Source organism: Gymnoscopelus microlampas (genome assembly GCF_963454915.1).
Source record: "Gymnoscopelus microlampas genome assembly, chromosome: 5".
Taxonomy (NCBI): domain Eukaryota; kingdom Metazoa; phylum Chordata; class Actinopteri; order Myctophiformes; family Myctophidae; genus Gymnoscopelus; species Gymnoscopelus microlampas.
The window spans coordinates 45,170,467-45,242,555 of record NC_139942.1 but is presented as its reverse complement, the minus strand read 5'-3'; the positions used below and the strand labels follow the sequence as shown (position 1 = coordinate 45,242,555).

Below are 72,089 nucleotides of genomic sequence, written 5' to 3'. Positions count from 1 at the left end.
GAAAACCACTGAATTTAATCGTGTTTATTAATTCTGAATTGATTTCCCCCTCCAGTGAAGGTGGACGAGCTTCAGACCATCAAAAGGGAGCTGACCCAGATCAAGAGCAAGGTGGACTACCTGCTGGAGAGTCTGGAGCGCATGGAGAAGGACCACAGCAAGAAGCCAGGTAAACTGACGGAGATGGCAAATACAGTTTTTGCACTCTCAGTTGAGCTACATTTTACCCTAATAGTATTCTTGTAAGGCAGCCATCATGTTGCAGACTACGTATGTGTTCGCTATGTGATGGGGAAATGCAGAAACTTGCAGAGGAACATGTCAACATGGTTTAGAATGGTTTAGAATCTAGCACCCTCTGCTGGTCACATTAAATCCCCACCCTGACAGACAGTATACTTTAGCAGGACTATCAGCATAATGGCAGTAACCGCAGATCTACAAAAAATCGTTTCAAATCCACCCGTTCACCGCCATTGACGGAGATCTCCATCATTTTAAAATGACGGAGATACCGTCATGGCTCACACAGAACCAGGAGATAACGCGATCCAAAGATTTACTGCTCCATTCACTTCCTGGTTAAAGTATTTGGGAAATATTCTGTATCTCGGCCCCTGTATTTTACTATGTATTTTTGGCAAAACATGCTATTATCAACACTATAACAAGCGAACAAGAGGTCGCAATGACTTTTTTTTCTCTTCTTCACGGAAGCACAGTGAAACCACCCTCCCATGATTAGCATCCATCAGGGGATCAATCATGCTGGAGATAAATATTCTTGGTGGTTCTTGAAAGATTAGTCGGAATGCTTGAGAATGCTGGCAGAAGCCTGTTTTATGTGTTAACACCCAGACACTCGGGGGTTCCCTGAGACATTCTTAGACTTGTATTCAAAGCCGTGTTTGTGAGCCTCTCGCTTCATCCCGTTCCCACAGAGTCCAAGAGTTCGAAGGCCGAGCCAGGGGAAGTGACATCACCCCATCATTCCAGCAGCAAGAAGGACGAGGGCATCAAGAGGGAGCGGGAGAACCAGGAGATGAACGACTCAGAGGAGGAGGAAGAAGATGAGGCAGACCTGCTGGAGGAAGAGGAGGAGGTGAGATAGAAAAGAGGGCTATAAGAGGGAGATGACAAGCTGGTTGATTGGCCAAAAATATGTTTGACAACAATTTGCCAACAACTAAAAGGATCGATTGCACTTTTTCGTTATTGATAAATATAATTCTGAGTAGCTTTAAAAGTCTTAAATCTGACTTGCCCAAACCTGCAGAGACCCTGTTCAAGGTTCTACCAAAGATCGACCACTTTTAACCCATTTAGACCTGATACCGATTCTAAAAACGCCTTCTAAATCCTGACCTAAGTTTTCTGAAAAACGTCAAATATTCATTCAAAAATTACAACAAATGTATGTTGCAATATACTGTACATAGGGTACAAGGCGTACCTGAAAGGCCCATTGTAACATATTTTAGAAAGATTTTGGCGATTTTATGACATGCCCAAAATAGGTATGCCGGGTTGACAGTGGTTAAACTGGCAAAATAATGTTAATGTGTATGTTTTTCTCATCATTCTGTTTGGGCCCCCCTGGCAGTGCCCCCTGGAGGCCACAGCCCTGACTTTGAGAACTGACAGATCATTGACATTTCACCGTTTGCCTCTTGATTACGTTTGTATAAATCCCATAACTATGAACCTTTTTCTTTCTATCGCCAACCCCTGCAGGTGAAGAGTCAAGACAGAGAGGAGGAGGAGGAGGAAGAGGAGGAGGAAGGCGAGCACGTGGAGAGAGACGAGGATGCCGACAGTCTCAACGGAGAAGAAGACTCCTAGACGCACAGCAGCACCACCACCACTCACCACCACGACTGACGTACACACATCCACAGCTTCCACAGTGATCATGGACTCTTGTTTTAATGCCTACATCGCCATTGCGGATTTAGGGAAGAAAAACACATACACTCAAGCATGGTGAATCTCCACACTAATGATGTTCCATTGTTCCACAAGCCTCGTTTGATTTCACCTTTTTGTTTTGTCTTCCGTTTTGTTTTTACAGTCGTCCGCTATTACTGTACCGGAGATTAGTTTGTATGTTTTGAAGAAATAATCTGTGCTGTTATTCATTGTGTGTCCAGCGGGGGGCGACAGGAACATATGGACAATTGTTCTGTTAGAAACCACAGCTTGAAGAAGAAATACGATCACGGTAGTTCAACTACAAGTACCGATGACGTTAAAGAGTTAAATGTGTCTGTTGTTTTGTTGGTTTCTTTTGTCCGTTAAAAGGATTCATTTGTTCTGTATTATCATGTCACTGTTTTTTATACTATTCAGTCTCAGTTGAACTGTAATGAGATATTGCAATAAAATATTAAAACGGGACACGTATTTCTTGTTTTCTTGTTTACTGAAGTGAGCTTGTCATTTGTTGAGTGAAGATACTAGTCTGATCAGTAATAATCAATCTGGTGTTCTTTTTATGAGTACTTCCTGTTTTGTTTTGTGTTCCTGATAAAGGGTTCTGAGGAAAGGAGTTGAAATTAATAACAAGCCTGGGAAACATACAGAGCTCAACTGGCAGCATCTGACATGTAAACTGATAACATTCGATTCAACTAAAGCATATTTATAATTGCACTTGGATTAATTTGCCTCAATCATGTACATTTGGCATATATTTTTATATTCCATGGGTCCTTATGGATTTGTAAATGGACATTTTACAATGTAAAGACGTGGACATCTTGTTTGAAATAATAAGGCATATGTGGTTAAGAATTATGCTCTTTGATTGTATAAAATCACTCACGGATGCAGCAAAAACATGTCCTCAAGTATTCTAGTGTTGGCAATGATATTGACACCTTGATCATTTTATTGTCATTCAGGTTGGTTGATAAAATATATATATATTTTTAGATAAAGGTAGGTATATTGGATAAAAAGATGAATTCGTTTTAAAACATTGGTCTTGAGTCGAGAACAAAATGAGCTCCATATAGATACAAAAACTGTTATTCGTCATTAATTGCTTTAATGATCTTGTATATTGGGGTTGACATTCAAATTCATCTGTGACCTTCTGTAGCCTAATCATTGAGATTTTTACATAATGGTTTCAAAATAATTTGCATACATCCTGGGCTAGTTCACATTGTTTACATACCGAGTGAAGGCAATATAGGCATAGTTAGGCATCCTTAACCTTATCTCTTATATAGCATATACTAATAATGCATTATAATGGCTCGGATCATAGATATATGGGTCGAAAGACGAGACGTGCAAATTTGTTGTCCGGCCATAAAAAATAATTAGTAAAAAGATTTTCAGATTTGTCACATGGGACAAACCTCTTAAGTACACCCATCAGATTCTATCTTGAGTAGGCCTACTATTTGACTCTGTTGTTCTTTCAACATCTTTGACAGGGTTAGGGGTGATTTTCACAGTGCCCATCATTTCAAGATAGTATCACAAAAGAATATCTGCCTAATTTATATTCATTATCATATATTACATTGTGCTACATCCCTATGATGTCCAATGATCTCCTTTAGGTCCTCAGCACAACTGGCCATATCAGGGTACATAGCAGGAACAGCGCAGCTGATGGGAACACAGAATGACATTTGTTACAGTTATATTCATCATTAACTCCATTTGTAATGCACTTTTGAAAACTACATACAAAGCCCTGCACACAGAACAAAAGATACAGCAAATAACCCCATCTTAAATACAAAATATGTCTATCTATTATACTCAAACTGAATGAGATCATTTTTATTCTATCCAAATTGCCATTATTTCTTGGACCTGCAGTCACGAAGTGTGCATACCAAAACCTGAGTCCTGATCATATAGACTGTAAAAAAAGAATGGACAAAGTGACGCCATTGGTTTCTACACACCGGTTTTGAAACCGCCATCTTTCTATATCCGGTCCAAAATGCTACCGGAAACGACTGCTATTGGCTGCAACCGCAGTGAATGCGGGTGACGGGTCTTCACCCGGTAGAACTAGTAGAAACCCTAGAAACATACCCTACTTTATCATTAATTTAAAAATGAATGGGACCATAATTTACTAAACCCATATCATGATGATTGAAAAAAGACTTTAAACTAGAGATTGAAAACATAAAGTGTTTATGAAAAGCTTAGTGCAAAGTTTGCCCAAAACCTCATTGCGACCGGTAGAAGCTGAAATAGCAACATCTGCTGGGCCATTAATAGAAACAGCAGGCTGAAAGAGAACCTGGAAGTGAGCTTCAATTCCAGCAGAAATTCCTTCTCGCCTGGTCCTGATCAAAGCCAGACCCTGCATGCTTAGGCTGTCCACTGTTGGGCAGTTGCAGGCCACCAATAGCCAATCCACAAACACACAACGCATTGCATTGCGACGCATTGTGAGTCTGTAGTTCGGCTATGTTTGGCACACGCCTCTGTTGTGCAACTAAGTACAATCAGGCTTAAGCCACTCTAGATAAGCTTTACTAATTGGACTTCCAATTTCCCATGGACCTGTGAATCACCACTGGCCCTTGCAGTTGCAGTATTAGCCTACCTGGTGCTGGTGCAGAAGCACTGCCACACACACTGCATGCTTTTGTCTTTTCCGAAACCCTGGCACCGGGCACTATCACAGTAGGTATGCCTGTAAAAGTCAGGAATAAAAAAAGTACTTGAGTAAAAGTACAAAAGTATTGGTATCAAAATGTGGATAATGTAGGTTTTGTAATAATAATCTTGCACAAATTAACTAGTAACTAAAGTTTTCAAATAATTGTAGTGGAGTAAAAGTATAATATTTGCCTCTGAGATGTAGTGGAGTAGAAGTAAAAGTACTGACAATTGGAAATACTCCAGTAAAGTAAAAATACCTCAAAATTGTACTTAAGTACAGTACTTGAGTAAATGTGCTTAGTTACTTTAAACCAATGAGTACGGTAATATTAAGAAATCAATTCACTTTGACAGTTTGACATGGATACAGTTTGAACTGTGTGTGCATGCATGCTTTCTTTTGTGCATTTGTGCTACTTCTGTAGGCTACTTAATATTAGAACTGAGTAGTAGTGTATTGTGTCTTTGGGATTGAAGTGAGTGTATGTGTGTGTGTGTGTGTGTGTGTGTGTGTGTGTGTGTGTGTGTGTGTGTGTGTGTGTGTGTGTGTGTGTGCGTTTGTGCGTGCATACGTGTGTGCACATATTCACAAGCATCTAGATTAAATCAGCATGTGTGTTGTGCATAAGTGTGACTTGTGCGTAAGTGCTTGCTTATCTTACTGTCATTGGTTGTCCCGTTCCCCAGGTTTTTTACCTGTACACACACACACACACACACACACACACACACACACACACACACACACACACACACACACACACACACACACACACACACAGCAAAATTAAATTAACTCTAAAATAAATTGACACCACAGGATGGTTAAAATGTCTGTGTCTTACTGTGTAGCATCTATAACACTGGGCACATTTCAGCACCCACTGAGCAATGTTGTCTTTGGTTTTTAGTGTTGAGGTATAGGTTGTCAGTTTGAATGGATGCATTCAAATACCTGTGTGTTGTTGGCAAACGAGAGATCTGTTCCATGTATGCCTGGTGCCAGGCAGACGAGCACCAGTGCAACCAACAACATCAGTTCTCTGGCCATTCTTAAGCAGAAGAGGGTTAACAATAAAAAGTTAAAAGCACACTATATCAAAATAAGCAAGCCAAATATAAAGATCAGAAATATGTGAAATGACACTACATGAAACAATAAACAATATTAACCTACAATTAAATCCAAACAAAGTTAGAAACAAGGGCCTGTACTAGAGCTTCTTAGTGGCTATAAGGTACACATATTGGTCAAATGTACATTATTTTTTCCCTTTATTTTTAAAAGTGTACCATAGTATAAAAAAGTGGCTTGAATACATTTTATTTTAATACTATTATTTACAAACATGGAAGATTGTGATCTTAATCTTATGGTTCCACATTATCATTTACACTTGATAATGATGATGATTATTATTATGATTATTATTATTGCACCCAAGACCAACTAACTAACTTAATTGCATGCACTGTTGAGTAAACACATCAGGTTTCTGTAAAGTAATTTGTCAACATGTTACACATGCCTTAGTTCCACTTACCTGTGTGTTAAGATCAGTGATCTATCCTGGTGAATTGTCCTTGGTTCCTCTCAGCCTGCTTACCTGCGTTTAATTAATGTAGATCTGTTAAACTAGATCTTTTATATGGCTGATGTTTAAGGTGCTGAAGTGGGTGGAGCTACTGGATAGCTAGCCTGGCATTGCCAGAACTTGAGAGTGATCCTGCACATGATCAGTCTGGCCATGCCAGGCTGATAGCATCATTCTGACCTGGGGCCATGCAGGTGTGTGCTTGATTGAGTGATTTAGAGTCTATAGTGTCACCTATAAAATTTGAACTTGCTTTGACATTCCCATGAGGAAGTTTTCTGCATTATTGTGGGCTCGCTTAACCTTAAAAAGGCTGAGCTATCTTATGACTTCCATTGTTGAGTAGCATGATGAGGATGTTGGATATAGACAGAAAATGCAATTCTGTAATTAAGTATTTTGGTATGAAAATATGCATTTTAGATATAACCAATAGTGGATCCATAGCTCCATGTCTGGCATTTGTTACAAACTTAACTGAGTTGTGATGATTTTAATAGTGGAGAGACCGCCATGGTCTGGTGTTATAAGCTTAGACTTTACTAGGACCAGTTACAAATTGCAGACAGGTGCTCTTTTATAAGGTTCTTTATAAGGTGCTCTTTTATTTGAAGGAGGGTAAGGAGTCACAATTGTGTATGTCTGTTGGTAGGGCATTCTATATTTTGGTGGCATAGAAGTAGAACGAATTTAAACCCATGTTTGTGCTGAATCTGGGTTGAACAAGATCAGTGGAGCTCCCTCTGTGTGTGTATTTTATGTTATTGAAGTAGTTTGACAGGTGTTTCAATGTAATTGAAACGAGGGTTAAGATTATTTCAGAGAAGTATGAAGGCCTATTTAACAGTACTTTATTTAATAATAATAATAATACTATTAATATATATTATATATTTATATATAAAAATAGAATATATAGAATATAAAATAGAAGCTATATACTCTTCTATATACTCTAAAACTGCAATGAGAAAGGGAGTACTACAGGATATAGGCCGTAGCCAAAATGAAGGGAGGGGAACTACAGTCACACACACACACACACACACACACACACACACACACACACACACACACACACACACACACACACACACACACACACACACACACACACACACCGTAAGAGGAAAAGGTTAAAAGATCATTAGGCAGATTTCATTTTTTTAATATCGATTTTTATTTACGCGAGAACAATGGCTTCCATTATAGCATGCTAACTTTCCAGGAATCTAAAGCCTCTGGACAGTCCACAGCCGTCCTGTGAGACACAGACCAAGTAGACAAAAATGGTACCATATTATAATGAACATGAGTGAGGACTAATTATATGAAGATATGTTGAATATGGGTGAAGTCGTCCTTTAAGGCACACAATAAATTAAACAAGTAAAATCATGCAAAAAAAAGCCACCTGACCCTCCATCGTCCAGAAGGCCACGTGCTCCACCAATCCTGTAGCATTCGGGAAACACAGAAGAAAGGATATATTCACAGTATTAGGGCATACAATTGTACAATACGATGAGTTTATATACTTCTTGGGGGACATACAATCATTTTTTACAAAGAATGGATAATACGTGAGAATAAGTTACACTAAACAACAATGGCCATAAAATAGTAAAGTTGAACAAAAACAATGAAATAACTGAAATAACACTTTCAACAAAACCCAATAAAACCAGTGGCAGTCAGTGTCTCTGTCTGATTATTGAACAGTTTAACAATAAACATATGGAAGGCTCAACACAGGGAAGCAGCAGTCTATGGAGCTGGGCCAGGGCATTGCACAGAGCAGACACACCCTGGCTGCCACACCAGGGACCAAAAAGGGAAAAAACCCATACTAAGTGTGGCTTTTATAGTGTGGAACACTTCCTTACTGGCAACATATGTGTGTATTATGTGACTGGAGAGTTTCACAATCTTTCAACTATTCAATGAACTTAATTTGTTATTTTGACATTACTGAACGCAATGTACTTTTAAAAAAAAAAGTATTTTAGATAAATGGATTGTGGCAGTTCACCATACATACAGTGACATTAATGTTCAAGATCATTTTATTGTTGCATAATAAATCAGGTTATGCCCGCAGTGAGATCAAATGATACCGTGAAACAACCACTGTGGGTATCAACACAACACATCCATGACGCAAGAGCAGCTCATGACCATACTCAATGAACTCAATGAACTCAATGAATACTCAACCAGGAGAGGACTATTGGTGACTTTGGCAAATGGCGATGCTGATCAGCAACCACAAAATGCTATCAGTGATGGTTATCCCCTGTAAACTAAGAAGGTAACTCTCATGAATGGAATGGCAGTGGTACAGGGAGTTGGAAAGCCATCATGGATCATGTGCACAGTAGGCTGTCCACTTCACAGCCACACTGGACAGCAAGTCCAAAGAGTGTAGGGAGATCCATGCCGTGTATGATCACTACAATCTCCCATCTTTACTGAAGGAGGACACACGGAAGAGATTCCATCTTACTGAAGGAGGACACACGGAAGAGATTCCATCTTACTGAAGGAGGACACACGGAAGAGATTCCATCTTTACTGAAGGAGGACACACGGAAGAGATTCCATCTTTACTGAAGGAGGCCACACGGATGCGATTCCAGGGTGGCAAGCCTCCAACTACTTATCATGTGGAAGACAACATACGATTGGGGAAAGTTTCAGCAAAACAGTTCCTGTCAAACAGCATCTCAGGGCGGATACTTAACGACAAGGTCACTGTGCCGGTAGCTCGCACTAAGAGGCTGGATAATCCTGATCTGCACAGCCTGGATGCTGGAGGGGCAACACATCTCTGGATTGAGTTCACTGTGTGTTTGACTTTGGTGTTTAGTAGTGTTTATTTATACTTGGTCATCATTTCTTGTTTTCAAACATGTTATGTGCACTATGCAGTTTATTGCTATTATAATAGCAGAAGATCGGCAGACGCAAGATGGCACCCTGTACAAGTGGTTTGACTATGTCCACAAAGTCTCATCCATCATCCTTGCCCGCCATCTGTGTGAATGTATCATCCCGTATCATGCGGGTATAGGGTGAGGCACATGGCCCTGCTGTTGTGTAGCGTCAGTAACAAGGAACGGCTGCAAAAACTGCAAAATCTGACTAATCTGGCACAGAATGTAGATGCAGAGATTGTCTACTCTGTTGGCTCTGACTGCACTCCGACTTGTCGACCCTGCAACCAATGCAGAATTACAGCTTTGACCAGGCTGAGGGAGACACCATCCTCTTTTCTTTTTACACAACTCGGCACTAGTCAGGCTATACAGTGGCCCTGTTGTCACTGATACAGCTGATACCTATGTCATCTCACAGCAGCTGTCATCTCACAGCAGCTACCTGGTATGCTATATATGAAAAGAAAGAAGGAGACAGTCCTCTGCCGTGGCTTGGTGACTGAGGAGATGGCAGAGTGTATTGTGCAGCTACACTGTACACTGGCAACTTTCGCCGTGTGGAGATAGCCTTGACCTTAAGGAGGAGGTGACAGATGAGCTCTTCGCATTCACACTCTAAGTGTTCTATGGTGACAAGAACAGCACCATGGCTGAAGCCTGAAGAACGAAAATGAAGAAGAAATCATTCACCCGTCTCCCTCCAGATGCAGATAGCCTATACGCCAACACTGCCTCCGTGCCAACTACTTGGCTTATCTAGTGCATCACCCTTCCCTGGAGCACCACACCTCGCCACATGGCTGGGAGTTGGTGAGTGGTCACTGTCACCCTGTTATCACGACTGATATGACGTGTTTTAAGTGGTACACTTAAAGTACAGCAGTAACAAGGTAAAATGGGTTCATATATGACTCCAAAAACAAATTGCCATTACTATGTTTTGGTATGTACATATCCTACTATAATTCTAGTAACCTCTGTCCGTCCATCTGTAGTGGTGAGTGAGTGAGTGAGTGAGTAGGTGAAGCTACCCGGTTCTCCTCAGTGGCTGGAGCAATTGCTCTGATTTTGCACACAGCCATTGACCATTACCATCTGAACGCAACTGTGAAGCCCGTTTTTCAATTTCATCAAATCTCAGCTTCTTATTAGCGTTTATGTGTCAAACAATGTCGCCATGGTTACGGGGCTGCCCAGCTGCCAGATCACGTGCGCATATCCCCCCACGGATGCGCTGCGCCGACCGGGTATGGTCTAGTATTAGTAATTATAATAATTATATTAATAGTTTACCATTGTTATTCCCTCTCATTACATATTATAATAATAGCAAACCCCCACCAAATTGTAACATCTTGCCTTCCTGATCAAACGTTACGTTCTCGCTCTACTGGATGGGGGCCATCATGGATTTCTGGGTCAAAACGATATCAAAACATCAAATTGTCAGAAGTGAAGTGTCTTCATACATGATTCTAGGTTGTTTGGTTCAAAAGTTACATTTTCACAATGGCGGTAGTGAATATTTTGGATTTAGCCCTGTAAAAAATAGATAAATGTAGATGTGTGTCAGAGTGCAGGAATGTCAAAGCATTTGTTGTGTTGTATCAATACAGTGGTTGTGACAGTGGTTGTTTGATCTGTCTCTGTGGGCATAACATGGTTCGTTATGCAACAATAAAATGATCTTGAACATTAATGCATTCTAATGCAAACCATAATATCAGTACTTTCATGTAACTACAGTAAGTGTACTAGTGCTGTAGGAGCCATGAATTGGTTTATTGTTATTATGATTGTTTGGTTATTGGTATTTATATATATTTGGTCAATGCCCTGTCACTGGTGTGTGTGAGTGAATGATTGAGTGACGGGCATAGGGGAGGATACCTGGTTACCTCAAAAGCACCACCTGACTACCTGCTGAGTGACAGACAGAGAGAGAGAGAGGGGGTGTTTGGGAGCCTACTTTTTGTTGACCGCTTTATACTTTGTTTTGCTTTATTATTTTGATTACTGTGATCGCCTTGTTATGAGTTTAAGCACCTTTATTTACGTTCCTTTTTGTTGCTTTAATAAACCCCTTAAAACGCATCGTTTGGATCCAGTGAATCTCCTTTTCTTTTGTTTGTAGCGCGTCACACAATGGCCCATCTCATCGCCTCTCGCGACTCATTTTAGTTTAGTTTCTTGCAGTCGCAAACATTGTCAACAAAAAACGGTAATGTTGATAGCATCAAACAGCAGAAGACGCACAGGATCAAGATCGGATCAAATGAATTAAAGACGGTCGGAGACACGCACGGAGCGGAGGACAACAAACATTTTGAGAGTCACGGTCAAAGTCAACCTCAACGTCAGGTACGATTGCGGGCTGTATAACAAAGGAAGGAATGCAGTTTGCATATTCTTTAGTCCATTGGGGACGATGGAATGCCTGATCACAGGTTGAGTTGACAAAGCTAACTGAATGATAATAAGGAGCCTGCGTGCTGCGCTGTGAATAAAGGAATCTCCGCTGGCCCTTTAAATTCCGCTGCTCCGTCTATTTAAAATCCTGTTGCGCTGCTGATGTATGAATTGAATACATACCGTAAATGTTTTCTGGATAAGTTTCCTTTCAATCTGTGGAATGTGGATGTGTTAAATGGCACAATTAATTGAGAAGGAAAATTAAAAGGAAAAATGAGTGATTTCAATGCTGAGGAGGTTACTAGTTCTCAATCTGAAATGGAACGTGGGAAAAGAGAAATCACGCTCACGGCAAAGGCCGCGCTGAATAAAATTGAAAAGCTTGAACGGGAACGTTCAGTGTCTGTCAATAAAATGAAAGCACTCATACCGCAAATAAAGTCTTTCATGGAAAAAAGGGGAAATGTTTTGCGAGTGGAATCTCTACTGGTGACTTTGAATGAGCATAATGCAAATGCCATAATGTCTCACAATGGGTTATTGTCTATATTACCCGAAGAGGAAAAGGAAAGACAAAACGAATGGTTTTCCAGCATTTCAAAATACAGCAATTTATTTAAAGGTGAAGTGGAAAAATGGTTGACTGAATCAAAGGAAATAGGACATGTGTCTGACAGTGGTGCACAAACTCAATTTGTTCCTGTTGAAATTAGTTCACAGTTGGAAGTTGAAAATGTTGTACTGAATGAACAGGTGGTCACTACCACTGCAGTGGATAAACCTGACTCAATAATGCAAGTTGAATCAATAACCATGACACATGACCTTCAAGATGATGTACATCCAAATGACAGTGTGTCAAATGTGGGAAGGAATTCCAGGACGCAAAATTCTGATACAGGAAGGAAATCAACTGCTTCTAAAATGTCCTCTGCATGTCTGAAGGCCCAAGCTGGCTTGGCAGCACTACAGGTCAAACAAAATCTATTAAAGGACAAACATGCACTTGAAGCTGAGGAGGAAAAGCTGCGCAAAAGAAAGGAGCAACTGAAATTGGATGAGGACATTGCAGTACAAATGGCAAAATTAAATGTGTTAAAATCTCAAAGTGTCATAAGTGGGAGATCCTCTAAAACAAAACATGCAGATGGAATGAATTCTTATGTGGAAAAAATGCAAGGAAAAGCACAAACCCTCAGTGCTAATGCCAATCCATTTACACCAAGAATGTCACAAAATCACGTGGACACAGGAACAAAGCCTAAGGACAAAAATACCTCTCAGTTCATTCATTCATTTCATTCACAATCACAGCCTCTGTCAGTTATGCACTCTGGACCTAAGCCACGCCCACTTCAAAGTAATCATGATAATACACCGATGCAATATGTCTCAACTGTAACTAATCATGGAAATGCAAATGTTGATTCTGGAAATGAAAATGCAAATGGTCAAAATGACATGCTTGGTATTATGAGGAAACAAAATGAAATAACCACACTGTTAATACAGCAGCAATGCCTCTCATCTTTGCCAAAGAGAGAGGTACCAATCTATGATGGGGATCCATTAAAATATCATGCTTTTATGAGGGCTTTTGAGAATGGAGTGGAAAATAATACTCAAAATTACAGTGACCGTCTATATTACCTGGAGCAGCAGACCAAGGGTCTCCCCAGGGAACTTGTTAGGAGCTGCCAGCACCTGGACCCTGCAAGAGGGTATGCTAAAGCTAAAGCTCTATTGAGAGAGGAGTTCGGAAACGAGCAGAAAATAGCATCTGCATACATGGACAAGGCTCTTTCATGGCAACCCATTAAAACTGAAGATGTGAAAGCTCTTCAAGAGTACAGCCTTTTTCTTAAAGGCTGCTGTAACGCCATGGAAGAGGTGCAATATTTACATGAGCTGGACATGCCTGCGAATATGCTGACCATTATTAGGAAGTTGCCATACAAATACAGAGACAAGTGGAGAAATATAGCCTGTGAACTACAGGAAAGGCACAGACGAAGAGCTACATTCATGGACATCACTGATTTCATTGGGAAACAAGTGAAAATCTTAACTGACCCAGTATTTGGAAACATACAGGATGTTCCATCACTAACCACAACTAAAGGTGTGAGCAAGTACACTCCACAACCTTGTTCCGGAATGAAAGGAACTAGCTACGCCACTACTGTGACCCCTGTAAAACCTATGACTCAGATTGGAGTGGAAGAGAAGGAACATGTTGAAGGAACAATGGAAACATGTCTTTACTGTGGAGAAGGACACATGTTGGATATGTGCCCCCAACTGGGGAAAAGACCTCATAAAGAGAAGATAGGCTTCTTGAGAGAGAACCGTGTCTGTTTTGGCTGTTTGTGTATTGGACACATAAGCAAAGTTTGCAGAAAACGGATTACCTGTGAAAAATGTGGTCTCAAACATCCAACTGTACTTCACATCACTTCAAAAGAATGGGACAAAGAGTCTGACCAAGCTGAGAGGAAGTCAGGGATATCAGTGGATGGCACAGTAGTATCGAGTGGCCTTACTGGGGCTGGTGACAATAACTGTAAACTGCCTATTGTTCCAGTACAGGTTAAGTCCAATAAGGGGAGCAAGATTGTTACCACCTATGCTTTCTTGGACCCAGGAAGCTCTGCAGTATTCTGTACTGAAGCTCTAATGCACAAATTGGATCTTACAGGGAGGAAGGCACATATTCTCTTGAGGACAATGGGCCAAGAGAAAGTCGTTTCTAGTCACATTGTACCAGGACTGGAAGTCGCTGGCTTGAATGAGAAGCGTTTCTGTAAACTGCCCAAGGCTTACACACAGGTGTGCATGCCTGTCCATAAAGGGAACATTCCCAGACAGAAGGATCTTCAGAGATGGCCTAATTTCACTCATATGCATCTGCCTGAGATTGATGCGGACATCGAGCTATTGATAGGGACAAATGTTCCTGAGGCTTTAGAACCATTGCAGGTCATTCGCAGTGTAAATAATGGTCCTTATGCCATCAGGACAATGCTGGGCTGGACTGTGAACGGACCGCTAAATGGAGGCAGCGATGATGCAATAGAATGTCAGCAGCCAGAGTTATTAGTAAATAGGGTGTCTGTTGTGAACTTGGATGAACAGCAGTTTAAGACAGATTTCCCCGAATGCAGTGCTGATGAACAAACTGGCATGTCAAGAGAAGACATGGAACTGGTCATAAAATCACCTGAGAGTGAGTGGCCTGTCAATTCTGATGTTGCTCATCAACTACCATCAAATGACCCGGAGGTCAAGAAATCTGTTGCAGTCAATGCTGTACAGGCCGGAGAGGAGGTTGCTGCAGTGATTCACATGATCCATTACTTGGACTCTTGGACCCGTCTGATAAAGTCTGTATCTTGGATCTTGAGATTTAAGACCTGGCTCTTGTGTCTTTGTGAGAGGAGGAGGCAAGTGAAAATCGACCTCGAACAGTCTGACTTGGATGTGGACAAAAAGAGCTGTTCAATGGAAAAGGACATGGAAACCTTGAAGAGGAAAACCGTTTCAAGTTGCCTGTCAGTGGAGGAGCTTGAGAAGGCAGAACTGGAAATCAGGAAGTTCAGACAATGTCATGACCTGTTGGATTCGGGTTGAAGATGGATTACAATTATTCCTTGGATTACAATTATTGCTTTGATTTTGACCTTTTGACAATTTTGACTTTTTTGACCCCTTTGACTTTGCGACGAGAATGTTTACTCTGAAAATGACTATTTGCGCGGGAGCATCTGGCCTTACGAACAATGACTCTTTTCGCGATCTGCTGAAGAAAGAGAAGATTTTGTCTTATGTGAAAAAGAAAAGTTTGGGACTCTGATTACTGTTATTTATTTCATGTTCTCCTATTATGCATTTTGATATAATTATTATGTTATAACCTAATAATTAGGGGCTGGCGTGTAGGAGCCATGAATTGGTTTATTGTTATTATGATTGTTTGGTTATTGGTATTTATATATATTTGGTCAATGCCCTGTCACTGGTGTGTGTGAGTGAATGATTGAGTGACGGGCATAGGGGAGGATACCTGGTTACCTCAAAAGCACCACCTGACTACCTGCTGAGTGACAGACAGAGAGAGAGAGAGGGGGTGTTTGGGAGCCTACTTTTTGTTGACCGCTTTATACTTTGTTTTGCTTTATTATTTTGATTACTGTGATCGCCTTGTTATGAGTTTAAGCACCTTTATTTACGTTCCTTTTTGTTGCTTTAATAAACCCCTTAAAACGCATCGTTTGGATCCAGTGAATCTCCTTTTCTTTTGTTTGTAGCGCGTCACACAATGGCCCATCTCATCGCCTCTCGCGACTCATTTTAGTTTAGTTTCTTGCAGTCGCAAACAAGTGCTATTCTTTGTTGTCTTCAGTGGGCATAGGATGTGTATTGATTGATTAAGGCAGTGGTTCTCAAAGTTAGGTCCTGGAGGGGGTTCCAGGGGTGTGTCCCCAGGAAAATGTGTTAATATAGTATCAAAATCAGTTTAACCATTTTAACCCTATACAATACAACATGAAGATGTATTAAACATTTTAACAGCTCTTGTATGGGGGTCCACGGCCAAATGCAGATTAATTTGGGGGTCCTTGACATGACAAAATAGTTTGAGAACCACTTTATTAAAGAGTGGTTATTCATTCTGAATGGCCTCCCCCCTTCCCTCCTCCAGTGAATGTGGCTGCTGTTGATAGAGAGGAAAAAAAACACTATCTAGCACCCTCTGCTGGTCACATTAAGCCCTCACCCTGTTGGCATCCTTTAATGACTTGAACCCATATTCCATATGGGTTCCATATTCTGGGGGAGCATTAGCCAAAAATGACAGCTCTACAAACTCACAATGCTTGAGCTTGTATATATCTTTTTTGGCAAAGAGTTGTATGGAAAAAAGCAGTTAAAGTACAGAGCAAGCTCTATACATAAGATTGCGTAGCACAGCAGAGCAGGTGGGTACCCCAACATTAACAAACATCTGGCTTGCACTGGAGCTTCTTGGAGCTCTCAGCAGCAGCCTCACACAGTCATTATAAGCCACTGAGAGTCGTCTGATGCTGCCTCGTTTGTAGCGACACCCCAAGTGGGCATTGTGCAGACTAGAGGTGTACAGAAAGATCTAAAGATCTTCACAGGTACTGAGCACAGGCTAAATTTGTGACACATGTTCCCTTGAGCATACTCAGACACTGTCTATATCCTTGTCATCAGAAAGGTCATTTGAGATTATATGGCCCGGGTTGAAAGTGGTTAAACTGGCAAAAATAATGCCAGTTTAACCACTAGATTCTCATCTTTCCTTTGCCTCTGTCAGGATCTGCATTTCTGTGTCTTGTTTTTTAAGTGTTTCTGGTTCTTATTTTGTAGTATCGTTCCCATTGTTTCCTGTCCACCCCTGTAGTTCTGTACCTGCCTTGCCTAACCAGTCTTGTGATTTGTCTGTGTTTCCACCTGTGTCCTCTTAGTCCCCCAGCCTATCCCAGTGTTGATTGTCAGTTGAGTTCACCTGTGTCCTGTTATCCCTGTGTCTATTTAAACCCTGTGTTTGAATATGTTCTTTGCATGTCACTCATGTGTGTTCAGTGTCGTCTGCCGGCCTCATTGATGAGTTTGAGAATAAACTGCTGGATTTGACCTGCCTGCCTTCAGTGTCTGCATTTGGGTCCTCGTTCAACACTTAACCCTGACAGACTCCCCTTGCAGCGCCCCCTGGAGGCCACAGACCTGACTTTGAGAACTGTGTGATGGATCACTGAGAAATGTGGCATATCTTTGTAAATTCCATAGGTCTTTCTGGATCTAAGAATTATGCTCTTTGATTGTATAAAATCACTCACGGATGCAGCTAAATCATGTCCTCAAGTATTGTAGCAATGGTATTGACACCCTTTTATTGTCATTTCAGTTGAAAAAAACACATTTCAAAAACTAATCCTGAGATACAGGTATATTAGATATGAATTAGTGGGATTAGTTTTCAACATTGATCATATGTCAAGAACAAAATGAGCTCTATACAGACAACAAAAAAGTTAAACTCTTATTCATCATTAATTGCTTTAATGATCCCATAAATTGTGATTGACATTCAAAATTTATCTGTGATCTTCTGTATCATTGTAATTTTTACATAATGGTTTCATAATGGTCTTCATAATCGTTTAGGCAAGCTGCGCCAGAACACTGTCATAGATTGTAATAATATTGCATGTCTATTGAAGCAGGTCAGAATCACATAGTATTGTCAGAAGGTCAGATGGTATTGTCACATGGGACAAAGTACACCCATCAGATTCTTCAATACTATTCTTCATTCAACATCTTTGTCAGGGTTAGAGGTGATTTTCACAGTGCCCATCATTTAAAGATAGTATCACAAAAGAATATCTGCCTAATTCATATTCATAATCATATATTCAAATACTTTATATCCATAGATTGTAAACACTATCAGTTTCTCCGCAGAAGTTCTTCCCTTGTTGTCGTACTGTACTTCATTATGCTACATCCCTATGGTGTCCAATGATCTCCTTTAGTTACTCAGCACAACTGGCCATATCAGGGTACACAGCAGGAACAGCGCAGCTGATGGGAACACAGAACGACATTGAATGATGAATTACAGCCTCTTTTTTTGTTGCTTTGTTACACTTATATAATCATTAACTCCATTTATAAAGCACTTCTCAAGCTAAATTGTGATGTCCTGACCTGCACACAGAACAAATAAAATGGAGCAAATAACACCAAATAATCCTGTCTCTCCACTTCCATATGCTTTCTTATACTATTATATATATATTATACTCAAACTGAATAAGATAATTTTCATTCTATTGGAACTGTCTTTACTTCTTGAACCTATACAGTCACTCAGGAAGTGTTTATCCCAAACTCTGTGTCCTATCCAAGCCAGACACCAAGTCCTGCATGCTTAGGCAAGCTACTCTTGTTGTACTTTGTAAAATAAAGTAATAGCTCATAGAGCTTGTAGATCGGCTATTTAAAAATGCCCATGGGCCTGTGAACCACCACTGCTCCTGCGGCTGCAGTGTTAGCCTACCTGGTGCTTTTGCCGAAGCAGCTGCCGTGGTTGGTGCTGCCGTGGTTGTTGCTGCAACGACATTGAATGATGATTCTGAATAACTAACTCTTGTTTTTCTTTGTCGCACTTATATAATCATTAACTCCATTTGTAAAGCACTTTTGAAAACTACATACAAAGCCCTGCACACAAAACAAAAGACACAGCAAATAACCCCATCTCTCCACTTTAATGCGCTTTCTTAAATACCATATATGTCTAACTGTTACTCAAACTGAATGAGATCATTTGAATTCTATTCAAACTGCCATTACTTCTATTGGAACTGTAGTCACTAAGTGTGTATAGCAAAACCCTGCATGCTTAGGCTGTTAACAGTTTTGAATGCCAGTGTTGCAGGCCAAAAATAGCTGATCTACAAGCACACAATGCATCGTATTGCGATGTTGTGAGCTTGTAGATCGGCTATTTTAGGCACCCGCCACTGTTGTGCAACTAAGTACCATCAGGCTTAAGCCACTCTGGGATCATAGCTTTAATAATTGTAATTCCAAATTCCCATGGACCTCACCACTGACCCTTGCAGCTGCAGTATTAGCCTACCTGCATCGCTGTTATCACCACCGCCTACATCTGGAGTGGTAATATTTATTGGGTTTCGCACGACTACATTGAAGGCACCAAGGTTTGCTGAAGATAGAACAAAACAATAGTAATATTATATTAGACATCAATTCACTTGACAGTTTGACATGGATAAAGGTTAATCTGTGTGTGCAGCATGCATGATTTATTTTGTGCATCTGTGCTACTACTTAATACTAGAACTGAGTAGAAGTGTGTGTGTGTGTGTGTGTGTGTGTGTGTGTGTGTGTGTGTGTGTGTGTGTGTGTGTGTGTGTGTGTGTGTGTGTGTGTGTGTGTGTGTGTGTGTGTGTGTGTGTGTGTGTGTGTGTGTGTGTGTGTGTGTGTGTGTGTGTGTGTGCGTGTGTGCGTGTATGTGTGTGTGCACATGTTCACTAGCATCTATATCAGCATGTGTGTGTTTGTGCGTAAGTGCTTATCTTACTGCCATTGGTTGTCCCGTTCCCCAGGTCGTGAAATCCCCCTGCTGTGACTGTTGCGTTATTGGGCGAAGGGACATTGAACTCACATTGAATCATGCTCCCATTCACAGAGCCACGAATGTCCGTCACCCTCTACGATAAAGATGGATGGTCAGCTGTTATCAATATTAATGTTACGATTAGATAGAGTATTACCAGTGTCACAGTTCTTAACCAGGACCTCACCAATTCTACCGGAGTGAGTGTTGTACCGTCATTGTCTAGTCTCATTGTACGGAAGAAGAAAGTGCCATTGTTCTCATTGTTCTGAGCACATACAAAAATAGCCTAGAGAGAGAGACAGACAGACAGACAGAGAAGAAAGTAATGAACAACTGGAAATTCTGGCATCACAGAATGTCTGTGTGAAAATATTTCCACTCTACTCGTTCTAGTTGGATTTAAGCAGTGGTGGAAAGTAACTATTTGAACTATTTGAAAACTTTCGTTACTAATTATATATACATTTTGGACGTTTGAAAATAGCCGATCTACCAGCTCACAATGCGATGCATTGTGAGCTTGTAGATCTGCTATTTTCAAAACATTTTTATACATTTGAAAACTTGTGAAATGGGACATTCTGCATAATGAGTACTTTCTACTTTTGGTACTTTAAGTACATTTTGATACCATTACTTTTGTAAGTCAATGTTGTATTCTTTTTTATTTGTAAGATTGTATTTCTACATTGCAGTGTTGATACTTTTACTTAAGTAAAAAAAAAAGAGTACTTGGTTATCTGTAATACAACAGATGCTGGTGGCTATGTATCCAGCGGACATTCCACTGAGCTGGACAGCAAGGCTTCTGATGTTTGGAAAGGAGGCGCCATCAGCTATGGAGTCAAACAGACAGTCACTGGTTCCCATTGGATCACAGTTAGCTGGTGACTCAAGACACTGTTTAGTCTCCCCACAGCCTATACGACTGATGTTTACCTGGTGTATACACACACACACACACACACACACACACACACACACACACACACACACACACACACACACACACACACACACACACACACACACACACACACACACACGCGCACACACGCAAACATACACACATACAAAATCCTTTATCATTGCATTTACATTTCTGTTATTTACCATTAAGGCAAAAACAATCGCGTACGGTCTTTTTCATTCAAGATGACATTAACTCAAATAAATTGTCATACAGGACGGTTAAAATGCCTGTGTCTCAGAGGCACAGCTATGGAACAGTGGATAGCTCAAGAATATACCTGCCAATGGCATCATTGGCAGGTATTTCAAACTAGATTTTACGTCTTTGTTTTTCTTTGTTTCTTTTTTTCTTTTTCTTTTGCTAATCGTGGATATTATTCTAGTATGCTAATGTTCAAGGAAAAGAAGGAATAATTCCCTGCTGATGTCAGGTTGCCAGCCTCTGAGACAGAAACGGTACTGTCCTATAGGGAGCATTAGTCAAGACTGTGATATGGCGATATGGTTGAAAACCCCTTACATTTTAATATACAAATGTACCTTTAACTCAGTTAACCACTTGAACCCCTGGGGGTTAACATTGGCCTTACGACATGTTTTGAGCTTGTAGATCGGCTATTTTTGGCGAAGAGATTTGGACTAGACGGAAAGAAACGGTCAGAGTACAGCTGTAACTCAGGTCTGTTTCACTAAGACTAGAGGGTTTAAGTGGTTAAATGAATACTTTAGTTTTTAGTGTGTTCCTTCAACACCCAGGATTTTGCTGTGTAACATCTATATCACTGGGCATATCTCAGCACTGAGCAATGTTGTCTTTGGTCTTTAGTGTTGCGGTATAGGTTGTCAGTTATGAATGAATTCCAATACCGGTGAGTCGGCGGCAAACGACAGATGAGCTGTTCCATGTATGCCTTGAGCCAGGCAGACGATCACCGTAGCAACCAACAACATCGGTTCTCTGGCCATTCTTAAGCAGAAGAGGCTTAACAATAAAAAACGTTTAAAAAGTTAAAATCACACTATATCAAACTAAGCAAAACAAGCCAAATATAAAGATCAGAAAATATGTGAAATGACTCTTCATATGAGACAATAAACAATAGTAACCTATAATGAAATCAAAAACAAATTAAGAAACAAGGGCCTGTACTAGAACCTCCTTAGTGGCTCTAAGGTACAAATTATGGTATTTCCTTTTATTTATAAAAGCGTACCATAAATAGCATAAAAAGTGACGTGAATACATGGTTAATGATACTATTGTTTACAAACATGGAAGATTGTGATCGTATGGTCCCACATTATCATTTACGCTTATGATGATGATAATGATGACGATGATGTTTATTATTATTATCATTGCACCCAGCCAAGACAGAACTAACTGACTAATGTTAGAATTATCAATGTTGGGTAAACAAACCCATTAGGTTTCTGTAAAGTAATTTGTCAACATATTACACACATCTTTGCTCCACTTACCCGTGTGTAAAGATCAGTGATCTATCCTGGTGAATTGTTCTTGGTTGTTCCTCTCAGCCTGCCTACCTGTGTTTAATTAATGTAGATCTGTTAAACTAGATATTTTATATGTCTGGTGTTTAAGGTACCCAAGTGGGCGGAGCTACTGGATAGCATCATTCTGAACTGGGGCCAGGTGGGAATTTTATCAGGTGATTTATAGTCTTTAGTGGCATCTGATCAAAGCCAATGTGGAAAACCAGATCTGCTAAAAAAAGAAAAAACTTTTTTAAAATCTGCCATGTCATTCTTAAGAGGATGTTTTCTGCATTATTGGATCTTACAACAGCACAAACCATTCAAACTAATGGAGTTGAAATGAGGGTCAAGGAGAAGAATAAACGCAGTATAAACACCTATTTCACAGTCCTAAACATGAACAGGTAATCAGCCCTGGGAAGATTACTTCCTCCTAGGCTACAGTTTCTGCTTTGATAATGTTGCAAGGTTGAAAGATGTTAATACGATGTGTGTATAATGTGACTAGATTTTCACAGCCGTTAAGATATGGCAACTATTTGATCAACTTAATTAGTTTTTTGGACATTACAGAACACAATGTTTTATTTTAACGTATTTTAGATAAAATAATCGATTGTTGCAAGTGTAGCTAATAAATATGAGGCACTTTAAATGGAAGTGGCAAAGTTCACCATACAGTGTGACATTAAAGGTATGGGTAAGTGATACATTTTGGTTAAAACAAAACGTTTTTCGTTAAAAGGTTAAAGCTCTGTATTTTGATAGTAATAATTGCTATAGAATGTTAACAGGAGTCTCCCTGTCTCTTCAGTAAACAGAAAATACATTTTCAGCTGGGTTGCAAAATTTCAGCCAATCGGGAGAGAATACCCACTGATCAGCTTCATTGTCTCCGCCAGGCCGAAGGCATGGCGAGAGAGTATGTTTTACCCTCCGTCCGTCCGTGTGTATGTCCGTGTCGTGTGTGTGTGTCCGTGTGTGTGTCCTGTCTGTGTGTTAGCAGCTAATCTCTGGCACCGTTGGCCCGGTCGCTGCGAAACTGGGCACACACACTCCCTGGATGCCAATTCAGAACCTCTGCCTCAAATTTTTCACATGGGCCTGTTATAGAGACCTGGAGGCCGATTTGTGCGAAACCCATTTTTTTTTACATTACTCCTACAGATTTTATCCAAACGTCACGCAAATCGGTACACAGTATCTATACAGTCATGTGATCAACACGGATCTGTCCTCATTGGCTACGGTTCGCTTCCAAAATTTGCAGGATTGGTCCGTTTTGAACAAAATGCCTCAAATCATGAACGCAATAAATGGCACCCTTTTCACATTGGCCTATTATAGCGCCACCAGGAGGCCACAATAACGTACCTGACCTGGTGGAGACCTGTGCTCCGAGGAGCACTTTCTCTAGTTTTATAGTGTTTCAGTTCCAATTGTGTGTGCTCATTTCTTTTCTTTTTTTTTGTCATCACTTCCAATTCCACTTGTTACATCTGTATCCTGTCTGAGATTGTATCCAGATTGGATAAAATTGGTATCCCGACCTGAAAATGCATTTTCTGTTTAATAAAGAGCTGTAGAGACATGGAGACTCTTGTTACTGAAGAAACACTCTATACCAGTGCTCATCAACATGTCCGTACACGGACAAACGTGTCCGTGGCAAGACATGTCCGTGGCATTTTTTTTGTAGAATCAAGCCTATATTTTCTTCATTATAACGTAAAAACATATTAAAAATGTAGGACATACTCATTTGCCTTGCTCTAAATAAATTCATACATTTTTTTCGCTTGATACGGAGTGCCTTGTAATTCTTTTCTTTGCAAGTCTGCATTTCACACCTTTTTTAGCAAGCAGTACTTCTTTGGAAATCCTCTTTTGTTTATTTAAAAAATGTGTTTGAATAACTTAAGTGACTCGTAAAGTAACATGCTCATTAATATGTTTGAGATTTATAGTATTGCACATGGTACCAGTATCAGGTGAAGACAACAAGACAGCTAGAAGAAATGATTGCTGATAGCTGCCTCAATCTGCGAAAATAGCTAAATGAGCAAATCCTTTGTTGGAGAAACACCTTTTTTTTAAGACAACAGATTCGTGGAGTGTATGTGGTATGGTCAGACAATGAAATAATTAGAGTCAACGACATTAGAGGGACCACAGTGAAAAAATGGTGGAGGAAAAGAGCAAAAACAGAAGGCAGGTCATTTGTTCAGAAGGAGCTTTGCCACCAGGGCAAAGGAGGGCAGAACTGGACAAATAAAGCTGGCTATCGTTAGTTGAGAGACAGTGTTTCAAAGTGTCCAATGACAATAACAACTATAATAACACTCCACAATCCTAATCCATGGTAACCCTCCATCCACAGCCTAGGACCTCCTCCAACCGAAAGGTTAGCTCATTACTGATCAAAGTTAGGTGCCTTCGCATTAAACTATTGTGACACTGCATGCCTGGCATGCCCTTCATTAATCACTCATGTACAAATCTTTTTTGTCTCAAGTTTCCTCGTTCCAGTGTTCCATTGGCATTTCATCCTTGACGTTTCCGTGAGAAGCATTTCACATGTAATTATTCCGTCTAATAAATCAAATCAAATAAAGTGTAGCTTGTAGTGTGTGTCTTTTTTCCACATTTGCATGTCTTGGACTTTCTCACCAACAGAGAATACCTGATCACCTTAACTGATTCACTGCCGGGGTAAATAAATAATTCAGCCCCTGCCAGCGATTTTTAGTTTTTCTTTCAAGTAGTCACGGAATATTTATCTCCAGTACGATCGATCCCTCGAGCTTTGCTAAACAAGGTTTTCTCTGTTGCATCATTGCATCCCATGTTCGCTAGTTTTTGGCCGTTGTATCATGTACCATCAAAAATGCAGAGGAAAGAAAAATGCAGAGGCGAGAAAAACACGTTTTCCGGTGCCTGTGTTTTTGCGATCACGTGATCTCTTCTGCTTCACTGTTTCACTGGGAGTCAAATGGTGACTCATAGGTTAGCGAAGAGCGCCATCTAGCGTAAACACTGAAAACACCAAAACACGTCATTGGCGGTGTGGGCTTTGGAGCTTTCTGTCTTTTGTTCTGTATCTTGTCTATGCACTATTTCCATTTTCACATTGAGCTGATCTAAATGCCTTCAGAAGTAAACAAGCAAACAAGTTTTACTCTGACTGCTTAATTGGCCTGCCTCATCTAATGGCTCTGGGGCACCTGATTCGGATGCTATCAATGCATAGAATGGGAGATTATCACGTTCTATCAGACCATTGAATGGGCGAAGTAGGCGACCTACCGTCTACCCCGCGATTTATCAGACCATTCAGTGGGCGTAATCAGGAGCTACTGACCTACCGACGGAGATGACTTAAATACTTTAGTTTCGGTTTTGGTTTTGGTTGTTTCGGTTTCGGACCATGACGGAGGCGCGCAGTCTCAGGCGAGGTGGAGCCCCGCGACGGGCCACCGAAGGAGCTAAGGCGACTGAGTTGCCGTCCGGAGCGGTGCGACCCTCGCCTGTGCCTACTCAGCGCCGTTCGAGTTATGTACCGATATGGACAGAATCGTAAATATTGTTGTGGGGACTGCTCCGCCTCCGTCGGTAGGTCAGTAGCTCCTGATTACGCCCAATGAATGGTCTGACAAATCGCGGGGTAGACGGTAGCTCGCCTACTTCGCCCATTCAATGGTCTGATAAAACGTGATAATCTCCCATTCAATGCATTGATAGCATTCGAAGCCGGTGTCTGGGGAGGTGTTTCCTATAAGCTGCACCTCTCTCTCTCTCTCTCTCTCTCTCTCTCTCTCTCTCTCTCTCTCTCTCTCCTCTCCCCCTCTAGCTGCACCCCTCTCTCTCTCCCTCCCTCCCTCCCTCCCCCCTCCCCCCCTCTCTCTCTCTCTCTCTCTCTCTCTCTCCCTCCCTCCCACTCTCTCTCTCTCTCCCCCCCTCTCTCTCTCTCTCTCTCTCTCTCTCTCTCTCTCTCTCTCTCTCTCTCTCACACACACACACACACACACACACACACACACACACACACACACACACACACACACACACACACACACACACACACACACACACACACACACACACACACACACACACACACACACACACACACTCACTCACTGACACTCATGGTGTCTGTGCTGATGTCTGGCTGTGTGATGCTTTGGGGACCACATCGTGTCTTACCCAGATTTGGTCCTAACAAGGGACTCAATTCGTTCTACTGCTATGCCACAAAAATGTGGAATGCCCTTCCAACAGTCATAAAAACATGTGAATCCTTACTCTCATTCAAAACCGCCCTGAAAGAGCACTTACAGGTGGCTGCAATTCGGAACTGGCCCCTGTAACCATTAGTGTCTGCCATTAAATGTTTCGATGAATTGAATACAGAGGACCCCAAAGGAAACAAGCCATTGAATACTACTACATTTTGCATCCAAACATTAGAATTTGTTGACAGTTACAAATATTTAGGAATCTGACTGGATAGTCCACTCAATTTTAAACAACACATTGATGAATGTCTTTCAAAGAAGCTAAAATGTACATTGAGTTGTCTGTACAGATTGAGGTCTTGCTTAGTAGGTAGCTGCTGCACTGTTCATGTCCCAGTTGGATTACGGTGATATGTGTGATGTTCAGCAAATGTTGATGACTTGTGCAACTAGGCCACCTGTTGAAGACAGCTATAAGCAGAGAGTCATTCATTCAGTCATCCAGTATGCACTGCAGCAGCACTCTGTATGAGCAAGCATTCTGCATAATGAGTACTTTAACTTTTGGTACTTTAAGTATATTTTGATGCCAATACTTTTGTACTTTTACTGAAGTAAATTTGGATTACCAGACTTGTACTTGTAACAGTGTGTTTCTACACTGAAGTATTGATACTTTTACTAAAGTAAAAAAATGGAGTAGGCTACTTTTTCCACCACTGCTTTAGCTACAGGACCCATCATTGTCTTCTGTACAGCTTGGTGAAGTGGCCATCACTTGCATTACGAAGACTGCAACATTGGTACATGTTTATTTACAAGGCTATTTTGGGTAAATTGCCTAATATTCCATATTGCAACCTGGCAGACCCCACTTTCAAAACCTGTCTTAAATCACTGACATTTCACTGTTTGCCTCTTGATTAGCCTATATGTATAAATCCCATAACTTGCCCTCTGAACCATTTTTCTATCGCCAACGATAGATTGAGAAATGAATAAAGTCCCTCATGGATGCAACCAAATAATGATCTTTTGTCCTTAGGTCTGCACTATATTGTAGTGTTGGCAATGGTATGGACACCGTGTTTTGTTGTCATTCGTTTTATTCAAATAAAACAACAAATCCTGAGTTACATGTATAATATATAAAGAAGGAGCGGTTTTAAACATACAAAATGAGCTCCATACAGACAAAAAAATAAAAAAGGTAAACTATTTCATTGTTATTCGTCATTAATTAGTGATCCCCATAAATTGGGATTGACATAATCGCATTTATCTGTGATCATCTGTAACCATTGTAATTTCTACATAACGGTTTCAAAATAATTTGCCTACATCTTGGGTTAGTTCACATTGTTTTACATAGTGAAAAAAATAATATAGACACAGTTAGGCATCCTTAACCATATCTCTATTATACAGTATATTCCAACATAGATCAGATCATATATATATATATATATATACATACAGTATATAAGTAGACAGCGCATTGGCCATTGCTGTTGATTGGAGTGCTGTTTCAACGTGGCCACCATAATCGTTCAGGCACGGTAGCTGCGCCTCCTATTGTACTGTTTCTCAACCTCTGGTCCGGGGACCACCATGGGGTCCAAATGGACTTACGGGTCTGTAACTCTAAGAGTGTACAAATGGAACCATTTTTTACTTTTTGGTATCACAATCTATACTGCAAAATTCTCAGTGTAAATGTAACTCTGAGAGTGTACAAATGCATCCAAATGGACCCTTGAGGGCCCTTGCGGGTCCATTTGGATGCATTTGTACACTCTCATAGTCACAGACCAGTAAGGGTCCATTTGGACCCCCTGAAGGTCCCCGGACTCGATGTTGAGAGCCAGTACCCTATTATGCATGTCTATTAGAGCAGGACAGAATCACATGGTATTGTCGGGAGGTTAGCCCCCCCCCCCTCGAACTGTTTACTGTACATATTTTTGTTTCTGTTTTCAGACTGTTCATATAATGTTTTGCATAGTAGTGTATATTTGTCTGTCATTAAATGTTTCGATGAATTGAGTAAAAAGGACCCCAATGGAAGCCATAGGCTTTCTTTGGTTTGAAATCCTCTTAGCAGACCTTGTATTGAACTGTGCTTTCCTGTGCTTTTTTGCAAATTGCTAATAAAGTATTCAATCAATCAAAAAAAGTATTGTCACATTAGACAAACTACTCTAAGTACACCCATCAGATTCTTGAGTACTACATGTATTTGACTACATGTATTGTTGTTCTTTCAACATCTTTGTCCGGGCTAGAGGTGATTTTCACAGTGCCCATCATTTCAAGATACTAAGACAAAAGAATAGCCGCCTAATTCATATTCATAATCATAAAGTCAAATAATATACATCCATAGATTGTAAGCACTGTATCAGTTTCTCCGTAGAAGTTCTTCCCTTGTTGTCGTACAGTACTTCATTGTGCTACATCCCTATGGTGTCCAATGATCTCCTTTAGGTCCTCAGCACAACTGGCCATATCAGGGCACACAGAAGGAACAGCACAGCTGATGGGAACACAGAACGACATTGAATTGGCGTTGTTACACTTATATAATCACTACCTCCATTTATAAAGCACTTTTCAAAGCAAAAATACAATGTCCTGACCTGCACAAAGAACAAAAAAATAGAGCAAATAACACCTCTCTACTTCCACACGCTTTCTTAAACGCTTTCTTAAAAGCTTTAAAGCTTTAAAAGCCTGTATTTACCTTGATGTACTCCGACTTCCATGTAACTGACAACATTGATGCGTCATCATACATCAAATAAAAGCCTGTATTTACCTTGATGTACTAAAACCTCCCTTAAATACTTCCACAGAAATGGGAGTTAGAATTTCAAGGGAAACTGTACCGGTTTACCTGGTTGAGTCATCATTAGTAGGAAATGTGCCCGTATCAATCGGATGTGCTTGCTTGTACTGTGCAATTTGAAAATGTCCCCTGTCTAAGTCTTAACAATTAGGCTATCAATTATGTCCCGATGATTCTGGTTTTACTTGTGGAGCTAGGCTGGAATCTATGCACGACTGTCCATATAGATCCAAATTAATCACATGCACAGAATTACTTCAAATGATTGTGAATATCCAGTTATAAATTGGTCATTGTAACCTACCTGGTGTATGTAATTCTATGAGCAACAAAAACACACTTAAAAGAGGATATCTCTGTGTTGGAAATTGGGATAATGCATCTCTCTAGTATGCCGAACACCTGTTGAAGTGTTGCTTAATTGTTCAACCACCATCATTAAGACGCTGAATAGATTTGACTGGGTTGTTCACACTTGCTGTGTGTTGATGGCTTGTTAACGACTGTCATTGATTCTAAATAGACCAAGGTGTTACTGGATTTGAATCCTTTGTATCATTTGAAATAGAGAGCATTGACCACTGTTCTGCTGTACTAAAAATGTATATAAAAAACAGACTATTTTATTAATTCAAAATTGCATGACCCTCCCTTGGATTCAAAGTAAAATTAGCTGACCCTCCCTTGTACTAAAATTAGAAAGGCATGACCCTCCCCTATTTTCCTCCAGGGACCCCCTTCTGTAAATTTCGACTGGTCCCAGATAATTTTCATTCTATTGAAACTGTCTTTACTTCTTGAACCTCAGGAAGTGTTTATCCCTATCAAGCCAAGCCTGCATGCTTAGGCAAGCTGCTCTCTGTTACTTTGTTACATACCGGTGTCGCAGGCCGGAAATAGCTCTTAGAGCTTGTAGACCGGCTATTTAAAAAATTTCTATGGGCCTGTGAACCACCACTGGCTCCTGCGGCTGCAGTCTTAGCCTAGCCTGGCATTAGCCAGACTAATAACGTTCCTCCACCGTGGAGTGAATCCACGTTATCAGTCTGGTTAATGCCAGGCTATGCTGAGGCTAGTGTTAGCCTACCTGGTGCTGGTGCAGAAGCAGCTGCCATGATGGTTGTTACGACGCCGGCAGGATTGGCTAGATCAAATGGACCTTCCTTCAGGACTCGTGTAAAGGCACCAACGGTTGCTGAAGACAGAACAAGACAATAGTAATATTAGACATCGATTCACTTGACATTTGATGCTGATAAAGTTTTAAACTATGAATGTCTGTGTGTGTGTGTGTGTGTGTGTGTGTGTGTGTGTGTGTGTGTGTGTGTGTGTGTGTGTGTGTGTTTGTGCGTAAGAGCAACTTGTGCGTGTGTGCTTATGTTTAACCATCTATATTTATGTGCTTGGACACAGGACTATGTGAGATGTGTACTTACTGCCATTGGTTGTCCCTCTCCCCAGGATGACATAGGCATTGGAGTTCGATGTATTGTTGCCCCGAGGAACTTTGAACTCACACTGAATCATGCTCCCACTTACAGAGCCACGAATCTCCATCACCAGCTACGATAAAGATGGTCAATTGTTGTCATTATTGTTGTTATACAGAGCAACCCAGTGTCACACGTTCTCTAAAGCTGGGTTCATACTGGCAGCTACAAAGATACAGGCAACCATTCATTTTCAATGGAAGCCAGCGACATGAAGATACAAAGATACGTCCGACGTCTGTAGCTGCTACAAAAGCTGCAACAGCTACAACAAAGTTGAGGTGGTTTCAACTTCAGATACAAAGATCCAAAGCAACAAATATGCTGTGTAGCTTTGGATCTTTTGTATCTGCCAGTGTGAACGCCGCATTAAACAGGACCTCACCGTTTCCACTGGAGTGAGTGTTGTACCGTCAGCTTGTAGGGTCATTGTACGGAAGAAGAAGGTGCCATTGTTCTGTGCACATACAAAAAGCTCGGTACCCTAGAGAGAGAGACAGAGAGAGAGGAGGAAGTAATTAACAACTGGAAATTCTGGCATCACAGGTTGTCTGTGTGAGAATATTTCCTTGAAAAGAGATACGGTAAGATAAGGTTCAATGACACAATGTTGATGGCTCAGGTGCAACATTAGTTTAGTGTGTGTGTGTGTGTGTGTGTGTGTGTGCGTGTGCGTGTGCGTGTGCGAGTGCGAGTGCGTGTGCGTGTGCGCGTGCGCGTGTGCGTGTGTGTGTGTGTTTTACCATAGTTGCGTTCATAGTGATTCCCTTGGCTATGTATCCAGTGGACATTCCACTGAGCTCTACATGAAGGTAAGTCATTTGTCTGTCTGAAGACATTGAAGACATGGAGGCGTTGGTATGGACCATTATGGAGGTGAACAGACAGGCACTGGTTCCCATTGGATCACAGTTGTCTGGTGTCTCAACACACAGTTTAGTCTCCCCACATCCTGTGCGACTGATGTTAACCTGGTGTACACACACACACACACACACACACACACACACACACACACACACACACACACACACACACACACACACACACACAGTTTTAATTATGTTATTTAACAACAAATGAACTCTAAAATAAAATGTCACTACTATACAGGATGGTTAATGATTCTGTATCAGAGCTATGGATAGCTCAACAATATACCTGGGGGAGAAAAAAAACAAGATTTCCACATTCTTTTAAAGTTAACTATTTTAGTATGTTGATGTTCCAGGAAGAGAAGGAAGAAATCCCCTTCATCCCCTGATGTCATTGGCAGGCAGCCAGCCTCTGAGACAGAAATGGTACTGTCCAATAGTGGTGAACATTATTGAACACTGATACATGGTGATAAGGTTGGGGAAAAAAGTGAAGTGTAAATTTAAAGGTAGGGTAAGTGATTTACTTTGGTAAAGATAAGTGTTAAATGGCTCTATATTCTGATAGTACTCATTGCTATAGAGTGTTTGTTCAGTAAAAGGAGTCTCCGTGTCTCTCCAGCTCTTTATTAAACAGAAAATGCATTTTCAGTATTTCCTGATTGGCTTAAATGTTGTCACCTACCTGAAAATGTACGTATATTCTGTTTTCTAAAGAGCTGGAGAGACCCCTGTGACCGAACAAACACTCTGTAGCAATGATTACCATCAGAATATAGTACTTTTAACAAAAACAAAGAATTAACAAAAAAATATCACTTACCCTAGCTTTAAATATAAAGATTGGCCCTTAACACAGTTAGGTTAATATTCTAGTGTGTTCCTTCAACACCCAGGCTTTACTGTGTAACATCTATAACACTGGGCAAATCTGAGCACCCACTGAGCAATGTTGTCTGTGGTCTTTCTAGTGTTGAGGTATAGGTTGTCAGCTATAATGGATGAATTCCAATACCTGTGTGTTGTTGGAAAACGAGAGATGAGCTGTTCCATGTATGCCTGGAGCCAGGCAGACGATCACCGCAGCAACCAACAACATCATTTCTCTGGCCATTCTTGAGCAGAAGAGGGTTAGCGGGTAAACAAAGAGAAAGCAAATATGTAAATAGAGGCAATTCTTTTCGTCATTCTTTATTTGGATCCAGCTTCCTCAAAGCGGTTGCTAGTCTTCCTGGGGCGCACACAAAACAATAAAACCAAACTAAAGTTACAATCAAACTGCATCAAAACATCAAAAGATCAGAAAACATGTGAAATGACTCTACATATATGAAACAATAAACATTGTAACCTATAAATATGAAATAAAAAACAATAAGGGCTTGTACCAGACCCTATTAGTGGCTTTGGGCCAGGGTACAAATATTGCTCATACATTTGGTATCTCCTGTTATTTTTAAAAGCGCACCTAGCATTTTAAACTGGTGAGATGAAAACCTTTTATTTTAATGCTATTATTTACAGACATCGATCACAATTCATCGATCACAATTCCCACATTATCATTTACGCTATGAAGATGATAATGATGATTATTAATATTATGGCACGCAAGACAAACTAGGACAAACTAACTAATTAACTAACTAAATAAATAAAGTAATGTTAGAATTATCAATTTGTTATTGACTTTCTGTAATACAGAATTGGTCTGATGAGAAAATCTTTGTATCATTGCTCATTATTACTTTAATTAACTGTGTTTGTCAACATATCACACAAATCTTTCCTCCACTTACCTGTGTGTTAAGATCAGTGTTATATCCTGGTGAATTGTCCTTAGTTGTTCTTCGCTGGCTGCCTACCTGTGTTTAATTAATGCAGATCTGTTAAACTAGATCTTTTATATGTCTGATGTTTAAGGTACCCAAGTGGGCGGAGCTACTGGATAGCATCACTCTGAACTGGGTCCAGGTGTGAATTTGATTGGGTGTTTAAAGTCTATACAGTGTCACCTATTAACAGCTATTTGAACCTGCTGTGTCATTCTCATGAGGAAGTTTTCTGCATCATTGGATCTGACAACAGCACAAACCATGGATCAAGATCAAGATTATTTCAGAAGTATAGAGGCCTATTTATACCAGTATGTAAACAAGTAATCAGCCCTGGGAAAATTAATTTCTTGATTATATTTTCTCTTTTTGCTGTTTAGATAATGTTGAGAAGTGACTAGATTTAGTTGTTTAGATATGGCAACAAGTCAATCAAACCTAATTTGTTATTTGGACATAACTGAGCACAATGTATTATTTTAACTTATTTTTAGATAATATAGTGAAGTCAGTCAGGAAGAAACCTTGTTGTTTTATTGTAAACGCAAAAGTTGTGAAAATAGCCAATCTACAAAGGAAAGGTTTTGGACATACAAGGTTTCCAACCGACAGCGACGATATTCTGTTATATCCACCAAAACAATAAAGTCCACCATACAGTGTTCAAGATTTTTGTTTTATTGTTGCATAATACATAATAATGTCATGAAGTATCAGGTCAAATGATACCATTACACAACCACTGTGGGTATCAATACAACACATTCACATGATGCTTTGACATTCCTGACTATGCAGTCACTTTGCATTTCTCAAAAGGAAGTTGCATTCTGTTTCCCTGAGTGGGAAATTGAGATGAGATTTTACCGGTTTGTCCAGCGACAATCCCTAGGCTAGCATCATGCCCAAGTTACCCATCTAAGTTAGCCCTGAAACATGACGAGCGTCATGTGAACCATGGCTACCATCTAAGTATGCCTTGCCGAGTCTAACCACAAGGCCACTGAGCTGGTAATTTATTGCCCATACAAGCATCTAAAAATGGCCATCAAAGTAACAGCATTTATTTTTTCGAAAGCTCACAACGCATCGCAATGGGACACCTTGTGTGCTTATAGATCTGCAATTTTTGGTGAAGAGATTTGGTGTAGAGGGGAAAAAGAGCACACCGAATACAGTGCCATCCCAAATATGGACATCCCCGACGTTAGCGCAGATTGTCTCGTAATATGCCCATATGATGCCCATGGGTGTGTGTGTGTGTGTGTGTGTGTGTGTGTGTGTGTGTGTGTGTGTGTGTGTGTGTGTGTGTGTGTGTGTGTGTGTGTGCTTGTGCGTGTGCGTGTGCGCGCGTGTGTGTGTGTGTGTGTGTGTGTGTGTGTGTGTGTGTGTGCCCGGATTATGCCCATATATGGAGAACCCTTCTGACACCGCAAATCGGCAATGGTCATTAAGTGCTGCTCACGTCAGACCTTTTGGCAAATGTCTGTCTTGATATATTTATGGTTCTAATATTACTTAACATTTTAATACAAAAATCATAGGTCTAACTATGTTAACCCTGGCAACTCTTTTTAGGGTATTTATAGCTGATCTACAAACCCCCACCCCCACTGTGTTTTTTCTTACATATCAAACCCTCTGTTTAATTTAGTGTGGTCGTTAAGTTGTGGACCACTATTAATTCATCACAATGGAGAGTTTCAGAAACTCTAACTTGTTTGCTTCTTCACACTGGTTTTACTGGTTTCAAACAAGCAAATATGTTTTCTGTGTTATGCCAATATAGTCTTGTGTCAATAGAGTCTTTTAATCACTGTTTATCTTTGTCTGAGTGTTGTTAGAGACAGAGGGACAGATAGAGGAAGTGTTAGACCAACAGAGAGAGAGAGAGAGAGAGAGAGAGAGAGAGAGAGAGAGAGAGAGAGAGAGAGAGAGAGAGAGAGAGAGAGAGAGAGAGAGAGAGAGCACCATCAAGCTGCAGACGCACGGACAGTCACTTCAGTTGGTATAGTGAAAAGCATTGTCACAAATGATACACAATAGTAATAGTAGTATTACACAGTATATTGACAATACATAAACCATAATGAGGGATATTATGGGTCAATAAGGTTCACAAGACAATTGCCACAGAATACAATTATGTGACACAGATCAGTAGGCCGGCAACTGGGCCGGGACTGGAGTCCAGCAGGGAGCATTAAGCCTGATTATAGTTGGGTGGGTGACATCGGCGTGGAACTATCAGGCATTAACCATACGATATGGTGACTGACAGAGAAACCTAGGGTGACCAGATCCTAACAAACCAAAGGTGGGACAAAGAGGATGTTTGAGTGAAACAATATGACACACGTTACCAAAACTGAGAGGTAGTCTAAACATTTGACATCTTTATTACAATTTCTATTCCTCCGCTTTGCTTGTAACATCTCTATGCTTTGTCGTTGTTGATTCAGTAGCACACAATATGCGGGACTTAACTAATACATTTTATTTGAACGCAACTTTCCAAAATCCCCCCAAAATGCGTTCTTAATGAATGTGTCTTATTCTGATAATATGAGTAACAATGTTGTGTTGGTTAGACGTGAAACACAATCAAGGCTGATAATTTTTGGGAAAATGTCAAAAACAGAAGAGAGGTCTACCCATGGTGTTAGCAGGTGACATGATGACGTAATCTCCTCTGCATCATGTGACTCACGTTTCTTTCTCGTTTCTGTATAACGGGATTGCACGCATGGCATGTGGGACATAACTTCAGTGAGTAATTACTATTATTTAAAATATGTTGAAGAATAAACAAATTGTTTTAACAATTACAAGAGACATATGAACAAAAAATATATACCAAAGTATTTTAACTGTTCGTGTGCAAGCTGTGATATTTTAAATAATATTTTGGAACCTTTTCTTAGACTGTATTTACAGTGTGTCTCACATCAAGTATAATTTACACAACAAGTGCATGTTTTAGTACTTTGTGCATGGACTATTTGAAATCGCATGGGGAACAGCAAATGTCCCGAAACATATATAGTTTCCATCACCCGCCTAAATATGCAGAGCTTGTGACTGTGTGGTGACTCAGAATTTTCCATGTTGGGTGTAGGCAGCAAGACAGTGACAGGTTAAGCACATGAGCCAGCAGTTTGATTGCCATCAAACACAGTCCTGTGATGACAGCCATCCCTGGACAGGGGCGGATTAACCCTTCGTGGTCCCCGGTGCTTGGACCCGGTTCGGTGCCCCCCGGGAGCCTTTTGTCAACGGGGGGTGGGGGGGGGGGGCGGGGGGGGGGGGGGGGGTGCTGTGCGGAGCCCTGCTTCTAAATTTCGCCGTTTTTTCTTTTTCTTCACGCCGTTTGGTGCCCCCCTAGCAGGTTGGTGCCCTGTGCTTCAGCACCTCAAGCCCGTTGGATAAGCCACCATTGTCCCTGGATTGGATTTAAAAAAAAGGAAGGTCTGTCTTGCAGTGATCTAATTGTGGGGTATCATCATCCAAGGGATAAAAATGCTGTGCAGTAGTCCCACATGAAGTGGGACACCTGTCACCCTAAAGCACGCAAGCCACTTTAACATCTGCTGAAATTTCATTGAAACTATGCTCCAATGCAGCCCATGACATTCTTCACTGGAGACAATTAATCAAACACACATTCAAACTAGAGAGGGAGTGCTCTGCAGAGCACATACGTATCTCTGTCAGGCCTGGTGGCTGTCAGGAGCAGAGGAAGCTGCTGGCTAGCTTCTTCGGGGTCTCTATACAGTGCACTCTATAGAGACCCCTCAACATGCGATTCCAGACACTCCGCCCCTGACTCCACATGTGAGGAGGAGGCTGTAAAGTCCTGAGCTCTACAGGCAAATGCAATTTAAAATGTGATTTTGGGCATGCAACAGGCCTAAAGTCATATCTGTGCCTCTCACATAGCACTGAGAAGTGCAAAAATACTGTTTTTTTGTTTTGTTTTATATATAAAGTAAGCAAGGTGGTCATTTGATCATGGTGACTCGCTAAAAGAGCAACCAATAGGACCTGTGGGCAAGCCGAGAAGCGGTCGCCGCTAGCAAAGCGCCATACTCCGCCCTAGGGAAAGCAATACATTTCCCCCCTCCTTCATGGAGAAGATTATGACTGCATTGAATCATTGACATTGAGCACAAAAATGTACACTCAAACTGCTTCAGGAAAAACCCTCCATTCACCAACGACTATACAAATGACTATCCATCAGCAATCCTTAACCCGGCCCTGGCCTTACAGAGTAGACTGCCAGCTCACAAAACACTCAACACAATGTTGATCTTCTGCTACAGAATGGAGTTCATCTGTCTGGTTATATTGTGGTGTTTTTCACTGTTTGTTATGGTAGCCCAAAAACATCCCGTCTACCAAAACAAACAGTGAAAACACCAAAATACAGAGAGAGAGCAATGTGTTTCTGCAGGTAAACACAACTACACTACTCCAGTGGCTCGGTAAAAAAATATATTTATTGTTTTGTTATGTAAACAAAGTAAAGTTACATAGGCCTAATATGCCCTTAATACACAAAAACATTTATTTTTCAATAACTTAAATATTATATATAATATTTCAAAATAAAAATGTATTAATCAAATAAAAAAGCGTTGCGATGTGACGTATTGTGAGCTTGTAGATTGGCTATTTCCACTGTCTATTTGTCATATTTTTGAAATGTATGAACAGTTTTCACATGGAAACAAAATGATGATTATGCAAAAGAATTATGATTATCTCAACTAATTGCAATTAGGTGATAATGTAATAATAATATAAAGCTACAGTGGAAAGCCAATACAGACAAATGTGTAGCCTGAAGGATATACTGTACTTGTAAGACTGTAGCTCTTGATCAAGGAAGGCAAGAAAGGCAATGACCTACAGCCGGTTTGTGCTCCTGCTCTGAAAGACTTGTGTCTAGAGGGCAGGCGCGGCACCGCCTGCCAACAGCTAATCAAAAACAGAAGGGTTGGACCATACTAGCCATGGTTCACATGATGCTGGTATGACAGTCATGTTTCAGGGCTAGGACCATACATGATTCGGGTGCACCATGGAGACATCAAAGATTGCATTCTCAACCTCGCCAACCAAAAGAGCAGCACTGCAGCCGTCCTCAGTCCTAATGGAAAACCAATACACACAACTTCCCTTTTTATCCACTTTGGACTTTGACAAAGAAGTGAGCTGCTTTGATCAGGTAATTGCTGTGATTCACAAAACAATACTCGACATAATGTGTGTTAAGAATGCAATGTGATAGCATAGCATCCTGTGAAACCAAATAATTGAACATGGGCACTTTATTTATTTATTTAACCAACCAACCAACCTTTTTTGGACTATGTAATTATTAGTGTTCAACAGGACAAGTGGAGCTAAATGATCTCATGCAATTATTTTCTTTTCGGCTATATTACTGGTGATGGCCAACAGGTGGTGGGCCCAAATCATTTCATGATGTTGCATGGTGGAGTATATTACCGGGATGGCCAGCAGATGGAGACAAATAATAGTCTTGCATTGATGCTTGACTCTAATTAGTGGTTAGTGGTAACCAGGTGGTGGTAACCAAGAGGAAGCCAAGCATGAGAGTCTGCAAGCCTATCCTATCCCTAGCACTGACAGTAGGCTATTATTTATGTGTTTTTTAAATACATTATTTGTCAGAAATGTAAACAGCACGTGGTACAGTCAGGGTTGCCAGATCTGCTTATTATAACTGCCCCGCAATATTTTATTTGAAAATAGCCGATCTACCAGCTCATGGTTGCTCTCTCTAGTGTTGTGGCTGTAGTTCGACAGGTATGAGGGTATTGATAGAACACTGAGTTTCTTTGTTATGAAAGCTTGGGGATGCCACTTCCCCATTCTCTGTGGTGACGTGTAATTTCACAAGACAAATAACGCTGTGTCATGATGAATGTTCCTCTCAACCTATTAACCACCATTGGCAAAGGCAGCACGAAATTGTGGTATTGCATTTGAGTAACTTAACAGAAATACAACCTGTGACAACTTTTATGGGCACAAATCAATGTTGGGGTATAAATAGTCTAAATGCTTTGTCGAGTGTCTATATTTGGCCCATGTTTTGGGGTGGGAAGCCAGGCGGGGAGTGTGATATTTGTCACTGAACGTACTCCTATAGAGCGTGACAAAAATCCTGAAGGGGGCGTCAACAAGTGTCTTTTGGTAGCAGCGGACATCTTTGAGGGGTATAAACCAGGTTGACTTAACATTGCCCAAAAAAAACATGTCTGCGCTACTATGCCACGCCCCCCCGTGGTGACGACGCGTTGGCCCGCTCTATACGGCCTAGGGCGGCACCTGTCAGTGGGGAGTGTTGGGTGAGAGGAGTAGGACGGAGGCTCTACGTACTCCCGGTAGGGTCTCCTCACTGGCAGGTGGTGAGCGTGAGCCAGTAGGATACAACTGGAAGCACAACACCTTCTAGGTGTTTCCAGTTCAAATCTGTGGCTGAGCCAATCAAATGAAGCTACAGTATGAGAAACGGAAGTGTTTTCATTCCCCATGTATGAGCTTGGTTGGGCTTGTTATCCACACACCCACTGAGTTCACAAGCATCACAACATGGATGAAATCAGTGTTCAGTAGTAATAGAATGAATCTTGAAGTTTGGCATTGCATTTGAAAGCGAGTGTGAAAGCTGGATGGCATCAAGGCCTGGACTGCTCTGTGATTATTAGATTTTTATTTTTTTTGGGGGAAAAAAAACGTTCAGAACCCAAGATATCATTATCCAAAGATTTGCTGCTCCATTCACTTCTTGTTTAACTTATTACTGAAAAAGGCTGTATCTCGGCTCCTGAGCACTTTTTTTTTACTATACATTTTTGGCCCAGACATGTTATTTTCAAAGGCAGACAATTAATGTCAACAAGGTCGCGATGACCTCGTTGACACTTTTGAAACCACACAGTGCAACCCTCAGTGATTAGCACCCATCAGGGGATCGATTATACTGGAGATAAATATTCTGTGACTACTTGAAAAAGGCAAGAAAATTGAAATATTGCTGGCATAGTATGCACATATTTTTTTATTTCATTGGCACTGAATGAGTTACGGTACAGTACTAGTTACAAATCAGTACACTCATTTCTTGCGTTATGTTATGTTTATTTCAGAGACCACATACTCATACAGAAAGCTGTTGAGCTATTAACAGTTGTGTAATCAAGAGAAGAATATATCATCTGTCTCCAACAACAAGAGAGAACACCATCCACCTAACCAGCAATTATTCAGTCATCTATTGGGTCCTTCCCAACAACTATGACGGCATGACTCGTCCATGTACACTTAATTCTAAGTATGTTCTGTCATAACATTGTCTAATCTGCTAAGGCTTTTTATTCCTTGTGACAAATTTAGTTTAATCTATCATTCAATCAAAGGTTACGATTTTAAGTGTCTCGCTTTTTCCACCAGAGAGAGAGAGAGAGAGGGAGAGAGATCGTTATTATTGTTAAAAAGCCAAAGCCGAAATAGAGCTTAACAGTGTTTTTCGCAAGCAAAAATACCATTCACTTTCCCCATAGACTTTTCAGAACATTTAAGGTAGGAGTGTTATGCCTGGAATGTATTTTAATCCTAAAAATAACTGGAACACGCAAAAAAGGTGAAAGTACAACATTGTGTACATATTTTAGATTGATTCTCCCATAAACCATTGCCTTATCAATGCTTCCAACCAAAACGACCGTTTAGCTTGCTTCTTTTCAACTATAGTCGTTAGGATTCTGGGTAGTGCAGTATTTCTTCATGACATCGCAAATTAAACACGTTTTTCTTACAACTAGACTGACTGTGTACAGGATCTAGCATCCTTTTACAACAACCAGGACACTCGTAAGTCTACATTGGATTTTGAAGACATTATAGTTAGACATTACAATTCTGTATGGAGAAAACGAATAGGATTTTGACTTCTGACACCACACCGTTTGTCTCTATTCATCAGGGTTTAAAACGTGGATGTGCAAGTGTTTCATGAGAGCGACGCTGTCCGTGGTGCTGACCGACGTCTAGGCGGCGGTAGGGTCGCTCACGTCCAGAAGTCCGCTATCCAGGGCTGTGATGAAGGTACCAAGTCGTTCTGAAGGTAGAACAAGTCATTAGTAACAATTGACAATAATACATGCTTAATTCACCGCCAAAGACGGATATATCCGTCTTTTCAAATCCAACCGTTAACCGCCAAAGACAGATTTATATTTATTTATTTTGGGGCGGGGGGGGGACGTCCAGAACCCAAGATAACGTGATCCGAAGATTTACTGCTCCATTCACTTCCTGGTTAACTTATTACTCTAAAATCCTGTATCTCAGCTCCTTTGTACTTTTTTTTACTATGTATTTTTGGCGAAACATGCTATTTTCAACTGGGTATAATAAGAGAACGGGAGGTCGCGATGACATTTTTTTTTCAAGGAAGCACAGCAATTTCCTCCGTGATTAGCAACCATCAGGGGATCGATCATACTGGAGATAAATATTCTGTGGTTATTGAAAAAATTGTCAGAATGCTTAAAAATGCTGGTAGAAGCTACCTGCCAGCATTAGAAAGCCCCTGGCAGTGAATTTGTTAACTATGAATATGTGTACTATAAATGCATGCTTCAACAGCCATTACTATTAGAACAGTAGCCTACATTGGATCTTGGGATTTGTGTGTGTGTGTGTGTGTGTGTGTGTGTGTGTGTGTGTGTGTGTGTGTGTGTGTGTGTGTGTCTGTGTGTGTGTCTGTCTGTCTGTCTGTCTGTCTGTCTGTCTGTCTGTCTGTCTGTCTGTCTGTCTGTCTGTCTGTCTGTCTGTCTGTCTGTCTGTCTGTCTGTGTGTGTGTGTGTGTGTGTGTGTGTGTGTGTGTGTGTGTGTGTATGTATGAGTTTATTAACATATCAATATCAGCATGTGTGTATGTATGTACGCGCATGCATATCTATGTTTCTCCGCTGGAAGAAGCTACAGTCACTCAAAGTTAGTAGTATTTGTAGTAGGAAATAATGGTTTGAAATTGGCACCCTATGATGAGAATAATGTAGAAGAATGTGTTCCTCTGGATTTCTTTCCACTGTATATTACTACAGCTACCAGCTTGTTCACCATCCTTCCAAAGCCACTCCTCCTAGGCACATTTTCACCTACTGTATAGCCTAATGTAATGGCCAAATTAGGTATGGCAGGTTGAGAGTGATAAAAAATATCAGGACACATCGGCTGCATAATTGCCAATACCGATGTCGTCAGAAAAGTCAAATAATGGCCGATATATTGGTCTGCCACTGGTGTTATAGAATACTTGAAATGCATTGAATATCAGCCATTCTAGGGCCATTAGGTCTATGTGAGATCTGTACTTACTGCCTTCGGCTGTCCCTGAGCCCAAGATGACATGGACGTTGTTGTCCATCTTTTCGTCTTCCATCCGAGGAACGGTGAACTCACATTTAATCATGTCCCCGTCTACAGAGCCACGGATCTCGATCACACTCTATGATAAAGATGGTCAACATTATTATTGTTATCACTAAATGGAGCAGCCTATAGTGTCACAGTTCTTTAACACAGTGGCTCTCAAGCATTTTCATGTCAATGACCCCTAACTTGATTGAATAATTTGACCGCAGACCCCCATCTGAAAATACGTTGTGGCAGGGACCCCTAGAAGAGAAGATTTATGTAAAAAAAAATCGAAACGATTCAATATTATCCTAGCCTGCCCTAGCGCGTCTGATATCTGGTCTACAGGGGCGGGTTCGAAATCTCCGGAGAGAGAATCCGTGGGTTCACCGATCTGTGCACCCGCCCCCGCACCCCTCCTCCTCCCCCAATACGCAGCATTGAGAGCCCTGATGTCACAACATTTGGAGCGACGCCCACTGCACTCTGGTTGGTTGGGGAAATGAAAGGTTGACTCCCACTTCCTATGCCAGGAACGTCAACAGGCTGGTCCAGGCTCTTATTTTTGAGCAAAACGCAAAGTAAAAGCTTGGAGATGGAGGATAATATTTTCCAGATTGTGTAGATTGTCAAACTTTGAATAGTCATAGTATAAAATAGGGTTCAAGTGGTTAAACTGATTGTGACGCTACATTAGCAAATTGTATTGGGGACCCCCTGGAACCCCTTTAAGGACCCCCTGAGAACCCCTGCTTTAACAGGACCTTACCATCCGTACTGGAGTGAGAGTGCCCTCGCTGTCGCTCATCATTGAAAAGAAGAAGAACGCGCCATTGTCAGCATTGTTCTGAGCACATACAAAAAGCACGACCGGCTACAGAGAGAGAGATAGTTAAGCAAAAGTATCAATACTGCAATGTAGAAGTACTCTGTTACAAGTATAAGTCCCGAATTCAAAATTGACTTGAGTAAAAGTACAAAAGTATTGGTATCAAAATGTACTTAAAGTACCAAAAGTAAAAGTACTAAAATAGCAGATCTACAAGCTCACAACGCGTCGTGTTGTGAGCTTGTAGATCTGCTATTTTCAAATAGCCTAGGTATAAAATAGGGCTAAAGTGGTTAATGTATGTTTTCTTTCTTTCTTTTCTTTTTCCTTTATTTATTCAGGGAAACCCATTGAGAGCAAGCTCTCTTTTTCAAGGACACCCTGATAACAAACATTTGAATCACATTACAATGTCACAACTAATTTAACAATAAAGCAAAAAAGAAAAGCAGAAGCATAAAACAACATTAAAATAATCGCAAAAGGCGGTGAATCAGACAATACAGTGAGGACATGGATAACAACACAGAGATTTAAAAATCAGATGCACATAATCTTTTATAAAGATATATATTTAATAATTATATCTGCAAAGTAACTAGTAACTCAAATTTTCAAATAATTGTAGTGGAGTAAAAGTACAATATTTGAGATGTACTGGAGTAGAAGTAAAAGTATTGACAATTGGAAATACTCCAGTAAAGTAAAAGTACCTACAAATGTTACTTAATTACACTACTTGAGTACATGTACTTAGTTACTTTACACTGATACTGTGTGTGTGTGTGTGTGTGTGTGTGTGTGTGTGTGTGTGTGTGTGTGTGTGTGTGTGTGTGTGTGTGTGTGTGTGTGTGTGTGTGTGCGCGCGTGCGTGCGTGCGTTTACCTCGGATGGCTTCCTTGTGAATCCCACGGCTATGAATCCAGTGGACTGCCCAGCTAACGCTACATCAAGGCTACTGCTAGTGCTCTTGTTAATGGTTACGGAGGTGAACATACAGTGACCATCCATTGGATCACATGCAGCTGGTGACGCAATGCACAGTTTAGTCTCCCCACAGCCTGTACGACTGATTTCGTTTACCTGGTGTACACACACACACACACACACACACACACACACACACACACACACACACACACACACACACACACACACACACACACACATGCAGACACGCACACACATGCAACATTATTTAAATTAGCATTTCTGTTATTTAACATTATTGTACAAATTGTCACTACAGTCATTTTTCATCTGAGCTGAAATCAACTGTAACATAATTTGTCACTGCAGTGTCTCAGTGGCCAGCTGTGAATGGATAGCTAAAGAAAGATTGTCTGCCGATGGCATCGTCGACGGGTGTTTGAACTAGATGTACATTTTTCTTTTCTTTTATTGATATATCAATGTTCCAGGGAGAGAAGAAAGGAATCCCTGCTGATGATGTCACCGGCAGGTACATTTTCAAGCTATCCATAGCCAGTGTTCCTTCAGGAATTTACTGTGTAGCATCCATAACACTGACAAATCTTAGCACTGAGTAATGTTGTCTTTGGTCTTTCTAGTGTTGAGATAGGTTGTCAGTTTGAATGGATGAATTCCAATACCTTTGAGTCGACGGCAAACGAAAGATGTGCCTGTCCACGAATGCCTGGAGCCACGCAGACGATCGCCGTGGCAACCAACAACATCAATTCTCTGGCCATTCTTAAGCAGTAGAGGGTTAACAGGTAAACAAAGGGAAAGCAAATATGTAAATAGAAGGAAATATTTAGTATTGGATCCCCATTAGCTTTCACCACGTGGTTGCTATTCTTCCTGGGGCACACACGAAAGCAACACTAGAAACTAGAAGAGACCGCTCCTCTGAGCGCAGATCTCCGCCATTCCGGGTTGCCTACCCAGGGCTGTCAGGCGTAGGGTGCAGCCCTCAGGACACAAAGAAGCTGCGGTGGAAATACATTGTGTGACAGACCCCTTTGGGCAGAAGTGAAAGCGGTTTTGGAGGTGCACTCTATGCAGGCCCCTCAACATGTGATTCCAATCCGGGTATGATTGGATGCTGCGTTCAAGATATAGCTTATGGGATTCTCCTGTAAGAAATAGGCCCTGGCCACAACTTTGTGGAGGCATTTACAGGCAAATGGTATGAAGTATCAAAACCCTATTTGACAGTCATTGTCACATGACTCAGACCACTTGTGCCTAATGTGGTGGGGAAAACCATGTTTAGGTAACAAACAGCGACATTTGCAGCATTTGTGGCACTATGGGCCAAAAGTGGCAAGTTGAGCCAAAAGTGATTTAAAAGAAAAGTGACTTCACTTACATGTCAGTGAAATCACTTTCGACTCAGTGTGTAAGCCAAAGTCGGGGCTGATCGGTTTCGGTTTTCGGAAAACGTTGGTCCGACTGAATTGTCACTTGGCACTGCAAACCCCTGGGTCATCTGGAACACACTCACCAAGTGTGAGGTTGTTGGGTTGGGCAGTTTCTAAGTTATGCTCTGGACAGACAGACGGACGGACGGACGGACGGACGGACGGACGGACGGAGCGACGGAGTGACGGACGGACGGCACAAGGCACAAACGGCCGGCTAAGAGAGATCCTAATAAACTCAGTAAACTCAACCAATCAGTGAAGCAGATGGGTCGGGTTGGCCAATCAGGGAACCCGGTGCCCATGCATGCACAGCGCCCGAGTTATGCCAGACACACAGACAGATATACCATATAGATAGATAGATTTTGGCACCCAAGACAGACTAGGACTAATCAAATAACAAATGTTAGTTATCTTTCATTTATCTTTCATTAAAACCTTATTAAACCAAATTTGAACACCCATCACGTTTACGGTAAATGTTTTAAGATAATATTTGGCTTAGTACATATGGCTAGAAACTCTTTCTTAGTTTAATTACTTAAGAGTGTCTTAAAAAAAGAAAAGAAAAAAAAACATAAGGAGCTATCAAAACATAATTCATGCAAACTAAATCAAGTAACTACATTGTCAACATATTACACAAATCTTTGGTCAACATACCTGTGTGTTAAGGTCAGTGGTCTATCCTGGTGAATAGTTAATTTCCCCTTGGTTGTTCCTCTCTACCTATCTGTGTTTAATTCATGTAGATTTGATACCTTTGTATGGCTGATGTTGTCAAGTGGGCGGAGTATGATATGTCTTTTATTTCCCTGAACCGATTATCTATAACAAAGGTCACAGTCATTCAAAAATATTGTTTATTCATACGCTTGTCACTCCAGCTCTCATTGACTTTAGTGCATTCCATCAGACTTCCAGCTTCACTTTGCCTCTTGGGTGCGTCAATGGCCAGGTGTAGAACTTTTCCGTTCCCTCCTTCCCTCTTCATAATAGCATTGATTGTCACTGGCAGTTAGATTGATGATACATTTAAGTCAATCTTTCTCCTGTCAATTGGCCATAGTATTCTAACATTGTACAACTATAATAAAAGAATATACTTAGTGGAGAAGCCATTATTGTCTCCGCCAGGCCGAAAGGCATGGCGAGAGAGTATGTTTTACCCTCCGTCCGTCCATGTGTGTGTGTGTGTGTGTGTGTGTGTCCGTCCGTCCGTCCTGTCTGTGTGTTACCAGCTAATCTCTGGCACCGTTGGCCCGGTTGCTGCGAAACTGTGCACACACACTCCCTGGATGCCAATTCAGAACCTCTGCCTAAAATTTTTCACATGGGCCTGTAATAGCGCCACCTGGAGGCCGATTTGTGCAAAACCCATTTTTTTACATTACTCCTACAGATTTTATCCAAATGTCATGCAAATCGGTACACAGTATCTCTATAGTCATGTGATCAACACGGATCTGTCCGATTTCCCATATTCCATCCTCATTGCCTAAGGTTGGCTTCCAAAATTTGCAGGATTGGTTCGTTTTGAACAAAATGCCTCAAATCATGAACGCAGCTTGCGATTTCCGTGAAATTTCACAAACACATTCCCACTAGGCCAAGGAAGAAATGCCACCCTTTTTCACATTATCTGTATTCCTATCCAGGCAAAATATTCTCTATAACACGTGTTATCACTCTGTAACTGTTTATTTGTATTAACTAATGCCAAACAAAAAGGGTATCTAATTTGCTGCTGTATTGGGGAATGAGTGTGCACAAAGTACTGATCTAGTAAATTAAAAAACAATAACTTTTTTGGAACAGTACATATTGCAATAATAATGTGTGGTCGTCACTGTTATGACCTAAGGGTCACATTATGTATTTTCCCTGTGTGTAGTGTTGCCCTGTGTATGTTTTCCCCCTCATTGGTATGTGTGTGTGTGTGTGTGTGTGTGTGTGTGTGTGTGTGTGTGTGTGTGTGTGTGTGTGTGTGTGTGTGTGTGTGTGTGTGTGTGTGTGTGTGTGTGTGTGTGTGTGTGTGTGTGCGTGCGTGGAGCCAAGCTGGTGGAGCCAAGCTGGTGATTGGCTCCTGTGACCAGGCTGGGGACTATAAAGATGGCTGTCCCCAAGTTTTCAGACGTTTTTATTCTACCCAGCCTTCAACCACACCAGTCAATTGTGTTTGATAGTGATTTTAGCTTTGTTAGTGTGTTTTACAGTTGCTAGTTTTAACATGGGTTAGTTTACAGTTTTTGGTATTGTAGGGTGGTCGTGGGTGGCCTTTCTTTTGTTTCCTTTATCATTTTGTTTATGTGTTAAGTTAGGTAAGACCCAATCTCGGAACCCAGAGACACACTGAAAAGGAAAAACAGCGACCTCTGCTGTTCGTTTCTCCTTAGTGTGACAATGCCGAAGCAGCACATGTGCGCAAGGAAACGGGGTTTAAGTCTGCCTTCACCGCTCCACTTCCGGTGGTGAGCTTTTTTCATTCCGACTAGATAACATTTCTACACGGAACACTAACACCACTTCTCCCAGAGAACATGGATCGTTTTGGTTATAAGCCCACTTGTTTCTATGATGAAAGAGTAAGTTCAAATGTGAATATCTTTCCGTGGTTTTGTCTGCTCCGCGGACGCTATTGTTAAATTAGTTTCGGCTAGTTTCGAGTAGGGAAGGACGACGGACACGTGAATCCCGCCCACTACATTTGATTGGGTAAAGCGCGGCCTGCTTCCTGATCTGAAGGCACGCCCACTCCCACACAGTGTGCACACGTTATGACGAACCTTCAGGACAGATTCCAACGCAGTGCAGAATCTGTTCTTGAGAGATTAGGTAAGACCTATTCATTTCTGTTTGGTACAGGCGAGTGTAGGATTTGTTTTGAGGATGATTTTATGTACAAGGGCCCACTCTGAGGTATTTTACCCCAAACTTCAAACTTTGGATAAAAAATCACTGTATTGGACATTTAAACTTGTGTTGACTGGTTGTGTTTGGGGACTGGGAAGGAGGGAGTCCATTTTGTGTGGCTCCCCTAATAGGTCGGGTCGTAACAGGGTCCCAAGTGTGGCTCAAGGGGCAAGGCTTGGATATTTACGATGAGGCCAACACGGAAGCTTATGAATGGCCAGAGTGGCGCTGTTTGATTGATTGATGTACTTTATTTAGTAAGACATGAGAACAACAGTACATGGAAGTACAAATTCACAATACAAGGTCTACTAAACTGGAAGACTCATAAAAGCACAGAGCTTGTTTCAAATGAGTTCCCCATGCACACAAATCATGATGACATATAAGAGACAGACAGATATACACAACTACTATAGAATGTCATACAATCAGTTTACAGGTTACTGGTATGAAGAGTGAAAAATATGTACAAGAGGAGAAGGAGAGAGGGGGGGGGGGTAGGTTAGGTTAGGACTTAGACAGGGGCCATTTTCCAATTGCAGCCTCCTGAAGGTGTATCTTTAGGGCTGTTTTGAAAGAGAGTAGGGTTTTACACTCCTTTACTCCTTTTGGTAGGGCGTTCCACATTTTTGATGAATAGCATGAGAACGAGTTACTTCCCTTTGTTGAGCCAAAAAAGGGTTGGACAAGGTTTGTGGAGCTGCCTCTGGTATTGTGATCGTGGACATCATTAACATTTTGGAAGTATTTTGACAAATACAGGGGGATCCCAATGTTGTGATATATCTTGAAGACCAGGCCCATAGCAAGTTGCTGTACTCTGTCCGCAACCCTAAGCCATCCAATCCTATCAAAATGATCAGGGGTTAGATGGGTTTTGAAGTTGAGGCCAAGAAGTAGCCTTACAAGTTTGTTTTGGGATGTTTGGAGCCTTGTTTTTAAGGCCTTGGTGGTGTTGTGATACCATGAAGTACATGCATAATCGTAATGACCTTGTATGAGGGCCACTGCAAGAGTCTTCAGAGTCTTCTTACTGACTTTACGATCAATACTCCGCAAATAGCGTGTTTTTTTGTGGACCGTTTTGATCGTTTTTTCAGCATTTTTGTCACCAGAGAGGTCAGCCTCCAAGATAGAGCCCAGGTAGGTAATTTCGTTTTTTCTTTTGATGATATCATCACCCGCTTTGATCGTGAAGCTCTCTGCCTTTCTGAGGTTAGGAGTGGACCCAAAGAGGATGCATTCCGTTTTGCCCAGGTGTAATGAGAGCTTGTTGTCGGAGAGCCAGATGCAGATCTTGTTGAGTTCAGAGCTGAGAGTTTTCTCAACCTGCAGCCTGTCCCTGTCCGAGACTAGCAGGGCCGAGTCATCTGCGAACAGGAACAGGTTGCAGTCGCAGGCTGACGACATGTCATTCACATACATCAGGAACAGTAAGGGTCCTAGTATACTTCCTTGGGGAACACCACAAGTCACTGGGAGGGGGGGGGGACTGGGTGCCGTTTACTTCCACCACTTGCTCCCTCCCTTCCAGGTAGGATCTCATCCAGTTCACTGACATGTCATCAAAACCTATTGCTCTGAGCTTATTGATCATAATCGGGTGATTAACGGTGTCAAAAGCCTTCTGGAGGTCCAGCATGACCATGCCGCAATATTTGCCCTTTTCAATCTCTTGTTTGATAGAGTCGTTCAAATAGAGAAGGCATGTGTCAGTGGAGTGGTTTGTTCTGAAGCCAGATTGGAATTTGTAGATTAGATTTTTCTCGGCAAGATACTTGTCGACCTGTTCATAGACTATTTTTTCCATGACTTTCGAGATGGAGCTTAGAATAGAAATAGGGCGGTAGTTGCCAGGGTCTAATTGGTTTCCTTTTTTGAACAGAGGGGTCACCCTTGCTTTTTTGAAGTCGTTGGGGACCTGTCCCTGTGTGGTTTTACCCTGCGCCGACCTGAAGTGTCAGAAAGAATTTATTTTAGCGCAAGTGAATGGGTTTTTGACAAACTTTAGACTAGATTTTCTTACCGTAATAAAAATTGTCATAAATTCTATATGCTTCCAGTCGCTAGTTTAAAGTCTCCTTTCAATCATCATGATATGCGTTTTGCTAAATTATGGTCCCATTTATTCTAAAATTGACGATAAAGTAGGCTATGCTCCAGGAGGGGCGGGATGATTTGATTGACAACCTACACAACCAATAGCATTCATTCCCCGCCCCCGCTCTTGATTGACAAGCTACCCAACCAATAGCATTTTTGGGGGTGTTTTCCGGTTCGCTGGTCACGTGTCTGGTCTCAACCAATAGCGTTTGAGTTCCGGCGTGGCCAACTGTATATATTAACGATGGAGGAATGCATGTTCCTGAACTATTGGCTTCATTTTCGTTCTGTAGAAAGCAGGGGAGTGGCTTTGTCCATTCTTTTTTACAGTCTATGGTGTGGCTACGCACTCGGTTTGGTAAACACTGCTCTAGAACACTTGAGTTTGCTTGTTATGGATGCTTGCAAACATGGAAGCTAGGTGACACTTCCCCAACCAAGGAACACTTGGTTCCTTCTGACCTATTGTATTAACAATTGGCACAGGTAGCAGGAAATTGTATACGTGAGCTACTGACATAGAAATACAACCAGTGATACATTTATGGGTACAAATCAATGTTGAGGAGGTATACATAGTACAAAGGGCATTTGAAGGAGTTTCAGTGGTGGCCTAGAAGTGCAAGTTAGTAAATACGAGAATCAATGATATTCTGGAGCAGAAGATCAAATGTGAAAAGGATCACAGGCTCTGGATGCAAGTTGTACTGTATTTTGTCCAACGTTAGTTCTTTAATTGATGGTGTCAGGGCATTCCACATTTTGATGGCAGAGTAGTAGAATGAGAATTGTCCCATGTTCGTTCTAAATTTGGGTGGTACCAGCTCATGGTTGCTGTGGATGTCACTCACCCTCAGCCACAAGTAGTTTGAGGGTATTGATAGGGCACTGTCCCTTTGACTATCTTGAATCCCATTGTTATTTGCTTAACCCTGTCTTCTACCCTGAGCCATCCCAGACTAGAAAAGTGTGTTGGAATTAGGTGGGTCACAGGCTTACTTAAGGCAGAGAAGTAGTCGTATCAGTTTGTTTTTGGAACACTGAGTTTCTTTGTTATGAAAGCTTGGGGATACCACTTCCCCATTCTCTGTGGTGACGTGTAATTTCACAAGACAAAGAACGCTGTGTCATGAATGTTACTCTCAACCTATTAACCATTGGCAAAGGTTGTCAACCTGTGACAACTTTTATGGGCACAAATCAATGTTGGGGTATATAAATAGTTTAAATTACATTTGCTTTGTCGAGTGTCTATATTTGGCCCATGTTTGGGGGTGGGAAGCCAGGCGGGGAGTGTACTATTTGTCACTGAACGTACTCCTATACGGCCTCTCACCCAACACTCCCCACCTGTCAGTGGGGAGTGTTGGGTGAGAGGAGTAGGACGGAGGCTCTACGTCCTCCCGGTAGGGGCTCCTCGCTGGCAGGTGGTGAGCGTGAGCCAGTAGGATACAACTGGAAAGACACACAACACCTTCTAGGTGTTTCCAGTTCAAATCTGCTGCTGAGCCAATCAAATGAAGCTACAGTATGAGAAACGGACCCGGAGTAGGAAATGTTTAAGCCACCTTCTGGAAAAGGAAACTACAGTTATGTCTACAGAGTCTGTTTATTAGTAGTATGAAATCCTGACAGTTTACACGGTATTTGGGAAGCCTTACGCTTGGTCTATTTCTCGTTGGAATTGGCATTTGGATGGAATGATATTTGCTTTTCCGTTTTTTTATAACATTGTGATATAAAGCTGTTACTGCTGGCATCAGGTCATTGTTTTATTTTTGTGTATTTGTCCTTCTAGTGGCATGTCTCTTGGGGGCGCTCTATGTGTGTTAAGTTTTCCAATTAGGTGCCACTTGTTACAGCTGTGTTTTTGGTAATCAAGTATGTTGGTGACACCTGTTATGCTGGAGAAGAGGGCAGCAGCATTCATTCCACTGTGAGAGAGCAGGAGGAGAGAAGGAGAGTTTAACAGAAAGAAAGAAATTAAAGTAAAATAGAAGAAAGTGAAATAAAAGAATGTAAAGAAGAGAAAAGCAAAGGTTTTGCAGAAAGACTGAAGTTCCAAGTCGACCCCACCCCCATTCGTGTGCAAGCAGGCAAAGTGGTCAGTAATTGTTGTGAGTCTGTGAAAGTCATGTATATTATTGTGAACGTCAGAATGCCCAAGTTGATGTTTTGTTTTTTGTCTTTCTGTATGTATTGTCAGTTCTACGTTGTTTGAAGTGAATAAACACCAGTACAAGGAACCTGAGTCTTACATGCGTCGGATGGGAGTCACAAAAGCAAATTGTCCAACTGGCAGGACTATGTCCAACATAACAAGTGAAGCACTATAGTTGTTTGGAACAGGATGTGTTTTTATTCCCCATGTATGAGCTTGGTTGGGTTTGTTATCCACACACCGCACTGAGTTCACAAGCATCAGAACATACAGTAGATGAAATCAGTGTTCAGTTGTAATAGAATTAATCTTGAAGTTTGGCATTGCGTTTGCTTGCGTTGCGTTTGAAAGCGAGAGTGAAATACTGGACTCTGTGATAGAACCAATTTCCCTCTATGGTTGTGAGATCTGGGGACCATTAGCAAACCATGACCTTGAAAAATGGGATAAACACCAAACCGAGACCCTACACACAGAATTCTGCAAATCCATTCTCCGTACCCAGCGAAAAACACCAAATAATGCATGCAGGGCAGAACTAGGACGATACCCACTCATAATCAAAATAAAAAAGAGAGCACTTAAGTTCTACAACCACCTAAAAGAAAGCGACCTAGATGCACTCCATAACAAAGCACTCACACACAGCGAAACTCTAGAGAGATGCCCCCTCAGCCAGCTGGCCATGGAACTCCGGGCACAAACACAAACAGAGCCACGAGATAGAAAACCCATCGGACCAAACAAAATTATAAAACAGCAAAAGGAAAACTACCTGACACATTGGAAAGAAGCAACACAAAAGCAGAGTAAACTAGAATGCTATCTGGCCCTAAACAGAGAATACGCAGTGGCAGAATACCTGAGCACCGTGACCGACCCAAAACAAAGAAAAATCTTAACTAGGTACAGACTCAGTGAGCACAGTCTTGCGATCGAGAAAGGTCGTCACAGGCAGACCTGTATCCCGAGAGAAGACAGACTATGCACCCACTGCACACAAAAGGAAGTGGAAACCGAGCTACACTTCCTAACCGTCTGTCCATTGTACCAAGACATCAGAGACACATACTTCCCACAGATTACAACCACACACAGAGATTTTGAAAACATGACCAATGACAAAAAACTCCCATATCTGCTGGGCGAAGTACAACAATGTGCAAACACAGCAGCAAGATTCGTGAGTTGCTGTGATAGGAGAAGGATATCGAACGGAACACAACCACCCTAAAGACTAATCATTGTGTATATTCCTGTACTATACCTGCACCCAGTGATCTTGGTACATAGAAAGAAATTGACCTATTGAAGATTCTGACTTTCAAATGTACTTTTTTTGTTTTGATTGTATTGCTGTATTGTTGTATAGAGCGTGCCAAAAATCCTGAAGGGGGCGTCAACAAGTGTCTTTTGGTAGCGGCGGACATCTTTAAGGGGTAAAAACCAGGTTGACTTAACATTGCCCCCCTCAAGTATGTCTGCGGCTACTATGCCACACCCCCCGTGGTGACGAGTCGTTGGCACGCTCTATAGTGCTTTTTGCTTTGGCAATGTAAACGTATGTTTTCTCATGCCAATAAAGCCCTTTGAATTGAAATTGAAGGCTGGATGGCATCAAGGCCTAGACTCCTCTGTGATTAGCTAGTTCATTGTTAGGCCAAGCGGCTGACAAATGGTGTCACTCCATCAGCAAATCAGTCACATGTCTTCATCAGTGACTCAATCAGTCTCATTTATGAGGCTGGGTTTGCTCTGTGGTCCAGCCAAAAAGTCATATACCTGTGCCATATCCTCAGGATGGTCATATTATATTATATTGTTAAAGAATCAAAATATTTCATACAATACTATGTTCAAAAATGTAAAAAAAAAAAAAAAAAAAAAAAAAACATACTACATTGTCGCCCCCTTGCAGATCGGAGGAATAAACACCATGAAGTGACCTACTCGTTGTGTCGTTACATTAAGGTACAGTACTACAGTTACAAATCAGTACACTCATTTCTTGTGTTATGTTATGTTTATTTCAGAGACCACACATACTCATACAGAAAGCTGCTGAGCTATTAACAGTTGTGTAATCAAGAGAAGAGTAAATATCATTAGTCTCCAACAATGTTACGTGTGGCACGAGGGCGAAGGGAGAACACCATCCACCTAACCAGCAATAATTCAGTCATCTATTGGGTCCTTCCCAACAACTATTATGTTTATGTGATAATATATTGCAAACATGTGCGCATGACGGCACCGTTCTCGTCCATGTACACTTAATTATAAGTATGTTCTGTCATTTTAACATTGTCTAATTTGCTAAGACTTTTTATTTCTTGTGACAACTTTTGTTTAGGCTATCATTCAATCAAAGGTTACGATTTTAAGTGTCTCGCTTTTTCATGCCTACACCAGAGAGAGAGGGGGGGGGAGAGATAGTTATCATTATTAAAAAGCCAAAGCCGAAATAGAGTTAAACAGTGTTTTCCGGAAGTAAATATACCATTGACTTTCTCCATAGACGTTTCAGAACATCCTTATGTTAAGAGTTTTAAGCCTGAAATCAAGCCAACCAGCATCCTGATGAGTCATGATGACCATAAAGCATTTTAATCCTTTAATGAAAAATAACTGGTACATATTTTAGATTGATTCTCCCATAAACCATTGCCTTACCAATGCTTCCAACCAAAACGATCTTTTAGCTTGCTTCTTTTCAACTTTAGTCGTTAGGATTGTGGGTAGTGCAGTATTTCTTCATGACATCGCAAATTAAACATATTTTTCTTACAACTAGACTGACTGTGTACAGGATCTAGCATCCTTTTACAACAACCAGGACAATCGTAAGTCTACATTGGATTGTGAAGACATTATAGTTAGACATTACAATTCTGTATGGAGAAAATGAATAAGATTTTGACTTCTGATACCACACCGTTTGTCTCTATTCATCAGGATTTTAAACGTGGATGTGCAAGTGTTTCATGAGAGCGACGCTGTCCTTGGTGCTGGCGGAAGTCTAGGCGGCGGTAGGGTCGGTCACGTCCAGAAGACCGCTAACCACGGCTGTGCTGAAGGTACCAAGGTTTTCTGAAGGTAGAACAAGTCATTAGTAATATTTGACAATAATACATGTTTAACTATGAATATGTGTACTATAAATGCTATACTTCAACAGCCATTACTATTAGAACTGAGTAGCCTACATTGGATCTTGGGATGATGGGATGTGTGTGTGTGTGTGTGTGTGTGTGTGTGTGTGTGTGTGTGTGTGTGTGTGTGTGTGTGTGTGTGTGTGTGTGTGTGTGTGTGTGTGTGTGTGTGTGTGAGAGTTTATTAACATATCAATATCAGCAATTGTGTATGTACGTGCATGCATATCTATGTGTATCCATGGTCATGCACAGGTCTGCGTTAGCCCTAGAATGGCTGATATTCCATACATTTAATATATTCCATAACAGCTGGGTGTTCTATTTATGTACAGCGCTGCCGTCTTTGTATTTTCTGTTTATTAACTCGGACCAGGAGACCTGGTACTGCCAGACCCCTAGTGGTTGAAGGAAAAGAGGGACGAAAGAGGGACAAAAGAGATCTCTGTATGTGTCTGTCTGTGTCCCTTTTATGCCCATATATGGACAAAAGAGGGACGAAAGAGGGACAGACGCAGCCTCATGTAGGCCGACCCTCTGGGTCTGGCAAAAAGCTGGAGAGACATGAGACACCGATTTACTGATTTATAGAAGGCATTTGTAGAATCGGCATCAGGTCTTAATGGGTTAAACTACCTTTAAAGGTGCATTTCTCCGCTGGAAGAAGCTGCAGTCACTCAAAGTTAGCAGTGTTTGTAGTAGGAAATAGTAGTTTGAAATTGGCACCCTATGACCTCAAAGAATAATGTAGAAGAATGTGTTCCTCTGGATTGCTTTCCACTGTATATTACTCTAGCTACCAGCTTGTTCACCATCCTTCCAAAGCCACTCCTCCTAGGCACATTTTCACCTACTGTATAGCCTAATGGAATGGCCACATTAGGTATGGCAGGTTGAGAGTGGTAAAAATATCAGGACACATCGGCTGCATAATTGCCGATACCGATGTCATCAGAAAAGTCAAATAATGGCCGATATATTGGTCTGCCACTGGTGTGGAATGCTTGAAATGCATTGAATATCAGCCATTCTAGGGCCATTAGGTCTACAGTATGTGAGATCTGTACTTACTGCCTTCGGCTGTGCCTGAGCCCAAGATGATGTGGATCTTGTTGTCCATCATGTCTCCGTCCCGAGGAATGTTGAACTCACATTTAATCACGTCCCCGTCTACAGCACCACGGATCTCGTTCACAGTCTATGATAAAGATGGTCAACATTAGTATTGCTATCACTAAATGGAGCAGCCTAGTGTCACAGTTCTTTAACACAGTGGTTCTCAAGCATTTTCATGTCAAGGACCCCTAAATTGATTGAATTATTTGACCGCAGACCCCCATCTGAAAATATTTTGTGGCAGGGACCCCCAGAAGAAAAGCTTTATGTAAAAAAGAAAATCAAAACGATTAAATATTTTCCAGATTTTGTAGATGGTCAATCTTTGAATAGTCATAGTATAAAATATAGGGTTCAAGTGGTTAAACTGATTGTGACGCTACATTAGCTAATTTTATTGGGGACCCCCTGGAATCCCTTAAAGGACCCCCTGAGAACCCCTGCTTGAACAGGACCTTACCATCTCTAGTGGGGTGAGATTGCCCATGTCGCTTATCATTGTCTTGAAGAACGCCGCTCCATTGTCATTACCACATACAAAAAGCATGACCTTCTACAGAGAGAGAGAGAGAGAGAGAGAGAGAGAGAGAGAGAGATCGAGAAGGAAGTAATGAATAACTGGACCTTTTGGCATCACAGGTTAACTTTTTTGTGAATATTTCCTTCGATGAAAGTAAAATCTCCAATGACATTAGTGTGTCTGTGTGGACATGCATGTATACTGTGTGTGTGGACATGTATACTGTGTGTGTGTGTGTGTGTGTGTGTGTGTGTGTGTGTGTGTGTGTGTGTGTGTGTGTGTGTGTGTGTGTGTGTGTGTGCGTGTTTACCGCGGTTGGTGACTCGGTGAATCCCATGGCTATGAATCCAGTGGACTGCCCCTCTAACGCTACATCAAGGCTAGGAGTGCCAGTGTTCTTGTTAAGGGCTACGGAGGTGAACATACAGTTACCATCCTTTGGATCACATGCAGCTGGTGACGCAATGCACAGTTTAGTCTCCCCACAGCCTGTACGACTGATTTCGCCGACCTGGTGAACACACACACACGCACATGCACACGCACACATGCACGCACACACACACACACACACACACACGCACGCACGCACGCACGGACGCACGCGCACGCACACGCACGCACATGCACCACACACATACAACAATATTTAAATTAATATTTCTGTTATTTACCATTAATGTACAAATTGTCGCTTATAATCATGAAAATTGAAAAGCTCAAATTAACTGTGAAATAATTTGTCACTGCAGTGTCTCAGTGGCCAGCTGTGGATAGCTAAAGAAAGATAGTCTGCCGATGGCATCGTCGACGGTTGTTTGAACTAGATGTAATTTTTTCTTTTCTTTTATTGATATATCAATCATGGCTACTGTTTTTAGCATGCTAATGTTCCAGGAAGAGAAGAAAGGAATCCCTGATGATGTCAACGGCAGGTCAATTTTTCAAGCTATCCATTACAGAGACAGAAATTGCACTGTGAATTAGTGAAGACTGATATATCTCTCGATATATGGAGATAAAGTTGAAAAACGCGAAGTGTTCCTTTCAATTGAAATGTATATAAACATTTTAAATGAATACTTTAGAGTGTTCCCTCTGGAATGTACTGTATAGCATCTACAGCACTGGGCACATTTCAGTAGTCAGCACTGAGCACTGTTGTCTTTGGTCTTTCTAGTGTTGAGATAGGTTGTCAGTTTGAATGGATGAATTCCAATACCTTTGAGTCGGTGGCAAACGAATGTGCCTGTCCACGTATGCCTGGAGCCATGCAGACGATCGCTGTGGCAACCAACAACATCAATTCTCTGGCCATTCTTAAGCAGTAGAGGGTTAACAGGTAAACAAAGGGAAAGCAAATATATAAATAGAAGGAAATATTTAGTATTGGATCCCCATTAGCTTTCACCACGTGGTTGCTATTCTTCCTGGGGCACACATGCAAGCAACACTAGAAACTAGAAGAGACCGCTCCTCTGAGCGCAGATCTCTGCCATTCCGGGTTGCCTACCCAGGGCTGTCAGGCGTAGGGTGCAGCCCTCAGGACACGAGGAAGCTGCGGTGGAAATACAATGTGTGACAGACGGTGCAGAAGTGAAAGCGGTTTTGGTGGTGCACTCTATACAGGCCGCTCAACATGTGATTCCAATCCGGGTATGATTGGATGCTGCGTTCATAATATAGCCTATGGGATTTTCCTGTAAGAATTAGGTCCTGGCCACTGTAATGGTTATCTCTCACACTTTGAGACCGACTGGTGTAGCAGAGTGTTTGCCAACATGCACAACATCAGCACCCTGACTCTGTTTGACCATGAATGGAACAGAGCCTTAATTAATATCATTGGTAACACCTGTGAATGTCTTTGCAATATGGCTGCTGTGCATAGAGCCGTACAGAAGCCAAGAAGGACAAACAGATACAGCCATTCGTGGTTGTTTGGTTCTCGGAAACCGTTGGTCTGACTGATTTGTCACTTGGCACTGCAAACCCCTGGGTCATCTGGAACACGCTCGTCAAGTGTGAGGTTGTTGGAACGGACCGCTAATGGGGATCCTAATAAACTGAGTAAACTCGACGTGACGTAAAACTCTGCCAATCAGTGAAGCCGATGGGTCGGGTTGTTCGCCAATCAGGGAACCCGGTGCCCATGCACGGCGCCCGAGTTATGCCAGACACACAGACAGATATACCGTATATTAGATAGATAGGGTTTGGCACCCAAGACAGACTAGGGCTGATCAAATATCAAATGTTTCATTTTTCTTCAATTATCTTTCATATTATATTAAAGGTAGGGTAAGTGATTTTCTTTGGTTGAAATAAGTGTTAAATAGCTCTATATTCTGATAGTACTCATTGCTATAGAGTGTTTGTTCAGTAAAAGGAGTCTCCTTGTCTCTCCAGCTCTTTATAAAACAGAAAATGCATTTTCGTTTCAGTTTCAGTTTCATTTCCAATTTTATCCAATCAGGATAGAGAACTCAATCAGGATATAGATTAAACTAGTGAAATTGGAAGTGATGACACTAAGAAATGAGCAGGCAAAATTGGAACTGGAACATTATAAAAATGAAGCTTAAAAATGGGTACTTTCTCCTGATTGGCTGAGATTTTGACATCTACCGAAAAATGTATTTTCTGTTTATTAAAGAGCTGGAGAGACGGGGAGACACCTGTTACTGAACAAACACTCTATAGCAATGATTACTATCAGAAAATAGTGCTTTAACCTTTTAACAAAATACTTTTTCTTTTAACCAAAAAATATCACTTACCCTACCTTTAATTTTAACAGTTCATGAAAACCTTATTAAACCAAATTTTAACACCCACCAGGTTTACGGTAAATGTTTTAAAGATAATATTTGGCTTAGTATATGTGGCCAGAAACTCTTTCTTAGTTTAATTACTCATTACTTAAGAGTAAGAAAAAAAAAACATAAGGAGCTATCAAAACATAATTCATGCAAATTAAATCAAGTAACTACATCTCTTCGGTCAACTTACCTGTTTGTTAAGGTCAGTGATCTATCTTGGTGAATAGTTAATTTCCCCTTGGTTGTTCCTCTCTACCTATCTGTGTTTAATTCATGTAGATTTGATACCTTTTTATGGCTGATGTTGTCAAGTGGGCGGAGTGTGATATGTATTTTATTTCCCTGAACTGATTATCTATAATAAAGGTCACAATCATTCAAAAATATTGTTTATTCATACGCTTGTCACTCCAGCTCTCATTGACTTGCATTCCATCAGACTTCCGGCTCCAGTTTGCCTCTTTGGTGCGTCAAAGGCCAGGTGTAGAACTTTTCCTTTCCCTCCTTCCCTCTTCATAATAGCATTGATTGTCACTGGCAGTTAGATTGATGGTACATTTAAGTCAATCTTTCTCCTGTCAATTGGCCCTAGAATTCTAACAGGGTACAACTGTAATAACGGAATATACTTAGTGGAGAAGCCATTATTCAATTCATATTCAATTTACTTTTAGTGCCCAAGGCACACCAATGTGCAAGACAAAATTCTCAAGGAACACCTGTATTCCTATCCAGGCAAAAAGATCCTCTATATCACTCTGTAAATGTATTGGGGAATGAGTGTGCCCAAAGTACTGATCTAGTAAATTAAAAAACTAACTTTTTTTGTACAGTACATATTGCAATAATAATGTGTTATGTGGTTGTCACAAAATCGCAAGGCATGTTGGACTTGCCTGACGGCACACCAGTGTGGCTACGCACTCCGTTTGGTAAACACTGCTCTAGAACAGAGTTTGTTTGAGTTTGTTTGTTATGGATGCTTGCAAACACGGAAGCTAGGTGACACTTCCCCAACCAAGGAACACTTGGTTCTTTCTGACCTATTTTATTTACAGTTGGCACAGGTAGCAGGAAATTGTATACGTAAGCAACTGACATAGAAATACAACCAGTGACAACATGTATGGGTACAAATCAGTGTTGAGGAGGTATAAATAGTAAAAAGGGCATTTGAAGGAGTTTCAGTGGTGGCCTAGAAGTGCAAGTTAGTAAATAGGAGAATCAATGGGCCTCATGCAGCAATAAGTTCCTAATGTTTCCTCTTACATTTCTTCCTAAGTGAATTCCTAAGAGAAGTTGAGTTCATGAAACGTTCTTAAAAGGCAGAATTGTTCGTAACTATATTCTTGATGATGATGAATCCCAATCCTCGTAACTTGAAGGTGTGGGCCATTCATCCTAATTACCATAGCCGCCCCACCAATCCCCATATAAGGCATGACTGCATGGCTCTGCCTGCAGTCACACCTGTGTGTGATTGCTGCACACAGAAATCACAGGAAATCACACACACAGAAATAAAATTGAGAGAATGAAGTAAAGAATACCTAAACTATAAGTCTACAGATGGTGGAACACCAGACTCCAAACATAAAAATAAATAAATTAATAGTTCTAGGTACTTCTGAAGTGAACAGCAAATTATTTTAATTAATTAATGTATTTTATTATTTCTCTCACATTAATCAACATACCACCACTAGACATCAATGTACATTTGCTGAAATTAGCTGTTAAAAATGTTATCCATATTTCATGTTCAGGAGTAGCGTTAGTAGTGGATATAAAACATTTTATTACTGAAAGCTGGTGGGTTGATATGGAGGGTCTTTAAGGTAGCAGCTGCTTGGTATGTAATGGGGTGGAAATAAGGGTGTGGTGGGTGATATTGTGGTGCAAGGAGGGGTGTAGGGGCCTATGTGGGGGGGATGGGGATGGGTATGACGGGTGGGTATAGGGGGCTTTCAGGTAGGAAGGGGACTGGAAAATGGGGGTGTGGCGAATGTCGGGGATATGGGGGTGGGGGTATGGGGGGTGATGAGGGTGGGTTGGGTGGGGGGCTATGGGGTAGGTATGGGGCTTGGGCTTCAACTCAACCGGGTCCGTTTGGGTTAGATTGTAATTTCAGACCCGTCTCAAACATTTTCATGTCAAGGACCCCCAAATTGACATGCATTTGGCTGCAGACCCCCACCTAAAAAAAAATTCTGCCAGGGAAAATGTTTAAAGATTTATCAAAATGTCTCGAAAATAGCCGATCTACAAGCTCAAAATGGCCAGTAATGGGACGTGTTGTGAGCTTGTAGATCGGCTATCTTCAAACAAAGTATAAAATAGGGTTAAAGAGATTAAACTGTTCTTCGTTTGCTGTGGACCCCCTGAAACTCCCTGAAGGATCCCTGGGGGTCCCCAGACCACACTTTGAGAACCACTGCTCTAAAGATATGATAAAAATATTATTGTAATTTAAATCCTATATTATACAACTGTAGGATTGAAGAAACTTCGAGAATTTATTATTTTTGCACAAATATGTCACAATTAAGAACTCAAAGGCCAGTCTAAGAGTGCTCATCAGTGTGTGTAGATTATGTTCTTACCTAAGAACAGATCATAGCTAAGAAAACATTGGAGTATACCAAAATCTTCTTAAAAACCACTTAAATGGGTCTAATAAAAAAAATCCTCTTAAGAAAGTGTGCGTAGATTCTGTTCTTACCTAAGAACAGATCACAGTTAAGAAAACATTAGAGAATACCAAAATCTTCTTAAAAACTTCTTAAGTGGGTTTAAGAAGAAATTTCCTCTTAAGTACCGTTGCTGAATGAGGCCCAATGATATTCTCTAGCAGAAGATCAAATGTGAAAAGGATCACAGGCTCTGGATGCAAGTTGTACTGTATTTTGTCCAACGTTTTGGCTGTATCCTTCGTCTTGGGCAAGACATATCCAGGCCACCAAAATGTAATTTGTAAATCATATAATTGACAAACTTGGCAAATCAAAAAACACAACAAGGTGTCAAGGAGATCAGAAAATATGACATTTCATTTATTTTTTATGGTATGTGGTATCATGGTAGAAAAAAAATGGGGGGGAAATCGTACTAAACTGTCGTCAAAAAAGAGGCTTGTTATACTATGTCATAAGAAAGTAGTAGAACAGGTATAACATACCATGTAATCAACAAGACAACGGGGGAAGTTTGTTCCAAAACGTGACATGTGACCACGTTTTGCTGTTGCAGAATAGCACGGTCACTTGTTTAATTTATTTTGATTTATCTTATTAGTTTTATATATTTTTTTGTTTTATTTGTTCCAATGCCTGTTCTTTGCTTATTGTTTTATCCTTGACATTTCTGTGAGTAGCATGTCCCATGTGTTCTTTTAAACATAACATCAAATCAATCAAATGAAATCAAATGTTTTGTTAAAGATATTGCATGACCTCTTTGATCCATGAGAATAAGTAGGAGGAACGGGGTCTTTCCATTTGAAAAGTATCAGTCAATAGAGTACAAAAGGCAAGTTTGTTGTATTTGACATTACTTAATGATACATCGGGCAGAGCAACATTGGGACTCAGGGAATGATCTAAAGTTGCTCAATTTTAGAGAGTATCAAAGACAAGTCGATGAACAACTTTGAACTGTATGACGGCATGTCATGACAAATGGATGATAGTGAATTATTCTAATAATTGTATTCAACATTTCTTCTGGGAATTGTTCATCTACAGTACATGTACATGTATGTCTTCCCACTACTTATTCTTAAAACCATCTTAAACCCATCTTGTTGGATTATATAAATTAAGAAGCTCATGTATTCTCCTGCTCCCAGTAATCCACAAAAGGTTTGACCACAGCAGTTCCCAGAGTTGATTTGATTTGATTTTGGTAAAAGAAATACAAGTAAATCACAATATATCTTAAACCCAGGATATACACGTAAAAACCTAATGAAACTCGTATTTCCAATGTGGTCCTGCTGTTCACAAAGTAATGTTTTGTAGAGAGAACAAAGCCCACTGATGACACAATCCACCACAACCAGCTGAAACTCTTGTTGTTGTTGGCTCAAATACAAAGATAGCAAGTAAAGGAGCAGCTGCGGCTGACATCAGAGCCGTTCTCATGACTCTACATTAGTTGCCAAATGAGAGATAGAAACCTGGAACGCAACATGAACACAACAATTGAAGTGGAATAACCCTAACCCTAACGCACAATAAAAATATTTGAAACAGATCTGCTATTTTCAAAAACAATCTAGTAAGGACAAAGTGACACATTTGAATAGTTTTGAAACACAAAGCTTGCATGGGGGTCCACAGCCAAATACATAAATTCGAGGGTCCTTGACATTAAAAAAAAAAGTTTGAGAACCACTGTACTACACTACACAATATCACAAAAAAATACAGAATACTGTTATCATATTAGTGAGGGAAATGTTTTCACTAATTGAGCAAATGTCACAATATACTACACGGGGAAAAATACCATGAATAATTATGTGGTCAAGCCCTGCATTGACTTTTTTTCTGCCAGCAGGTGTCAAGGTAACAACATGACTTGATAGTCACGTGACTTTTGCCTTTTGTCAAATGTATTAACATTTATAACACTCATCTTTTATTTACTTTAATTCCAAGCTAAAATATAAACCATGGTTGTAAAAAAACAAAGTTGTCCTTTAAGTAGACATTGTGGGTACTTGGCTTTATAGTTACTAGTATACTTTGCAGATTTTGATTATTATTACAAAACATACATTACCATTTCAACACTTCATATAGGCTATTTGAAAATAGCAGATCTACAAGCTCACAACGAGTCGCAATGCGTTGAGAGCTTGTAGATCTGCTACTTACAAACTTCTGAAATGGGACATTCTGCCTAACAAATACTTTTTACTTTGAGTACTTTAAGTATATTTTTATGCTAATACTTTTATACTTTTACTTGTAACAGAGTAGTGCTACTGTATCAATACTTAAGTACAAAATGTGGGTACTTCTTCCAACACTGGTATTGACGTTGTATGGACGTCTTTGTGATGGTTACAGAGGACGGTTGTGTCGACGTCGTTACAGCGTCGTTTCAACGTCAGGTCTGACCGTACACTGCTGACTGTAGACGGTCCGTCTAGCTCGGACGTTGTATAGACGTCGTATGGACGTCCTATGAACGTCTCCGTCTCCGTCCGTCTTAGGTGGTTACAGAGGTCTTACTTGGACGTCGTAAGGACGTTGTATGGACGTCCGTTGGTTGTGCGCAGTGGTGGAAAAAGTACTCACATTTTTTACTGAAGTAAAAGCATCAATACTGACTACTGAAATACTTTGTTACAAGTACAAGTCCGGAATTCAAAATGTACTTGAGTAAAAGTACAAAAGTATTGCCATCAAAATGTATTTAAAGCACTAAAAGTAAAACTACGCATTATGCAGAATGTCCCATTTATTTGGCCATTTTACAAGTTTTCAAATGTATACACATCTTTTGAAAATAGCAGATCTACAAGCTCACAAAGCCTCGCATGGCCTAAATGTATATAGGACTGATGTGCTTAATGTATGTTTTGTAATAAGAATCTAAATAAAAGTATTGGAAACTGGAAATACTCAAGTAAAGTACTAATACCTAAAAAAAAATACAGTACTTGAGTACTTATTTACTTTACACCTGGTTGTGTGCCCAGTGGGCAGAAATGCCTGTTGAAAAGACGTCATATTAACTTCGTCTTTGTGCAACTTGAATTGTGGATTTTCTTATTGAAAAAATATGGATGGCTTTTCCCAACCTGTAGCCTAAGTACAGTAACTCATGAACACCCATTGATATTGCCTTCTCTATGTGATGCCAAAAATAAGGTAATTACTTCTTACAACATGTGACAAAATCCAGGCCTGAAATTTTAAATCAACACCAACACACAACAGTTATACAACAATTTGTATTTTCGCTATTATGGGGGGGGGGAATCCCTTTTATATTTCACTTAACCAAAGTATAAGCACTGTAACGTTACTGCTCTCTTTGGCTGTTGTAGGTGGCATTCTGCTGCCCCCAAGTGGTGAGCTTATTGTTTTAGTTTTGAGAACTTCATTTGATGTGAGTGGAATATGTTCTTGAGCCACAAGGAATCACAAAGCAGACCTCTCTGGCAATAATTTCTGAAAACAAACCAAACACACATAAAGAGTTGTATTTGTACATTTATTCATACAATAGAGACCCATCCCACACCATAGGAAATAATGTTGAGCAGTATAAAACATATTACACAGTGAACTTAATCTCATGTAACATAATACATTTAGAAACAAATACAAAATGACAAAAACAAATAAAAAATACAACCATAAACAGCAGAACCGACAATAATGCCAGTAACATTGATACACACACTTCCCATACTAGACAGTTGATACTTTGTATTCATTGGCACACATTGGTGTACTAAATTAAATTAAGTGTGGTGATTAAATGATGCTTCATTCATTTTCTTCCTGTCTTTCTCGGACGATTCTTTCCTCACCTCCTCTTTGGCTGTTTTTTTCTTCTTTTTCACTCGCTCCCTTCTTTTTCTCCTCCTCCTCCTCCTCAGCCAGCCTCTCTGTCTTGCTTTCTCTACTGTCCATCTTCCCTTCCCTCCCTTTTCCTTCTTGCTTCTTCCTTATCTCCTTTCTCGCTCCTTTTCTCCTCATCCCCTCCTTGGTTTCCTTGCTCTGTGGTTCCGCCTTCTCCTTCTTGCCCTCCGGCCCTCCTTTCTCATTCTTGTCCTCCTGGACCTTCTTGTCCAGCTTCTCCTCCATGAGGTCCAGCTCCTGATCCAGCTGGGCCAGCTTCACCGGGTCAGACTCCAGCTCGTCCTCCACCTCCACCTCAAACTCCTCGATCTCCTCGTACTCCTCCAGCTCGATGCCGTCCATGGTCTTCTGCAGCTGGGTCTTCACCCTGTTGAGCTCCAGCAGGCCGTCCTGGAGTTCCTTGACGACCTCGCGGAGCTTGGTGGCGAACTTGGTCTTGGCGCCCTTGCGGAGCTCGTGGGAGTCTTTGGCCAAGAAGAACACGTCCAGGGCGAGGAAGAGGGCTGACATGACGCCGGTGGCGACGCTGATGACCTGGGCGGCCTTGGCGGCGCCGCCGGCGGCTCTCAGGACCTGCACGGTGCTGATGAGCTTGTCCATGTTGATCAGCAGGGCCTTGCCGGTGTAGCCGCCCTCCTTCATCACATGCTTGATATTGTGGTTCAGGGCCTTCTTGGCGGCGCTCTCCGAGTACTTCTCAAAGTCCCAGCCCTGAAGGGTGTCCATACCTTCCTGCACAGGGCACAGACAGAGAGGAGAAGAAACTCTTAATGAGGTCATGTCATAATCAATACAACAGACCTTTTCTTCTTTTTGTCAATATTAGAAAAAAAGTGCAAACATATTATGGGCATAGTTAGAAAGCAAAGAATCTCTTCCGGCAGAGCACATCAATAAAAGGTGGCGCAAACATTGCAGTCACCAACATCAAGTGCTTTACAGAACAGGATAAGACCTTTGAAACCCAAAACTTAAACATCTCTTCGTGCAGCCTACTGATTATTTCCACTAAGTTTCGTGAAAGTCTGTCCATCTGTTCTCTACTTGTTTTGCCAACAGTAGAGATATACATGCCGACAGAGATATATATATAGGACCGCAATGGAAACTAGTCCACCAGGACCTTTTTGTGTAAATCCTTTTAGAGCCAAGTGTAGGAAGAGGGCCTACACTTGGCTCCCTACACGCGGCCTGACTGTACTCGTGCTGTTTGCATTTCTGTCTATTAATGTATTCAATCCATCAAAAACAGTCAGACCTTGTCCGTGTCAATGATGTCTTTGGATATCATGCAAGAAAGGATAGGGTGGAAAAAAGGACTAAGTTTAGACCTCCGGGGGACCCCAGCCAATGAAGTATTTTAACTTCCCTCTCAACAGCGTCAGCAATAAAAGCCACAATCATGTACTTTCTTTTTCTCTAAATATTTATCCCACGATTTTGTAACCCCATTTTTTACACCCAGTGCCAATTGTCTATGTAATCCGGGGCACTACCTTCCCTCTGCCAACCTAGGGAGGCCAGGGCCGAGCTCATGCCTCCTTCAATGCATGAGAGCCAACTAAGCTTCTTGTCACCTGACAGGGGAGAGTTTCCCTGGTTGGACGTAGCGCGTGGAAGAAACACGTTATTCCAACCAGTTCCTTTCCCCTCCATCAGGCGTCCCGGCTGGCCTGGGGGAGGCGGTATAGTGACCAGGATTACTGCATGTTTTTGTGAGGGAACCTACCCTAGGGAACACGGGGAGAACATACAAACTCCACACAGAAAGGCCCTTTCACCAACCCCACCTAGGGTATGTGCACTGATGACGCGGAGGAGAGAACACGCCCCCAGCGCCCACAGCGTCCCCTGCGGGAATGGAACCCAGGACCTTCTAGCTGTGAGGCGACAGCGCTACCAACTGCGCCACCGTGCCCCCACAATCATGTACTTGACAAACAGAACAAGTCCGCCCCTCACCTGTACGAAATCCAGACACTCCCGGATGTCGTTCATCTCCTCCTGGTAGCCCTGGATATTCTTCTCCACCTTCTTGCGGTCCATGTTGGAGTGCACCGTGTCCGTGATGTTGGCCGTGGCCGACGTGATGCTGCCCGCCATGGCCACGCTGATCCCCACCGCCGTGACGAGGATGGAGGCGCCGAAGGTGAACGGCGCCAGGATGAGGCCCGTGATGGTGGCAATGCTGCCGCACACGCTGGCCACGCCTCCGCCCACGGCGGCCTGCACCGTCTTCTTGTGGAACATGTCGGCGGCGTCCGCCTGCGCCAGCAGCTCCAGGATGCGCTGCTGCAGGCCCGCGCCGCGCTGGTTGAAGAGACGCACGAAGAGACGGGCCGCCATGAAGACACGGTCGGCGGCTTGTTCCACAGCCCTGGACCAGAGAACAGCACAGTCACACATCAGAACTTCAATTTGCACCAAATGTCACACAAAGAAAAACATTTAAGGGCCTGGATTGTGAGTTTTATTCTCACAACTGCAATTGCAAGAAAGAAAGAAAGAAACATTCCATGGCGGGTCTTTTTTGTGCTCAGTGGTGGCCGTGAATTGGTAATGTTAGGTGCATGAAAAACACTTTTAATAGAAAATCACAAAACATAATACATTTATATAGCATTACTTCCATAGTAAAAAAACATGGAAATGGACTAAATGAATGTACATGTAGGGCCCTTAAAATTATGATACCTGTATTAGAGTAGGATAACTGAAACGCTAGTGGCCACTGCATGATCCCTTGGACATTGTTTTATTAGGGAATCGTATACGCACATCCAAGTCTGTCAGTAAAATATGGCACCTATACCATTCAAAAAAAATGTGGAACTCAATGTAAGGTCCGGGGACCCCTGGTCTGTAACACTGAGAGTGTACATATGCAACCAAATGGCTATGAAAGGGGGGGGGGGGGTCCTTGAAATGAAAGAGGTTGAGAATCACTGTGGTAGAGCAAACTGAGAAATAAGGAGAGGAGTTCTGCTACTCACGTCTCCTCATCCTCCTCCTGGAAGTTTCCCGCTTCGTTCCATTCAGTCCAACCTGACAACACACAACACACACATTACAATCAGCTGTCTCAGCACACACACACACACACACACACACACACACACACACACACACACACACACACACACACACACACACACACACACACACACACACACACACACACACACACGCACACTACTGAATGCTCTACAATCTACATGAATTATGAACTGTCACACCCACCTACGACTCCATTCCACCATTCCATCAGCTCATCGTTTTCCTGAATACAAAATAGTTATTATTAATCAAAGGAGGTTTGGTTATGAAGTAGGGCTGGGACTCGATTAAAAAAAAAATCTAATTAATTAGAGGCTTTGTAATCAATTAATCGAAATTAATCGCATGTTTAATCGCATATCAATATTTGACCTGAGAAGAAATTTCTTTTCAGTTAAAACAGATTTTGGTATATGAGTGAATCAATGAGTGAATACATAAGTTTAAGCAACAAAAAATAGTTCTAAACACAACCGTGTTTTTATCCACGCTTCTATCAGAGAGTTTTTTAAATCTAAATTTCCCATCCACTGGGCCAAGCAAAGCAGTCTGACCGGCTTCTTGTCCCATCGCGTGCACTGGGGTGTGTTGGCTGTTGGTTGGTGCACTGGTATGATCGGTACGCCTGAAACTCGTCCAGTGATGGTGTATGGTGTGTGGTGCATAAACTAAGCGCGATTAAAATGTGATTAATTTTTGTAATCGCGTTAATTTTCTGTAATTAAATCATGTAAATGAATCAGTTAAAGTCCCAGCCCTATTATGAAGATGTATCAGATAACCACATAGAGAGATACATTTATGCACACATACACACACACACACACACACACACACACACACACACACACACACACACACACACACACACTACACTAACTACCTCCTGAGATTCCAGGGTGCTGCCCTCGGTCGGGTACGGCGCCATCTCCACATTCTGGAGTTCCACTGTGCTCTCCTGGAACACACTCACACACACACACACACACACACACACACACACACACACACACACACACACACACACACACACACACACACACACACACACACACACACACACACACACACACACACACACACCGTAGGCAGAAGTGTTAACGTTAGTAAGAATCTTTTTTCAGGAACCACATACTGGTCTGGAATCCAGTTTGTCAACTTTTCCACCTTCCTAATAAACAAAAACAATAACAATTTTGTAAATTCTTTATAGTAAGTACAGTATCTTCTTGCTGACCTGTACTGGAGGCAGCTCTTGCAACTCAGATTCTTTGAGGACAGGCATCGTGTCAGAACTCTATGGGGAATAGGGAAACATATCACATCTATTGAGTCATGTAGAGGAGAAATCGGATCATATTATCCACTATATTATTAACCATGCAGTGAGGAATATAAATTAAATGAGGAATGGTGACGGTTGTATAACCACTTT

The 72,089-nt window shown here is 41.3% G+C and overlaps 4 protein-coding genes and 2 long non-coding RNA genes across 13 annotated transcripts in view; 1 reads left to right on the top strand and 5 right to left on the bottom strand.

Annotated features, from left to right (window-relative positions):
• The window catches only part of LOC311045411 (heterogeneous nuclear ribonucleoprotein C-like), an 8,993-nt gene extending 7,028 nt beyond the window's left edge, over positions 1–1,965 (top strand). For all 5 annotated transcript variants that reach the window (XM_084057268.1, XM_084057267.1, XM_084057266.1 and 2 more), the window contains 3 exons: positions 56–169; positions 942–1,102; positions 1,735–1,965. In XM_084057268.1, the coding sequence (XP_083913394.1) occupies positions 56–169; positions 942–1,102; positions 1,735–1,842 (383 nt within the window). In that variant the 3' untranslated portion in view covers positions 1,843–1,965. The remainder of the gene's footprint in view (positions 1–55; positions 170–941; positions 1,103–1,734) is intronic.
• A 15,935-nt stretch (positions 1,966–17,900) lies between these two features.
• LOC311045412 (uncharacterized protein) lies at positions 17,901–33,627 on the bottom strand. Of its 2 annotated transcripts, XM_084057270.1 has the most exons (8): positions 33,492–33,627; positions 32,708–32,807; positions 31,561–31,788; positions 31,203–31,301; positions 30,764–30,890; positions 30,415–30,522; positions 28,924–29,015; positions 17,901–18,104 (listed from the first exon to the last, which is right to left on the bottom strand). In XM_084057270.1, the coding sequence occupies exons 2-7, from the start codon at positions 32,804–32,806 to the stop codon at positions 28,963–28,965; spliced, it is 714 nt and encodes a 237-aa protein (XP_083913396.1). In that variant the 5' UTR covers position 32,807; positions 33,492–33,627; the 3' UTR covers positions 17,901–18,104; positions 28,924–28,962. The 2 variants fall into 2 exon arrangements, with proteins under 2 accessions (XP_083913396.1, XP_083913395.1); XM_084057269.1 differs by lacking the exon at positions 17,901–18,104 and having other exon boundaries at positions 27,568–29,015.
• LOC311045394 lies at positions 19,287–20,026 on the bottom strand. Its single transcript, XR_014600765.1, has 3 exons — positions 19,954–20,026; positions 19,731–19,860; positions 19,287–19,352 (listed from the first exon to the last, which is right to left on the bottom strand). It is a non-coding gene; the product is annotated as an uncharacterized lncRNA (long non-coding RNA).
• LOC311045393 lies at positions 20,512–22,292 on the bottom strand. Its single transcript, XR_014600764.1, has 3 exons — positions 22,224–22,292; positions 21,609–21,723; positions 20,512–20,708 (listed from the first exon to the last, which is right to left on the bottom strand). It is a non-coding gene; the product is annotated as an uncharacterized lncRNA (long non-coding RNA).
• A 7,173-nt stretch (positions 33,628–40,800) lies between the features above and the next one.
• On the bottom strand, positions 40,801–47,114 carry LOC311045514 (uncharacterized protein). 3 transcript variants are annotated; one of them, XM_084057408.1, is made up of 6 exons: positions 46,869–47,114; positions 45,429–45,528; positions 44,701–44,898; positions 43,756–43,860; positions 42,948–43,077; positions 40,801–41,682 (listed from the first exon to the last, which is right to left on the bottom strand). In XM_084057408.1, the coding sequence occupies exons 2-6, from the start codon at positions 45,525–45,527 to the stop codon at positions 41,612–41,614; spliced, it is 603 nt and encodes a 200-aa protein (XP_083913534.1). In that variant the 5' UTR covers position 45,528; positions 46,869–47,114; the 3' UTR covers positions 40,801–41,611. The 3 variants fall into 3 exon arrangements, with proteins under 3 accessions (XP_083913534.1, XP_083913536.1, XP_083913535.1); XM_084057410.1 differs by lacking the exon at positions 44,701–44,898; XM_084057409.1 differs by lacking the exon at positions 45,429–45,528.
• Positions 47,115–55,341: 8,227 nt separating this feature from the next.
• LOC311045515 (putative ferric-chelate reductase 1) lies at positions 55,342–61,314 on the bottom strand. The gene is made up of 6 exons (XM_084057411.1): positions 61,186–61,314; positions 59,396–59,492; positions 58,484–58,684; positions 58,114–58,206; positions 57,609–57,735; positions 55,342–56,475 (listed from the first exon to the last, which is right to left on the bottom strand). The coding sequence occupies exons 2-6, from the start codon at positions 59,489–59,491 to the stop codon at positions 56,405–56,407; spliced, it is 588 nt and encodes a 195-aa protein (XP_083913537.1). The 5' UTR covers position 59,492; positions 61,186–61,314; the 3' UTR covers positions 55,342–56,404.
• Between the last annotated feature and the right edge of the window lie 10,775 nt (positions 61,315–72,089).

Coding starts and splice junctions, on each gene's coding strand:
- LOC311045515 (XM_084057411.1), bottom strand. CDS start 59,491: ATGGCCAGAGAATTGATGTTGTTGGTTGCCACAGCGATCGTCTGCATG. Junction 58,685..59,395: donor CGTTTGCCACCGACTCAAAG/GTATTGGAATTC, acceptor TGTGTTCACCAG/GTCGGCGAAATCAGTCGTAC. Junction 58,207..58,483: donor TCACCGAGTCACCAACCGCG/GTAAACACGCAC, acceptor CTCTCTCTGTAG/AAGGTCATGCTTTTTGTATG.
- LOC311045412 (XM_084057270.1), bottom strand. CDS start 32,806: ATGGCCAGAGAAATGATGTTGTTGGTTGCTGCGGTGATCGTCTGCCTG. Junction 31,789..32,707: donor CGTTTTCCAACAACACACAG/GTATTGGAATTC, acceptor TGTGTACACCAG/GTTAACATCAGTCGCACAGG. Junction 31,302..31,560: donor TCACTATGAACGCAACTATG/GTAAAACACACA, acceptor CTCTCTCTCTAG/GGTACCGAGCTTTTTGTATG.
- LOC311045514 (XM_084057408.1), bottom strand. CDS start 45,527: ATGGCCAGAGAATTGATGTTGTTGGTTGCCACGGCGATCGTCTGCGTG. Junction 44,899..45,428: donor CGTTTGCCGTCGACTCAAAG/GTATTGGAATTC, acceptor TGTGTACACCAG/GTAAACGAAATCAGTCGTAC. Junction 41,683..42,947: donor CTCAGGGACAGCCGAAGGCA/GTAAGTACAGAT, acceptor TTCTACCTTCAG/AACGACTTGGTACCTTCATC.